The sequence below is a fragment of the Mustela nivalis genome (genome assembly GCF_964662115.1).
Source record: "Mustela nivalis genome assembly, chromosome: 7".
Classification (NCBI taxonomy): domain Eukaryota; kingdom Metazoa; phylum Chordata; class Mammalia; order Carnivora; family Mustelidae; genus Mustela; species Mustela nivalis.
The window spans coordinates 139,737,704-139,809,792 of record NC_139026.1 but is presented as its reverse complement, the minus strand read 5'-3'; the positions used below and the strand labels follow the sequence as shown (position 1 = coordinate 139,809,792).

The following is a 72,089-nucleotide window of genomic DNA, read 5'->3' as shown; positions in this document are numbered from 1 at the left end:
CCACCAGTGCCCTTCCAGATGTACTTTGGGAAGGGGAAAGGAGAAGAGAGATAGTCAGCCTCATCCATATCTAGAACCTCCAAGAGAAGGAGAAATAGTACACCCGAGACAAACCAGGGTACCAATCCATGAGCAGAAGGAGCAGATGCTGTGTAGGCTATAGCAAATGTCCACTTTATACATTCCTCCATATTCATCTTAAATTGCCTTATTTATTTCATCAAGCTAAGCATCTAGGACAGCAAAATGCCTCCCAGGAACTAGATCTCTAATTCTACTATGTGATGGGGGCATGTTTAAAATCTGTCTTTGATTTCCATTCCCAACCCCATGGCCCCAAGCCATGCTGCAGTTGGTGCCACAGGGAAATGCTCTGATGGCTTCCTAACTGCTGTCATTTACCTTTTCCTATTCTTTCTTGATAATAACCTTTGATGTGCAAAAATTCCAACTTTGATGAAGTCCATTTTCTCTATTTTTTCCTCTGGCTGCCTAAGCTTTTCATGTCATACCTAAGAAACTATCGCTTAATTGCTTAAGTCTTCAAGGAAAATGATTATGAATCTATCTTCAATGAATTGTATTAAATTGCAAGAGTTTCCATGGACATGGTATATAACCCTGACTTCACACAGAGACCCAAGCATGAACACTGTACAAAACACACAATAAGGAGAACACAACCTTTCTGCTACCACCGTCATCATCACCACCACAAAACACTGTTACACAGCACATTATAGAGGATGCTAGCTTACAGGTTTTGCTATTCAAAAAGTTCTTAACTGCGGTGATAACTTGCAGGCTATTGAAGAAATAGATATCCATAAAATGAACTGAGATTGACTGAATTTTAGACTTCTAAATTGAACTTTATATATTTTTCAGTGGTTCACATAAACCATTTCATACATATAGCAAAAGATGGTCTATCAATTAGCTATTGCTGCTTAACACAGGACTCCAAACCTAGTACCTCTAAAACATTTTTTTTCCAAGTAGCTCACAATTCTGAGGGCCTTCCTGGATGCTTCCTGCTGGTTGCTCACGGGTCTGAGCTCAGCCAGTGTGGGCTAGTGCGTGGGCCATCTTCATTCACCCATCCCACAAGTGGCACACTCTCAACCGGGTCATAGGAGTGACCGGACCAGGTGTGTGTTATCATCCAGGAGACTAGCTCAGCTTCTTCCACAGTGGTCATGGGGGTCCCAAGACCAGCAAGGCAGCAAATTCCAGTGAGCAAAGTCTTTTTCAGTCTATGGTTGCTACCATTTTATGAACCAAAGTGAGACACATGACCAAGCTCAGAGTCAACATGAAGGAGTCCTACCAAAACACTTGCATTCAGGGAGAGGATTACTGCAGCCATTTTTTTTTTCCAAATAATTTCTCCCTACCTATCTTTAGAGTCAGCAGTTCCTGCTCCCGTATCACACAAAGTATACTCACCCTGAGACTCACAAAAGTATCATCATCATCATAGCATCAGGCTTGAAGTTCAGGATCTTGTCATCTAAATTATGTTTAGATATAGTTGAGGATACCTAGATTCAGTTTTTTGCACGCAAATCTCTTGATACAAAGACTTAGGCGCTAAAAATGGTAAGTTATCTGTCGTCAGATACTCAGCATACAAAGATGAGAAAGGGGTAGATACCGATGACAGACATTTCTATTCACAGGAAGAATCAGAGGGAGCCTGCGATCAGTCCCTAATCCTGCCAGATAACTGTTGTCAGGTTCCCCAGCACAGGGCACATCAGGAATGCTCTTTGACCAGGAACTGGTTCTTTTTATTGAGAGTGGCTCTGTAGTCCATTATTTTTTATTGGTCCATGGGTACAATCCTTCAGTCACTGTTTTCAGTAGTCCCTGGTTTCACCCTGTAAGTTCTGAGCTCTGCTCCCTAAGAATACTTACAGAAAATGGGTACCTAAGGAATACTTAGGAAAGTTTAGGTTTAGGGGTTTTTTGGGGTACTTTTTTGAACCTCTTCACCTATTAGCTCATCCTGAACCCTCACCTTGGGCAACCACAATTCTGTTCTTTGTATCTATGGGCTTTTTTATTTTTAAATATATGCCATATGTAAGCGAGATCATATAATATTTGTCTTTCTCTGATTTATTTCACTTAGCATGATGCTCTCAAGCTCCATTCATGTAATCGCAAAAAGCAGGATTTCAGCCTTCTTCATGGCTGAATAATAGTCCAGTGTGTGTGTGCGTGTGTGTGTGTGTGTCCCAAGTTTTCTTTATTCATTTTTCCATCAATAGACATATAGGTTGTATTCATATTTTGACTACTGTAAATAATGCTGCAACCAACATGGAGGGGCTACAGGTATCTTTTCAAGTGACTGCTTTATTTTCTTCAGATAAATACCCAGAAGTAGAACTGCTGGGTCATACTGTTTTATTTTTCATTTTTTGAGGAACCTCCATACCGTTTTCTATAGTAGCGGCACCAATTTACTTTCTCACCAGTAATGCACCAGGGTCCCCTCTTCTCCACATCTTCATCAATGCTTGTTGTTTCTTGCCTTTTTGGTAACAGCCTTTCTAACAAGTACGAAGTGATATCTCATTTCGGTTTTGATAGTCCCATGTAAAAGAATGAAACTAGGCCACTGTCTTACAGCAACAAAATATACCACAAAACAGATTAAAGATTTGCTTGTAAGACCCGAGACCATAAAACTCTTAGAAGTAAATATAAGTGGTCAGCTCCTTGACATCGAGCTTACTGATATTTTGGACTGACAAAATAAACAGGTGGGACTACATTGAACTAAAAAGCTTCTGGGTCATTAACAAAGAAGGTACATGCTAGCTAAGCAGGAGCCAGCCAAGTAGAGAAAGCACAGGGTCCCCCCTCCACTCCATCACTTGCCAACTGATGAAATTACCTCAATTTACCTCACTTCGCTAGAACTTAGTATTTTCCTGAGCACAGGCTGGTATAAGGATTAAATATGACAATTCATATGAAATGAATAATATATTGTTCTGTTCACAGCAATTACTTAACAGTAGCTGCTGCTGCTCTTGGCATTGTTGTTGAAGCTGGTGTTGCTTTATTATTAACAAAGGAGTTGTAACATCTATTTGACAGACAGAGATCACAAGTAGGCAGAGGCAGGCAGAGAGAGGAAGGGAAGCAGGCTCCCTGCTGAGCAGAGAGCCGGATGGACTCGATCCCAGGAGTTGTAACATCTAAATAACAGGTTTCATACATGCAAAAAAGAACATTCTCTGACTTAATAAGCATGGGATGCTATCTCTTTTGCTGATTTAAGAGTAAAGTTGTAAATCTACTACTAGAAGAAATATTATATATATGTAATATATATAATATGAAATTGAATGTAATATATTAATATAATATATAATATTGATATAATATATAACATAATAACAACTGTATTTATATATATGTGTGTGTGTATGTGTGTGTGTATACACATGCATTTATCTGTAAAGACAAGTTTATAAGTCCTAAGACAAGTTTATAACCCATAAGAACAAACCAAGGAAGCACTGTAGCATAGATACTTCCTGGCTTAGCAGTTACACAGTCCAGTTGTATTTTTGCTTTCTCAACTTGGGTATTTCCCCAAAGAAACAAAGAACACCAGAAATGCAAAATCTTGACTTCATATGTGTTGAAGTCAACTACCTGACCATCTGAAACATCAGAGCACAGCTTCAAAGCTCAGCAAAGACAACATTATCTGAAGAACAGTGACCGAAAGGAGTAAGAATTGGTCTGATCTCAAACTTCTTCAGAATAAAATGGAATTCCCGCAGATAGAGAAGTTGCTATCCAAAGCATGCAGGGAAACCAAGTGTGAATCAAGAATTTTATAAATAACCTAACTGTAACTCAAATTAAAAAGCAGTAAAATGAAAAAAAAATTAAAACCTATAACCCGTCTTTCTTAAAAAAAAAACCATAATAATAATAATAATAACAACAACAACAGAACAAAGTAATGGAGGATTAAATTCAACTAACCAAAAGAAATGACTGGAAAAGCTACTAAGAAAGAAATGGCAATGCCATGGTATTTATTTTACTTTAGGGCAATCTAAAGCAAATATGTTATTTATGGGTAAAGAAGAGAATGTTTATGTCATAGTACTTAATAATGCAGAAATAATATAAAAGTTTTGAGGAAAGACATAAGGAAAGTGGAAAATAGTGTAAACATAATGATTTCATCATCTTTTACAGAAAGAAGATGAATGGTACGAATTAAGCATGAAAAAGTAGGAAGATATATGTAAATATGAGCAGAAAGGTAAAAAGTAAGAAAAATCATTTTATATACTGAAATTAGGTAGTGAAATTAAGGCAGGCATATCCAGGGAATAGAAATGTATTTCATTCTTGCTTATAGTATGAAATCAATTTATATTACATAAAATATGAAATATGGGCAAAAGATAGAATTATAGGCATTTATGTAGATTTGATGCTACACCAATTAAAATTCCGGTATTTTTTCTTTTAAAAATTCCAGCAAATTCTAAAATTCACCAAGAAACACAAAAGACCAAGAACTGCCAAGGAAACTTGAAAGTCTAACAACAAACCTAAAAGACTTAACACTACCAGCTACCAAGACTTGTTATAAAAAGATAACATGGCATCAGCACAAGGACTAACTAACTAGCCAAGGGAACTCAACAGTGAATCCGAACCAGACACATCTACATGGGTGGACGACCAAGGCATTGCCAGAATACAGTGGGAAAAGAGTACATTTTTCAATAAGTAATTTTCTGTGAAAAAGTGCATTCGTTTTCTTTGGTGCCTGAAGAAATTATCAGACATTCAGTCACTTAGAAGAATCTGAATTTATTACTCACCATTTTTGTGGGCACAGGTAGAGGTTAGCTGGGTCCTCTGCTGCATCCTCTGCTCAGGCCCTACCAAGGCTGCACTGGAAGCACTGGTCAGTGCTGGGGGCTCTTGTTCCTCTTCTAGGCACACACGGTTGTTGCTGGAATTCATTTCCTTGTGGTTTTTGAACTCAGGCCCTCAGCTGATAGATACCATCTGCTGCTCTTATACATATGGGCCCCTCTCCAAAATGGCAGCTCATGCCTTCAAGGCCAGCGGGAGAATTTTGCTCATGCTTTCAATCTCTCCCTTCAGAAAGGGCCAAGTCCCTTGGAAGGGCTCATCCGATTAGATCAGATCCACTTAGGATAATCTCCCTTTTAATTAAATCAAAGTAACTGAATTGGGGCCTTAAAGACAAATGAAATATTACTTTACATTTGAGCTATACCATAATCTAATCAAGAGTAAGATCCATCACACTTAAAATTGCCCATACACTCTAGGGAAGGCGATTACACCAGATATGCGGGGGAAGGATCTCCCAGGGCAACTAGGAGATCTACCCACCACAAGGGGACATCCACAGACTAAAGGAAGCTAAATCCCTACCTCACCCTATAAACAAAACTCAAGTAGTTCTCATTCTACTCTATTGACAAAAATGAATGAATTATAGATTTAAGCGCAATAAAAAATAATGCTTTAGCAAAACCGCAGGACAACTTCATAGTTACGTTGGTTTAGGCAAATAATTCTTAAAAAGGAAAAAATTACTAACAGAATAATGATAACTGAACTACTTCAAAATTAAGAACTTTTGTTTGTCAAAACATAAAAATAATAGAAAGGCAAACCCAACATGTGAGAAGACATTTGTGATAGAAAAGCATGGCCAACAAAAGGCTCGTATTCATAATATAGAAAGAAAGAACTCTTACAGACCGCTCTGGGAAATGGCAAATTCAATAGTACACTGGGCAAAAGACTTGCAAAGGCAATCAGAAACATATACGCAAATGGAAAATAAACAGGAAAATATTATACAGCACATGAATTCACGTGAATATTCACATGCTGCTGGGGAACTCTCCATCGGTGCCTACTCACATTGACCAGACCAGCTCTCACAGTCTTAGGTCCAACCTAATACACATAAACAGACACATACAGGCACTGGAGGACAGACTAGCATGTTCCTAGCAGTGGTCTTCCGAACATTAGGAACGGATTTCCTTAAAAGCCATAAAATGTAAACTACCTATGAGCCATTCACTAGAGGACTAGGTGCGGTGGCGGTGTATTTACAGAACAGAATAATGTTCAGAATAAGAATGATCTACAGCAACACACAATGAGATAAACATCCCAAGCAGTTTAGCAAAATGAGTCACACAAAAGAAAATAGTTAAACACACACAAAACAAAAAACAAAGCAAAACAACAGCAACAAAAAAACAAAACAAAAACAAAAAACAAGCAGAACCAGCCCATATGGTTAGATGACCAGAAAAAGGTTAACCTCAAGGTGGAAATAAAACCTGAAGGTGGAAGTAACCGACAGGAAACGTGAGACTGTTGAGCATGAAGTTGAAAAAGAAAAGTACAACGTAAACAAACAAAATACTCCAAGAGCCAGCAGAACACGTCGTCCCGGACCGCAGGAGGCCTCCCCACGTACACGCTGGAGACGGAAAGTCCGAGGAGAAAGGCCAGATGACAGCCCGGCACGCACACACCACCTTCGCCACCAAAACCCGGGAAAGCTCAAAACCAAAAATACCAGGTGCAAATGAAAGGTCACGGGAGGTCCCAGTTCAAGACGGTGACCTGAGGAGACCCTGAACTGGCCACCTCCGTGGAACACACAGAATCCACGACAACACAGGGAGCAACTCCCCCTGGAAAAAACCCAGAAGTGTCCAGGGACAGCGGGAGTCCCTGGAAGGGGGCGAAGCGCGGACGCACAGGGTCGCACAAGGACGCACAGGGTCGCACAGGGGGGCCGGCGGAGGGGCTGGGACGCGGCCCGCCGCACCCCTCTGCATGTGGCTCACCGTCGTGGAGCGGCCCCCCCAGGAGCAAACGTCCCCCCCCCGCCTCCTCCAGCCCCCGCACCCGAGGAACGAGCCCCCACAGCACGAGCTCGGAAACCCCGGGGGTGCTCGGAGCCCAGCCCGGAGGCTGCGGGACTCACCGGGTGGCTGCCCAGCGTGGAGGCCGCGCGGGTGGCCCCTGCGTGGAGGAGCCCAGCGCGGGCTGCGGGGCTCCGGCCTGGCGGCGAGACGACCCACTGGTGGCACCTGCGACGGTCCGCTGGCTCCTGCTCCGACGGGGACTGCGCGCTGCTGGGGGCCGCCGTGTGCCCTCTCCCAGGCTGTTTGCTTGGTTTCTTCTTTTTTCCTTTTTCCCGCCTTTCGTCCTTCCTGGCAGGCACCGTCCGTCTCGACGCCGTGTCCCTGTCCTGCTCCAGAGCACAGCGTCGTGTCATCCCTGGGGAGCGCGGACACGCGCGCTCGCCCTGGGCAGGTTTCTGTGACTGCGCCGGGGTCACCTCCGCGTGCCCTGGCTCAGGTGGCCGGGGCGGGGGCTGGTGGGTGCCCCAGAGCCATGACCGAGCGCGGACGAGTTCTGGAACAGCTGCCCGGTTCGGGGCACGACGGAAGCAGGAGGCTCAGGAGCCGCAGCCGGTGCGCAGCTGCCCTTGAAGGCGCTGCGGAGGCCCAGCCGGCCTTGCCCGGGCCGCTCCAGGGGCAGGTGCTGCTTCCCCGCCGCACCTGGGCTCTGCCTCCCGGAGCGCAGATTCCCAAGTGTCTGCTGCCCGCGTCTTTGTGGCTGCTGCCCAGGCGATGCCCCTTGGTTGCTGCTGCGGGTGACCACGGGGGCGCTGGTGGCCCTGGGTGTCAGGAGACAGGAACAACTGAGGACAGAGGTCCTGGCAGGTGGCAGCCTGCGGCGGGGCATTGCACACACGCCGGCCTGAGACGCACCCCCAGACGTTCTCTGAAGGAGCCTGTCCTGCTCCTTGTCCTAGGGCGTTGGCCCCAGGGACCCACGTCAGGTCTGGCACATGTTTAGAGGCCTCAAGACTTCAAACTATATTATCGAGCTATAGTAATCAAAACAGTAGGATTCCGGCATAAAAAAAACACGTAAATTTGTGGGAAACAATAGAGAGCCCAGAAATAAACCCACACATATATGGCCAATTCATTCATGACAAAGGAGGCAAGACTATACAATGCAGAAAGAATGCTCTCTTCAATAAAGAGTGTTGGGAAAACTAGACAGCTACATACAAAAAAAAAAAAAAAACGAAACTGGACCTCTATGTTACGCCATACACAAAAATTAACTCAACAATGGATTGAAGACTTGAATGTAAGGCCTGAAACCATGAAACTCTCAGGAGAAAACATAGGTGGTAAGCTCCTTGACATCAGCCTTGATGATGACTTTTTTTTTTTTTTTTTTAATTTGAGACCATAAGCAATGGCAGCTACCTCAAACTAAAAAGTTGCACAGCAAAGGAAGCCATTCAACAAGATGAAAAGGCAGCTCACTGAATGGGAGAAAATACTTGCAGATCATATATCTGATAAGGGGCTAACCCCCAAAATATATAAAGAAGTCATACAATTAATTAGCAAAAACAAAAAAACAAGAACAAAACCCCAACAAACAAACAAACAAACACACAAACAAAACAATACAATTAAAAAATAAGAAAGAGGATTTGAATAGGTATTTTACCAAAGAAGACGGACGATCGGCCAGCAGACACCTGAAAGGATGCTTGACATCACTCATCTTCCGGGAAAGGGAAATCAACACTTCAGGAGCTCTTCATTCTAAAATAAAAGCCATTCCCACTGGGCCTAAATCAGCAACCTTTACGAAGCTTCATATATATCCTTACTAATTACCATCCATGTATATCATCCCTACATGACACATGTTTCACAAGCTAGTTCTACACTCAAAACACATACAGAATTGTTTTTACATTTTTAGATCTAATTTACATACACACACTCCTTTGTCATTTTCTTAAAGATACCGGTGAGAATAGTTTAAAAATGAAAATGAAGATTCCTCATAGGAAAAATCAAACCCAAATAGATGGGCCCATTGAGAAACAGATTTGTGCTTTTTTTTTTTTTTTTTTTTTTTTTGGTAAGTCCCTTGGACTTGATACTGACAAAATGTGAACTAAAATAAAAGCACTTGAACAATTTTTTTTTTCCCATTGAACATGTATTTTGTTATGGACAACATACATTCAGTTCTTCTGTGTTTCACTGATTATACTGTAATGGGGTATCTGGAGGGAACGTTTACTTTATGCTAATAATGCCTATTATAAATACCAAATCTTCAGAGTATAGAATATATATAATGTCGGGTTTTGAGAATTCTGAAAACCCATGAGAAATCCCAAGAGAGTTCCATAGCATGACATTTTAGTGCCATTAGTCCTCACAAGAATAATATTAAATTGATTTTCTATAAGAATTCTTCTTCCAATTAAAAAAAAAAACAAACCAGCAGTGGTTAGCTTTGAGTCCTCCTCTGTTTTCAGCACTTTGGTAAGTGCTTTCCAGGAATTGTCTCTTTTAAGTAGGGAACACAGGACATAGGGGCGCCTGGGTGGCTCAGTGGGTTAAGTAGGGAACACAGGACAAAGTAAATGGCGATAATCTGTTATTTTTTTTTTTTATGAAAGTACTAAGTTGTTCTATCTGACTGTCAAAATTGCTCTCGTAAGCTAGATCATTACTAATTTCTCACTTCAAATTTTGCATTTTGATAAATATGAATTTGTAGTTTCAAACATATAGACAGAATTTTACTTCTCAAATATTACAGGGGATCATTTTTCTTATCTTCCTAACGGAACATTAATTGGATCATGATTACTTGAATTCAAGCCGATGTCTATAAAATGAAAAGAAACCGTGCTAAATACATATTTTTGAGGGGTGTGGGGATTGGTTAAAGACAAGAATATCTCTCTGGTATCTTAATAGAAGAGCTCAGTGCCACTAGGACTTACTTTGGCACATTTCACTTTTAGATATCAATTTTTACTTTGTTCTCAATCTTTCTTTTTAGATATCACTTTTACTTTGTTCTCAATCTTTCTTTTTTTAAGATTTTATTTATTTATTTAGAGAGAGCGAGAGAGAGACAGAGAGCACGAGTAGGATAAGAGGCAGAGGGACAAGCAGACTCCCTGCTGAGCAGGGAGCCGACGTGGGGCTCGCTCCTGGGACTCCAGGATCATGACCTGAGCCAAAGGTAGACGCTTAACAAACTGAGCCACCCAGGCACCCACCCCTCAATCTTTTTTTTTTTTTTTTGAACTGAACTAGTATAATGAAAACAATATTGGGTAGTGTTTTTTAATGTGTTTGAATGTGACTGTCACTGAAGCCTGGCCAGGATCCATGAACCATGGGTACATACAAAGCATAACATCATCTTGATATAGGAAGTATGGAGAAACTCCCCCGAGCATTTAATCTTCAATTTTAAGGGCTATGTTTGTCCTAAGAGTGTTGATATGGAGCTTAAAGATGAAGTCACGTTGTTAGGAAATACTCCCTATTATATGTAGTGCTGTGGTGATAATTTGATTAGGAAATCAGTCCTAAAGTGCATATTTTGCTTTCCTTTATCTAGAAATAGCTACGTTTCCGCTCTTATTTTCTGCCAAATTCTAAATGGATATTTACACAAAACATATCTGTTTTAAGGGTCCCTTGATTCCTTAGCCACCCAGTTTTGGAAAAGGACTTATTTGAGTTACAAACTATAAAAATGAATGTGGTAGTAATGCATGATACCTACGAGCTCTTTCTGTCCGTTAGTGCTGATGCCTGTCTCCACTACTTAGCAGTCCTGTGATCTTTGACAAGCTACCCAAACCACCCCAAATCTCTCTTTCCTTATCTGTAATGCAGGAGTCAACAGAAGCACATTCTTCAGATGTTGGGAATATTAAATGGAAATGCATATCAGAGATTTTGAGTAGTATTCAGTGTATTGTAAATACTAAGAAAAATCTTTAAAGCTACCAACTAACTCCCCAACGTATCTCAATTTTCAAAGGCAGTGTTCTATAAAAATGTAGCACATATTTTCCTCCCATTTTGAAAAAGAGGTGGTTTCCATTATTTGAGACCAAAAAAAGAAAGGAGGAGGGACGTTTCCAATTTAGTCTCCTTAAATTAAAAATTTAGAAAACAGAGTCCTCTCTGGCTGAAAAATTAAGATCCATTTCAGTCAGAATGAGGTGTCCCTACTTGAATGAGATGACCCCCAGATTGTCTGAAAGACGATTGTTACACATTTCTTTTCCCGTGTGAGACAGTGAACTTTGCATGGCTGAGATGATGCCATATTTAACTTTCTATTTCACTCAGTCCCTATGTATACCGGTGCTTTGCCCCGAGTGGTACCCAGAAGTTACCGCAAGTTCTACTGCATTGCCCTTGCCTCTTAGCCCTATGTAATTTTTGAAGGATTTCACACTGTATGCCTTCCATTCTCACACGGCCCACCTTAAGGCAGCAGCCCTTAGTTGGGGAAGTTCTTCTCTTTAGAACCAATTACAGTGTCTGCAGAATCAAAACTATCCTGCATGGAAATATATATCACTATCCGTTTAGAGCAGAGCGGAGTAAACACTCAGGACTGAGGCATGGAAGAGAGAACTTTGCTCTCCTGAGGTGAGGGCAGAAAAAGCTCAAATTGGAGCAACCTACTAAATAAGGACACCTTTTATGTATTAGTCTGCCAAGACTGCCATAACCAAGTCCCTTGGGAGCTCAAACCCTCTAGAGGCTGGAAGTCCAAGATCAAGGTATGGACAGGGTTCTTCTTCTGTGGTTTCTCTCCTTGGCTTGTAGAGGGCCACCTTCTCCCTGTGTCTCCACACGGTGTTTCCTCTGTTTGGTCTTGCCTGTGTCCTAATGTCCCATTGTTATGTGGATACCAGTCATATTGGACTAGAGCCCACCCATATGACCTCATTTTACCTTATTTACCTCTTCCAAGGCCTTTTCGGCAAATACAGTCGCCTTCTGAGGTCCTGGGGGTTAGAACTTCACACAGGAATTTGAGGGAAGGGGTAATTCTGCTCTAACACTGTGCCACATAAAGTTGCTAGAAGAGGTCACACCATACTGGAGCAAATGGCCATTTGTTAGACTCAAGAACTTGCTCCCTTGCCACACTGGGTCACAGGTGGGACTTTGTTCTGTTTTCATCGTCAAGTCTGGTGCCCTGGCTCTGCATCTGTCTCTTGGTGTCGCCTCTTCTACATAATAGGAGGGTGAAGGTTGGTGGCAAGTTGTCGGAAGCTGTTGTTTGGGTGAATAGGGGCCATTTTGGTTGTAATAACAGTGTGTGCCAATGACATGGTCAGGAAAGGAAGAGAAGGAGGTACACCGGCTGACATGAAGAGCGTGAACAAGGATTGGCTGGCACATAGTAAGGGAGGTGGGTAGTACTAGAGAGACTGGAGGGGAAAAGCAGACAATGCATGACTTTATCCAAAGACCACAGAAGACACGGGTGTTTTGAAGCATTGGAAGTGGAGGAATAAGCCTTTCATTTTTTAAAATTATTGCTTATTGATAATCAGTCACGTTAATGATTCCACTTCTTGCAGGGAAATTTTTATCTGTATTCTATGTCATTACTTTATTTCTGAATGGAATTAAAATCCTGAGAATGATAAAATGACAAGGGTAACCAAGGTAAGCAGGAGATAAAGGCAGAATAAAGAGGGGAATATTCCATTATCTCATGACAGTCCTATTTTAATAAAAATGTAACTAACTTGGTGAAATCAGATGTCTAGTCAAAATATGCAAAAATATGCATTATTCCCTCCCTTCACATTTTAAACACATTTATAACACACCAGGTGACATAACAATATAGCGTTCTGGGCCATTGGCATCAGCATGTCAATATTACAATTAGCTTACCAGAGTCTATAGGAGACATGCTGGCATCTGTTCAAATTTGAACAGATACATCCTTCAGTTGAGAACAGGTGCATGACCCTTGAGGTGACAGGAACATAGATGTGACTCATTTATGAGATGTGTTGATTCATTCAACACTATTTTGTATCCAGATTCTGAGTTATGTACCCAGTAAGTATAATTATCAAGCACAAGCAATGGAAGACCTTCTCAACATACGCATTCCACTCCAAAACAGTATTTCTCCAAGTGTGTCCGGAGGAAATGAGCCAATGACATTCTTTGCGAGAAAGGGATTCCTTGCCAAGCAAGTTCAGAAACCGCTCTGTAATATATTCCCCTACTTAGAGTTTCATAATAAATATTAGCTATGGGTCGTTCTCCATCGCAAAAATCTGCTGAAGTCTTTAAGATGTGGACCACTGGACCCACATGGACCTAGCGATGGAAACAAAACCTGAAATCTTTCCTTCATGTTTGAGCTTACATTTTCCAAGACAGATAGAAGGATAAATATAACTAGAACACAGTATATGTAATATGTAGAGATAGAGATATAAAAATAATGATTACCTATTTAACATGCCTATCTATGTATGGAATCTACTTACCTTTCATCAATTTATCTTCATCTTCCAAATGTGTTTTCCTTGGCATCTTTACTCATGCACTGTAGTGGTTGTTACTCCTCAGGACGAACCTTCTTTCGAAAGATATGGCTTCTAATGCTTCCTTCCTCTGTTATCCTAGCTTTTGAGTCTAACATATGTTTTTACATCAAAATGCCATCCCCTTGATTGTCAGTCCTGTATGTCAGCATTTCAGATATCTGGGTTATATTCAGTGGATATAAAATTGCCCACTTTCCATGTATCACATGTCATGACCTTTTTTTGTGTGTGTGTGCACCAAATGCAATCATAGATGTAGAATAAAACTGTGGTCTCTGGCTTTCTTTCTTTCTTTCTTTCTTTCTTTCTTTCTTTCTTTCTTTCTTTCTTCTTTTTTTTCTTTTTGTCCCATTGCAACTGTTGCAGATACTCAAAATCACAACTCATGCTATTAATTTCAGCTGATATTTTCAACTCTCTTAACCCAGCACTTACATCCGACAGCTGTAAAGGCTTTCAGCCATAATAAATCTCTGCCTGACTTCCCAAAGCAAACAGTGTTGAGGAGAGTGATCCCTCCAATAACATTTTGTCAGCTCAAATCACCACCACAACATAAGTGATTCAGACAGTCTGAACTGACTCCAGGCTTCCCAACCTCCGGTCCTTATTTCCTATTTTCTTTTACTTATGACCTGTTCTTAATATTCCGAAGACTCTGAAAACGCTGTGTTCATTCCTCATGGCTGGCTGAGTGCCCAATTTGCAAAGCTTTTCTTCTTTCGATCTAGTTTGTCTGAAAACCAAGTTTATTCAACCAGGTCTGCTAATTTTGGTGGTGGTGCGGGGGTTTGAGTAAACTGTAATGCTACGAAATTAAATTTTTAGTGGTAAATCTCTCTTCTTGGAAAGCAGTGAAACAAAATTAATTTTCCTTGGTATGCTTAAAATTAATTCCAGAGATGTGATGTCCATGCAGCAGATCTCTCTCAACTGGGCACGTCATAAATAATGTGTTGAGTGCATTAATGGACATCCTGGAGTTGGGTTCCATGAACAGAAGCGAGGTCAAGCCATGCGAGCCCGGTAGAGAAGTACAAATGTCATCTAAACCCCTGCTTTTTCAACAGCAAGTGACACAGCCACGAGGAGTGCAGAGGGTTTGAATCACATCCTTCAAATTCTGGCTCCGCAGTGTGACCCTGGGCACACAGGCCTCTGTTGCCTCATCTGTCAACTAGAGGTATTACTACCTGCCTAATAAAATAAAACAGAGTTGATGTTCTCTTAATTGCTGCTAGCACTGTCTGTGTTTTAACCCAGACTAACCTATTGCCTTGGGATGAATACTGCCCCCAAACAACAGAAAAACATAGTCTTCTAAATTAACTCAGTCACTGTAGATCTTTTCCAGTCTTAGTGAGATAAAACTGACATATAACATTGTATTAGTTGAAAGTGTGCTACATAATAACTTGGCATCTCTCTCTCCCTTGTATATGCACACATTGCAAAATGATCACCGCGATAAGTTTAGCTAAAAATTCATCACCTCCCATGGCTATAATTTGTTTTTCTTGTAAGGAGAATGTTTAAGATCTATTCTCTTCATGGATCTTTGAACAATTTTGGCTAAAAATGAGCACTGTTATCTTCCCAATTATAGGCGACTTCAGAAAAACATATTTTGGTATTTTTCATTGTTTATTTAAATCAAGTCCCATCAGCATACCTGTTGCTTTTATTACCCCAACACTAAAATACTTTCATTTGTTAGATGCTGGCACATTATGGACACTAATTTATTTAAATTACCAGATAAGCACAAAGTAAATATTATTATATGACTTGTACAAATAAGAGTGTTATGTATCAATCAACTAAAGAGCTAATAGCTATAAAAGAAAGAAAATGTTGAGGTAGGTTTTGTATCCAGATACAATCAATGGAAAATTTTTTCTTTTTTTTTTTTTCCTCACTATTATTCAACATTGATTTTGGAACAAAACTGAGAAATCTTCCACATGTCGAGGGCTCACATAGTGCATGATTAAGAGCCTGGGCCCTTGAGACTGAATGCTTGGATTCAAATTCTCAATTCTGTCATTGCTAGCTTTACTAATAACACAGGTCATTTAATGGCTCTAGGCCTTAATTCTTAATTATCTCATTCGAGATATCAAATATCTACTTTGTAGGATTTTTATATGATTTAATGAGCTAATACATTGTTCATAACTACACCTGATACATCAAAAATTGCTCCCAAACTGCTAGCATTATTATTTCTAGCCAAAATTAAAAAAAAAAAAGAAAGAAAAAAAAGAAAAGGGGAAAAAAAAAAGATCTTGAGCACTAGGAAGTTCAATGAATTTGCCTAAGGTTACACAGTGAGTTCATAATAGAGGGTGAATTTTGCTTGGAACTCAACAGCCATATTACATTCATCTCTCAAAAATAAACATACATTGTGTGGGATGCTTGGGTGGCTCAGTGAGTTAAGCATCTGCCTTCAGCTCAGGTCATGATCTCAGGGTCCTGGGATCGAGTCCCGCATCGGGCTCTCTGCTCAGCGGAGAGTCTGCTTCTCCCTCTGCCTCCTCCCCTGCTCATGCTCTCTCGTTCTGTCTCTCAAATAAATGGATAAAATCTTAAGAACATAAACATACATTATTTACTATGAGCATCATGGCGAGTAAAACAAGTAATGTTGTTAGGTCTTACGCCCTCATTTTGAAAGAACGTAATTATGGAAGCAAATGGAATCACGTGTGCCGATACTGGTAAGTGCAGGTAACTCACAGAGGGCAACGGGATACCTCAAGGACTCACTCCAGTGTCAGAGTAAAAATGACCTTCCAACAGCGGTGAAAAAAAAAAAATGTCTGGCTTTAGGCAAAGTGGCTAGGATCTTTCAGCAATTTCATGTATCACTACCACTATTTTCACATCTAGAAAACCATTAAAGATCATGGGTCCTATGAAAAATGGCGAGTCTTTGATAATTCTATAGTTCTATACACTCAATAATCTGAATAAAATGACTTCAAAACACAAAACTTTCTGGGTTTGTGTGTGTTGTGTGTGTGTGTGTGTGTGTGTTTAAGGATTAATGACTGTTTATAGAATTCAAGCAATGCCCTTTCAAACTCAGGTCCTCTAAGTGCAAAGTGTGATTAATAACCCCATGAAGCTAAATGTTTGATTATATGGGGGAAAAAAGGAACGTTGCTACTGTGGCACAAATGGACTTGGATTGTGGCAGAAAGGACATTGGGGAGAGCTAAAAACATGCATTGTTCCTCCTTTGCCTCCAGTGGTTGAAAATACACTTAAACCTTTTTGTTGTTTAGGGAACTACTATCTATGCTCTACAAATAGTTGATAATAAGCATCCCCTTATTCTAGTTTTGGATACCTCAACTTTTCTGAATCTTTAAGAAGTACCATTGGGGATGGAGGGTGTTGGCATGGGCTGCTAGGAGAAAGCCGTCATGCTGAAGCTAACAGTTTTGTTGCTACTTCCATCGCTCAATAACCACACTAGCACTCTTTGAACTTTGGGATTCTTTACTTGTGGACACACAGCCCATCAGACAAGGCAATAATTCTGTTAAAGATCTCTCATTTGGTTTTTTGGAGTATTATGAGTAACGGTAGGATTTTTGTCACATTCCACTTTGAAAATACACTAGGTAACTGGAAAATTCAATCTGGTTTCCTTCAATTTATTCTTGTATGTCAGTGTGTACTAGATCAATGATTTCTTTCTTCCCCAAATTCATATGTCATATATAGAATTTGATGTTGTCCTATGATGATTAAAAATAGTTAAGTCTATGCCAAGTTAAAAAAATAACCTGGACCACCCAAGATGATTAAATTAGGAATAAGGAATAAAACCTTTGCCCCAAGCAATACTTGGTTCATCGCATGATGCTGATGTTTAAGACTCCATCCCGCCCCCAGAAATTCTTATTACATTTACTTTATCCATTTCATAAATACAAAGCCAGACATTAAACTATATACAATGGAAAAGCGTCATTTTCAACTTGATAACAAATTAACAATTCTTCATTTATATCTCCAAAAATTTATCATGCCTTCAACAGAAAGTGTATGCTATGAGACGTTTTAGCTTTTCCTGATGATTGCTTTGTTAACAAAAAAAATAGAAATAATAATGAATTAATATTTACATGCCAGACATTGTTCTAAGCACTTTGCATGTCACAACACAATTATCCTTTCACAGTCCAATGAGGTAGGTCGTATTTTTATCCTAATTTTAAAGTGAGGAAACTGAGACACCGATTAAATAAATTGGCCATTAATGTGTTCCATAGTAAAACCAAAGGCCACTATACAGATCACCTAATATTCCAATATATTTTGTACAAGAATTAGCCTGGGACAGAATCCCAGGACCCATGGTTGGTTTTTTGCTTTTGTTCTTTTTTTTTTTTCTTAAGATTTATTTATGGTTTGAGAGAGAGAGAGAGAGTAGGGCAGGGAGGGTAGAGCGAAAGGGAGAGAGAGACAGAATTTCAAGCAGACTCCCCACGGCCATGGGACTAGGTCTCATTACCCTGGGATCATGACTTGAGCTGCAATCAACAGTCAGATGCTTAACCAACTGAGCCACCCAGGAGCCCTGGGACTCATGGTTTGATGACCTAGTGAACCAGTGACAATATATTAGTGAGTGTGGCTCATAAATGAATTCACTTTCGCCAGCCTCTTCTTTTGCATGTTGTCTCCTAAAGGAAGCTTTCCTGACACCCTCTTCAGTGTCACTTTTGTCAAAAGGCTTTACCTTATAATTATTGGGTATGCTTTTACATTTTTCAAAAATTATATTTCTCTGCACTATGCAAACCCCCTGAGGACAGCATTCTTCATCTGATGTCTTGAACAGTGCCTGATAAATAGTAGATGTGCTCTTAATGTCAGTAGAATAAATGAATGAATATGTTGGCAATATTTCCTAATCATATAAATATTATGGAGATTACTTTTGCCTCAATCTAGTCAGACTTTCATCATTCAATACTGCAAGATCTTTTTCCTTCAGTGATAGTTCCTTATATGTAAGTAGAAAGCCTTAAGTGATAATTTAGTTTATTTAAGTCACTGGAAAAAGTTAAACTTTGGAAATATTGTTCCTTGAGCCTCTGGGGACCTTCTCTGTTAATCCTTTGCCAGGACCATGTTCCCCTGGTCAACTTTAACACCTACCCCTACTAATGGAGGGGAAAAAAAAAAAGAACGTTGATCTGTGCCAAATAGCCCCTTGTCTTGTGTGTATATATGCCAAAAATTGGTTCTGTTTCTATCATCTATATCTATAACCACACTCATGCCAGCTTTTTGTAATCAAACTACAGTGCAGTGTGGTTCCACTCTCCGATGGGTCCATGAGGCAGCAAGGCTGAAGGTTCTGTCAGGAAGTTCCTATCGGCTACTTAAGCAAACCATGGTGTATTCCATGTCCGAAGAAAACCAGCATTGACAAGTAAATGTGTTATTTTGCTCAGGCAAAGACAAAAAGTGAGAGCAAAGGCAAGGGCTGGAGAGAAGGTCTCGTAGACACATTCAGAGAAAGAGTAAATTTGATAGCTATGCAAATGATCAAAACAACTCAACAACTCAAGTACACATGCTCAGCAAATATTTAATGTTTTTGGTCAAATATTTCTGAAATTACTACCGAAAATGTTACTTGTTCTCCTTCTCACCTCTTCATCTAAGAATTTTTCTTTTCTTTTTTTTTTTAATTTTCTGTTTGTGTGTGTGTGTGTATGATTTCTTTATTTTACTACAGATATTTTCATGAGGTTGTGTTCACAGTCTAAAAAAAATTTTTCTTGGAATACTTCTGCCTCATGTTGGATTTTCCTAGTCTTGCAAAGAAGGGAGTGCCCCTGACCAGCTCAGAGTTCAGAGATCAGGTACACACCTCCACTTCCCAGAAGGTCTGCAGGGACAACTCAGGCCTCATACGGATTATTTTAAAAAGCAACTTGAGTTCTGACTAAATTCCATTTGCCTCTCTCTTAATGGCAGAACAGAAGAAAGGAAAGAGCAAGAGAAGGGGGGGGAGAGAAACTATATTCTAAGGTTGTAAAATTTGGTCAGATATAGCCTTGGGGGAAAAGAGCTTTATTGGATTTGTCACCTACCTTTACAACCAATCTCTTTTTTCTTTCTTTTTCAACGATTTCAGGGTGTCCACAGAGCATCCTAGCTTACATCTTCCAGATGAAAAACTCAATCACCCTTGGCTCGCGTATCTCCCCCTCCAGGCATTCTACCTTCGGGACCTGTACTATGCCCTGTGCAAGATTAGACCGGATGTCTGATTTCCTCTTCTATGCAACATTTCCTTTATTCAGAAAAATGTGAATAGCCTGCGAAACCATTGTACAGCATGCCCCCTACCCAGAGTCTCCTCTTTCTCCTCCCCCTCCCCCCTTCTTCTTTTAGGGTTTATTTATTCAATCTAGAGAGGGAGAGAGGCAGAGGGAGAGGAAGAGGGAATCTCTAGCAGACTCCCCACTAATGTGCTAATGTGAAGCTCCACGCAGGGTTTGATCTCATGACCCTGAAATCACCACCTAAGCCGAAATCAAGTGTCAGATGCTTAATTGACTTTGCCATCCACGCATCCTTCTTATCCTGTTCTTAATAACATTCAGTCCCTGTCTTCTCCCGTCACTGCTCCTGGATTTAGCCTCCCCTTCTTGGCTGCCCACACATTTACATCATGGTTAACGTTCAGTAAGACCCTCGTAAATAACTTTTGTGAATTGATCTCAAGGTTTTTCATGCATGTAAGTCCTTACTCTTTTGAAGGAGGTTGTGAGGTTTTATCAGGCAAGGGCAAAATACGTCCTTTATATATCCCTCAAAATGTCTCCTACAGCGTGAGGCACAGAGAGAGCTCTCTGTAGATGCTTTTTGAATAGTCTAAGCCGTATATGTAAATACCGTAAGAGATACGTTATACCTCTCTATATTTTCGTATTTAAAAACCATGTTTTGCTAACTGAAATAATTTGTATTATATTTACTTCTCTATAAGTAGCTCGGCTTTCTTCATTTCTCCACTCATGATGACCCCCAGCCAACACTATTTTAGGTCACAGCGAGCCAAACCTACAGGAGCTACTAGAAGCATCTCCGTCTCTAAATGTGTTAATTTTCTGTTTCTGGTTCAGCTCAATGGAGTTCACTTTTAAAATAGTGTGAATGTCCTATCATCTGGCATTCAACTCTTAGGTAATTTTTCTCTAACTTAAACTTATTCTACCCTTTATCCTCCTTTTTTTTTTTTTATTATTCTGTCACCTCTTCTTCCTTTCATCCTCATTCCCTCTTTTCATGTCTTTGATTCTTTTCTCCTACCCCTTTGTCTTCCTTTTGCAAAGCATCATACAATTCCATTTTCCCAAGGGATAGAACATGTAGAATTCTCCCTACTTGAACTAATTCGTGGATTCTCCCAAATTAATTCAGCTTAGTTCTGAACATCATCCAAAGGGCCAACTACTTCTCTAGAATGTGGGGGAAATGCCAACAAAATAAATGTTACTATGAAGAAATTTTCCTGTGATTTGTAAGAATGTGAAATCATTACTTTAACATAAATGTTTTGAAGATTTATCGACTGAAGTATTTATTAAAGATCCACCCCAGGTGTTCTACTGTACCATAAAAATATTTGATAAATGTCCAGTGGGATGGAACTCAAGTAAAAATGTTTTTTCAATATTAATATTTAAACAGATTTTCATAGACCTGCTTTCAGTGACCAGTACCCAAACTAATCCTTCTTCCCACCACACTTGTCTTCAGTATTCCATACTTATGCTTATCTTAATAAATGAATTTTTACCTTTAAATGTGATAAAAACACATTAAAAATGTTATTATCTTAAGCGGTACATAATGTAAAAAACACACAATGTAAAATTTCTCATTTTTACGTGTAGAGTTCAGTAGTGTTAGTATTAGTTACATTCACTTTGTGCCCCAGAACTCTAGAACTTTTCATCTTGCAAAACCGAAACTCTGTAACCATTGAACAACTCCCCATTTCCTTTTGCTCCTACCCCTTGGCAACCACCATTTTACTTTCTGTTTCTTTGAATTTGACAGCTTTAGATAACCCATGTAAGTGGGACCACGCAGTATTTGTCTTTCTATGACTGGCTTATTTCACTTAGCATAATGTCCTCCAGGTTCATCCACATTGCAGCTTGCGACAGGATTTCTTTTTGAAGGCTGACTACCATTTCATTGTATGCACATCCCATATTTTGTTTATCCGTTCATCTGTCGATGGACATGTGCGTGCCATTCACCTTTGGATATTTTGACTCATACAGCAATGAACATGGATGTGTAAGTAATCTCCTTGAGCTTCTGCTTTAATTCCTCAAGAAAGAGTGGTGAATTATATGACTCTTATTTTTAATTTTGGAGGAAACGTCATACTATTTTCCATAGCAGTTGCACACTGTGCAATCTTAATAATAGTTGTCAAGTGTTCTGCATCCTCACCAACACTTATTTTATACTCTTTCATCCTCCCTTTCTTCCTTTCTCTTTCTCTCTTTTTCTCTTTCTTTCTCCTCCCCTCCCCTCCTCTCCCCTTCTCTTCTCTTCTCCTCTCCTCTCCTCTCCTCTCCTCTCCTCTCCTCTCCTCTCCTCTCCTCTCCTCTCCTCTCCTCTCCTCTTCTCTTCTCTTCTCTTCTCTTCTCTTCTCTTCTCTTCTCTTCTCGCCTCTCCTCTCTCTCCTTGTTGTTGTTGTCATTTTGTTTTTTGACAGTGGCTATTTTTAAGGAGGTGAGGTGATGCTTCATTGTGGTTTTGATGTACACATCTTTAATGATTCATGATGATAAGTATCTTTTCATATACTTTTTTGGCCACTGTATAACTTCTTGGAAAAAATGTTGATATGCCTTTTGCGGATATTTTTAATTGGTTCATTGTTTATTTGTGGAGGTTCTGAAGTCAAACCTTTATATGATTTACAAATATTTTCTCCCATTCTGTAGGCTGTTTTTTCATTCCATTGATTTTGTTCTATGATGAGTAGGTTTTGAGTTTGATGCCATCTCGTTTATCTACTTCCATTTTTATTACCTCTGTTTTTAGCTCAGATCCAAGAAATTATTACCGAATTCAATATCATGTAGCACTTCTCTTGTGCTTTCCTCCAGTAGTTTTATAGCATAGGTCTTATATTAAGTGTTTAATCCCTTTGGAGTTATTTTTTTATGTGGTGTTAGAGTCCACTTCATTCTTTACATGTGGACATACAGTTTCCCAGTGCCATTTGTAGAAGAGATGGTCCTTTCCTCATTGTATATTCTTGGTAAACTTCTGGAAGATTGGCTGATTGTATAGGTGTTGAGTTTATTTCTGGGCTCTCCTGTCACATTAGTTTATATGTCTATCTTTATGCTAGTACCATACTATTTTGATTCTGGTAGCTCTTTAAAATGTTTGGAAATCAGGACATACTAACAATTGACAATCTGAAAAGGAAATTTTAAAAAATAGTCTCAAAATAATAAAATATTTAGAAATAAACTTAACCAAAGGAGGTGGAAAAATTGCACACTGAAAATCTCTGCCTTGCAGAGAAATGCAACTGACTTGGTGTGTTGATTTTGCATACTGCAAATTTTCCAATTTATTAGTTCTAACAGGTTTTTTTTTTGGTAGACTTTTTAGGGTTTTCTACATATACTAATCACATCATCTGTAAACAGAAGCAATTTTATTTCTTCCTTTCAATTTGGATGCTTTTTTTTTTTTTTTAATTGCTCTGGGTCAGACTTTCAGTATTATATTGAAAATAAGTGGCAAGGGTGGATATCCTTGTCTTATTCCTCATCTTGGACTTAAAGCTTTTTAATTTTACCATTGAGTATGATGCTAGCTGTGGAATTTTCATATAGTGGCTTTATTATTTGAAATGCTTTCCTTCTACTTTTCTGTTTTGTTGAGTGTTTTTATCATGAAACTATGTTCGATTTTATCAAATGCTTTTTCTACGTCTATCGAGATGATCGCATGGTGTATTATATTAATAGATTTTCATGTATTGAACCATCCTTCCAGGAATCAGTCTCACTTTGTCTTTATGTATGATCCTTTATATGTTATTGAATTTCATTTGCTAGTATTTTATTGAGGACTTTTACATCAGTGTTCATCAGGGGTGTTGGTCTGTAGCTTTTCTTCTCTTTTCTTTCTTCTCCTCCCTCCCTTCTCTTTCTTCCTTCCTTCTTTGTAGTGTCTTTGACATCAAAACTCTATCTGTAAAGTACATATGTCCTAAACCATTACATTAATAACTTTGAGGACTCAAAATATATCATATATGACTAATAAAGTCATAAATATGGGCCATTCAGAGTTTGCCATAAAGTAGGAAGGCATAGAGGTAGGAGCATGGGTCTTGCAATCAGAATTCCCTCATTGAGAAATGTACTCATCTTTGGAAAAGTAGCATAAAAGTGCCCACCTGTAAGGGTTGTTATAAGCTCTAGAGGAAATATGTATTAATAGTTCATCTTTGTGATTTAGAAGAGGTGTTTCTTAAATGCACTGGACTGGTTATCTCATTTAATCCTCACTGCAATTCCAGGAAGAAGGTGCTATTGCTATCCTTATTTTGTAAAGAAGAGGAAACTGGCTTGAGGCATTGATTCACTTGCCTGAGGTCACAAAGCCATTACATCGGGGTGGTGTGGGGCTGGAACCCAGGCATCTTACTCCCCATCTTCAACGACAATGCTCTCGTGTTTCCCATTTTCAGTGCGAAACACAATATGTAGGTCATCCCTCTTTGTCCTACTCTTTCCCTCCCTTCTCTCTCCGCCTTTCTCTCCTTCTCTGCCTTTTTCTTCCTTTTTAGGACCCACATTTAAAGATTCGTATCATTGTAGCACCTCTGCTTTCTAAGTGAGCTGGGGAAACAGTGTCATCAAAAGAAAAAATACGTTCAGGACGATCAGTTATGAAACTAAGTAGACTACACTTTTCATATTTGCTTGCTCTATCTCTAGTGTTTTACACCTACTTTATGGCCATCATCTCAATTATATGTTCGTTGTTTCTGGGGCCGAAAACCAGTCGAGGTCCCACTTCGCACATACTGAGCATCTAATATTCCTCGCGCCATGTCTGGCATTCCACAACCACTGTTTTATTCAAATCTCACACCAGTCAGGAAAATGTTCCGAGTCAAGGAAGGACTCATTCTCTTATCACACGCTGGGCTCATATGTAGTAAGTATTTAAAAACAGCCAAAATAAGAGCCAAGGCTTAGATATATATATTTTAAATATATATATTTATTTATATATTTTTATGACAGAGAGAGAGAAAGAGATCACAAGTAGGCAGTGGGGAGAGGGGAAACAGGGTTCCCATGGGGCTTGATCCCAGGACCCTGAGATCATGACCTGAGCTGAAAGTGGAGGCTCAACCCACTGAGCCACCCAGGTGCCCCAAGAGCCAAGGCTTTTTAAACTCCCTGACAAGTTCCCTTTCTCTGCATTTGGAAAGTTATATCTTTTTTTTAACTGTTTGGTATCCATATTCTCCACAGTTCAGGTTTACATTATAACAAGAAGGAAGAATATTATATCGATGAGAACACTTTTAAAATTTGGCATTTAAAAAGGCCATACTGAGGGTGCATGGGTGGCTCAGTGGGTTACAGCCTCTGCCTTCGGCTCAGGTCTTGATCCCAGGGTCCTGGGATCGAGTCCCAAATAGGGCTCTCTGCTCAGTTGGGAGCCTGATTCCCTTCCTCTCTCTCTGCCTGTTCCTCTGCCTAGTTGTGATCTCCGTCTGTCAAATAAATAAATAAAAATCTTAAAAAAAAAAAAAAGAAGAAAAAAAAAGGCCATACTGAAATCAATATTCCTAGAATTTCAACTTCTTTCTCAGCAATTTTTCTCCATACAGACAAAGCCAATTCTTTTCTGGCTCAAAATAAATCCTCCTAAGAGAAGAAATGATGCCAGAAAGTGTGATCATTATGGAATAAAGGTTTGTCGTCCTCTGGTGCAGATGGCTCTTTGGGAAATCCTGACTCAACTGAGTCTCTACCAGGAAGGTATTCCTTCCCTATGCTAAATGCATGCAGAAATTTACAAAATGACTCACAAGGACATCACCTGCAACCACCTCAAAGCCAAGCGCCTCTGTGAATCCCTGGGAAAAAAAAAAAAAAAAAAGGTGTGGCTTTGGCATTGTAAATCAGCAGGAGTGAGGAGGATTACTAATAAAGGGAAAGAGCCAGAATGAAAGTACATGCAGGAGATCTTGTCTTCCCTGATGAAAAGTTCCAGCCTCTGGGTGCCCAGAATACACAACGCAGAGGTGTGTAGAGATATTAAGGATGGGGCAAGACAAAGCAAACAAATAAACAAACAAACAAACAAACACAAAAGACCCTAAACAACACAAACCCATCCAAAGGGGAAGCTGCCATGAACATTTCCGTATGAGAACCAGCAGACAGGCTCTAAGAACCCTGAAAGTGAAAGTGGTTCCCTTTCCGGTTTTTGCAAACCCTGTGAGGTGATGACAGCTCCCTGCAGATAGGCCTTTAGCTGATCAGATTTCAGGGGCTCCTTTGGCTCCAAGGCCAAGTTCTCATCCTGTGTCACAGTGGAGGGTTGGCTTAGAGGCGAGCCCAGATGGCCAGGGTGAGTGTACAAAGGCTCCTCTCCCTGAATCCTCCTCATCGTCTCCTCAGGCAGCGGGAGGCCAGCTGCTCTCACGCGGGCCTGGTCTGGAATTTATTTCAACCTTTTCACAAGGACGAGTGAGTATTTTCATTATAAATGCAATGGGGCACCGAGACTTCATGTCCGCGATGTTAAAGCTTAATATCACCCGGCGGTAATGAGTCTCTAAAAGATAACTCACCACATGGACATGCCACAGGGTTTGGAGCCTTTTTTTATTGTAACTCCTGGATTCAGAGAAAACACCGACTTAAGCGACTAGGAAGTCACCAATTCCGTAATATTTCTCTTGTATATTGTATTTCTCTTATATGATAACTACGGAAAATCTGTTTGGTGGGGAATATGGGAGATTCAGTTTTATTCTAGGCAATGCATGATTTCTCCCTCAGGGAGAAATAAAGTGTGTGTGTGTGTGTGTGTGTGTGTGAGAGAGAGAGAGAGAGAGAGAGAAGGAGAGAGAGAGAAGGAGAGAGAAAGGAATGTCTGAGAAATGTATTTTGCATGTCTGAGTTATGTCTTTCAAGACTCCATATGATGTTTCGCTGCTTCTACAATTTTCCGGGGTTGCCATCCAGAATCAACACCGTATATGCAGAGACCACCAGCCACCTTCACTATCTCAGGGCAAAAGACCTCGAAACAGTCACAATCCTTCAATACCTCCAGTGAAACCTTCTTTGGAAATTGTCAGTCACAGGCAAGAGTCCCTGCATCCCAGAGCAAATCCTCTGAGATTCTCAGTCTCTCCTGCTGTAACTTCATCTCCCACTTCTGCCTTGGGGTCGTTCCCAAACAGCGGGGCACCAGACACGCTCACCTTCTGAGGAGCCATACCTAAGTACAAGAGGATGGAATTTCACTACGGCCTCAAAGCCTTTTTACCTCGGAGACTTTACAGTAAGTCAGGACCCGGCAGTAACATGATCATTTGTTGTTTCAGAATGTTAATTGGCCCACTGAGTTATCTCGTTATTTAAAAAATAAAATAAGAACCACATTAAGATAAATCAACCCGTCTTTCCTATGCCATGTCAGGAGTTTAAAAAAAAAAAATCTAATTACCGATTACATTGCTAATTCTCTTCGGACAGTTCACGGTTTCATGTTTAGGGCTGAAGTCAGGAATCACATTTTTTTCCTGAATTTCCTTCAGTTCTGGTTGTGATCCCGACTCCCAGTTGTGAACTTCTGCATTATTCCTATTCTTCTTAAACATACGAAAGTGGAAAGCCTCAGTGTTTTGAAATCTAACTTACAATGTCCTCCTTGCGGTGAGGATGAGGAAGTTGGGTCTTTGTCCCCATTTGCGGGTTTTATCCCACTGACTGGCCCTGCCCATTCTTCTGGGCTGGTTTGACAAGAAGAGCAAACAACCAGTGTTAACCCCCAGGATTTGGAAGGGAGTTGGGTCGGGAGGTCTCTTGATCTGTAGCCCTTCGCAGCCAAGTTGCTGATAACACAGTGACATTCAGCAGGGTATGTGGCTGGGGCCATTTTCCACAGTTGACCCTTAGAAATGAGAACTAGTACCCTTTGTCTGGCAAATGTGGGCAGAAAGGGCTGAGAGGGAAACAAGGAACTGATAAGAACCGATAAAAGGAAGAAAGGAACACACCGTCAGCCCTGAGTTTTAGCCACAATGCACCTTTTCCTCCTAACCCTAAAGAAAGGAGCTTCATTCTACCCCCATGGGGGGTCAACCCTTCCTGATTGAGACTTAGATTAAGGTCTCTGGCTTACAAAGAGGACGAGATGCTGCTGCTGTGTTAATCACAAAACTCGTGAGTCAAAACCTGTTCTCATTCCAAAGAAATTAGGTGTTTCTTCAATGGAAATGTGTTCATTAAGGGTGTTCTAAGCATGAAGCTGAAAGCTTGGGGGATTATAATTGGGGAATGTACTCTTAACCACTAAATAACATAAGAACTGAGAATCAATCAGATTTACTTCATAAACAGCGTAACTAAATAAGTCATTTGAGAAGTCCCTAAATAAATTATGAAATCAGTTAGAGCATATATGTTAAGCATAATGTTAAAAATATTTTCTTTCAACCTACAATGTAGTTTAATTATATTTTAACTTTTCCCATGATGTCCTATAGCAATAGGTTGTTCAAGAAGGGGCAGAACATAGGGGCCCCTGGGTGGCTCAGTTGATTAACTGCCTTCATCTCAGATCATGATCCCAGGGTCCTGGGATCCAGCCCCATATCAGGCTCCTTGCTCAACGGGGAGACTGCTTCGCTTTCCCCTTTGCCCCTCCCCCTGCTCTCTCTCTCTCTCTCTCTCAAAATAAATAAAAAATCTTAAAAAAAAAAAAAAGTGGCAGAGCATAGAGTATGCACTGGCCTTCACATCTTTTGTCATGTCCAAACACCCATCCCGTGATTGTGTTAACTGCTTCTTCTTTGACTTTTGTGTCATACTGAAAGCCATTTTCTGCTAGATCACTGCCTATCTGAATATCAAAATATAGAAATCACTGGCAGACTGATTAATTCTCAACACCATCCACATCTTCCTCAGTCTGAGTGGTTCTGTCAATGATGTTCAACATCTTAATAGTTCCTAAACTGAACACCGCCTCATCTCTTGGTCAGCCCCACTGGGAATGGCCACAGTCCTACCGAATTGGAAAGCCCAAGTTGGTCCAACGAAAGCAACAGGATGGTGCCAGGTAATCTCTGTCTCAATTTTTTCCCCTTCATTTTCCTTTTCACTCATGTACTTTCCAAATACTGAATCACGAGTTTCCTTCTCGAGAATCTGGCCAAATCCTTAGGGAGACAAGAACACAATGTTTTTATTTTCATTTAGATTCATGAAAGAAACATGGGGCATAGTTTGGAAGACTATCAAGATTTCTGAAACTTATCAACATGTTCAATGAAAATGAGCAGTGGGTTTGGACTCCCAACTGAAGAAATCACATTGTTTCATCCTGTGCCTCTGTAAGTTAAACACCAACATCTTCAAGAGCCCGGGGCTTCAAGAACCTGGCTAGTTCAGTCAGCAGAGCATGTGGCTCTCGATCTGAGGGTGGTGAGTTCGAGCCCCACACTGGGTATAGAGATTATTTAAAAGGAAAAAAAAAAATAAATGAATCTTTAAAAATTGTCTTCCAGAGCCTGATAAAGTCTGAGAGTATAGCCGGATTGCAACACATTTAAAGGAGATGGGACATGTCACTTTATAATACTTTAATTCCTTGAGTTGAAAATAATAGCATATTTCTCTCATGCTCTAATACAGACACAGATTGGGAGACCTCACAAATTCACAAAATGTTTAAAACTAACCATACCAATAACTTAATCTGCCTACTGTTCTATTTTTGAAAACTTTAATATTGAAGTGAAAAGAAGCTTCTCTTTTTTTCCTAAAAATACCGAGCTTTTTTTAGAGTTTAGAAAATAAATACATATTTCCTACAACTGAGCTATATTGCCTAGTTACACAGTTTCTTTCTACTCAGGGACTTTCTGTTTTAGAAAACATAAATCATACACTGAAGGTTAAACTACAAAATTTCAAACTTCTGTAGTAAATGGAAAATAAATATAAAGCAAGGCTTTTCTTCCTTTTAATCTAGAGAAAATTTAAAATCTATAAAATAGAAGGAAGGACCTTAATAGTGATCGTTTCCATTCTTTTATATTCCTCTTCCTAAATACATTCTGTAAGTAGTACCATCGGTCAGTTTATCTGAATGTACTTTTCCTCTGTACCTTACAAATATGAGGTGTTAAAACTTTGCCTTACATGGAACTTTTAAATCGACTGAAACATGCTAATTTCTGGCACCAAAGTGCATCACCTCCATTTTCTCATCCCGAGTACCCTAGCCATTACATGACTCTGTCCTTATAAGTAGCTACTTAAATATTTTTAGTAGAATTCTCGTTTCTCAGTGAGGTCTGGGTACTGACTGCTGAGAACCACCATGTGTGTTCCTCCACTGTAACTCCTCTCCCCCACCCAGCTCTAGTGAATCCCTGTTTCTAGGATGGGCCCTGGAATGTGCATGTTTTAAGACTCTTAGAAGATTGAGACTCACTGATCAATCCATTTTCATTTGGCTGTATCAGTGGGTTGATGTAACACGAGATGAAGGGATTATGCCCCTTGAAACTAGCAGAGAATTATTAGTGTCAAAGCCTGTTTTTCTTAACTTTCCTTTCCTGTCTTCTCATATCACCTTCTCATTCTTTGTTAAACTCAACTTTTCTCAAGTATGTGCTACAACCTTCTCCAAGAAGTCTTCGCCCTTCCTTATTTTCTTCAACTTTGTGTACACTGTATGTCTTCTCTTATCAAATTAAGCTCTGTGATAGCAGGAATTTTGTCAGTCTTATTCTTTATCATATCCACGGTGCCTAAAAAAGGGTGTAGCACATATCAGAAATTCCATAAATATCGGTCAGTGAATGAATGCATTAAGGAGAGAGCTTGTTTTTGGTTCTCTAGACTTCTTCCATAACATATGAGTCCTCATTTGAAATACCTGACCAAATTATACTGCATCCCTCTCCTCCTTCGATGATGACACTATGTGAAAGTCTTCCCCTCTCACCCATATATGGATATAAAGACGAATGGCAGGGAGAGCCTGACTGGCCTAGTTGGTTAAACGTCCGACTCTTGGTTTTGGCTTAGGTCATGATCTCAGGGTCGTGAGATCGAGACCTACTTTGAGCCTTGCATTTGGCTCCTACTCAGCATGGAGTTTGCTTGGGCTTCTCTCTCCCTCTCCCTCTGATTCTCCGCCCCCCTCTCTGTCTCTCTAAAATAAATAAACAAATCATTAAAAAAAAGATGAACAGGGCACACCCCTGTGTGCTGGAGGAGTTCAGAATCAAAAGTCAGTGGGGACACCGGGGAGGCTCAGTCAGTTGAGCACCAGCTCTTGATCTCAGCTCAATTCCTGACCTCAGGGTCATGAGTTCAAGTCCCGTATTGGGCTCCATCCTGGGTATGGAGCTTACTGAAAAAAAAAATTTTTTTTTAAAAAGTGAGGTGCTCATTATCCATGTCAGCCTCTCTTCACCTTAATTCAGTGCCTGATGATTCATACTTTTCTCTCTGTTATATCCTTGAACAGTATTTCTGATGACCTTTCTGAAAGCTTGAGCTCAGTCTTCTACCCCAGTGACATTATCTCCCTTGGACACCAGTCATTTACAGACAAAATAGGGTTCATGCAGTTCAACAAATGTGTAATTATATCACAAGACCTCAAAATACAATATTCCCACATTCCAGACACAATTTATAAATTCAATAGATTTTAACAATATGTATTAAGCACACAATATTTTTAATGCAATGTGCTAAAAGTAGAATAATTGAAGAAACATATATACATACTATGTAATATAATCATTATAATATATAGTTTTCTCATTATTATAAATCTATTATGTTATACACATACGTGCACGCACACACACACACACATGTATATAATGGGTTTACACAAAATATCTCATGTGTCTGTAGAGTAGCCTTATTCTGCAGATGGTGGAACTATGGTTGAGAGTTGCTGAGGGCCCACAGGTGACTTTTCCATCATGCCATGTTGTACCCCTTTCTTGTTTATTTCTTCTGCTCTTCCATCTGTTCAGCCTCCTGAGTAAGATCATACCAAGGAACGCATCTCGGATATACTCCTTTTGGTTTTCTTCCTTCCTGCTTTGTGAGGCCTGGTGTCAACTTTCCCACATCCCTGGCTTACACCCTGGCCAAGACAATCTGCTCACCTTCCACTGGGATAATTCTCAGACCCAGATAAGATCAATCATGGGCTTTCTTTACACATGGCCTTGAAGGTGCAGCTGATAAAATGAACCCACTTCATCCGCGACACAAACTGCTGAAATTCACTGGGGACAGTCGCACTGTTCAGAAATTCTTTTCTGGACCTCTTGTTGATGATCTGGTAAAGTCATGAGCTTATGGCTTTACGTACGGTTCACACTGGCTGTATGTCCATTGGCTTTCTCAATTCCAGATTGTCCCGTGAACAATGCTGCTGGAAGGTAATGCGTCTAATTCAGTTCTCTCCTTCCTTCGGGCTGTCTCCTGCCGCACACCCCGGTTTCTGTCAGAGCACTGCTGTTCTCTCATCTACATAAACTCAATCTGAGGTATTCTTAGCCAAGTAGTTCCCTTAACTGCTCCAAATTCTCCACAAGCACCAATCTCAGTCCTCCAGAATTGCTTCTTTTGCCATCTTAATTGTCTTCACACCGATACCAGCCAAGAACGATATAATTATTTCATAACTGCTAAGGATATATTCTGACATTCTCATTGTAAGACAGAAAATAGAAATATTTGTGGGCTAAATTCCTGAGTACCCTCCTGAATACATACTTGGCCCGCAGATAAATAGTGAAGTACACCCCCCCTGCCTCCCAGGGCAGTTCCAGGCTGCGCTTTTTCTAGGTAGAGGTCATACCTTCTTATTAAGACATTTTTCCCTTTATTCCCCGAAATCTCAAGGTGCTCTGCTTCTAATAAACACTCATGAATTTCATTTTGATGTAGTTGATTTTAGTTTTGAATGTTAAATGACTTTGTGGGAACTGAATAAAGTTTTTGCAGATTTTTATCAACCTCAAAACAACCCTGAACTTGTGGATTACACAAAGTCCAAAAAGACTTTGGAACTTCTTGAGATACAGCAACATCAAGGTGAATGAATAACTACTGGTGACTGTCAGGCAGTGAGTAAATAATGAATATCTCAGGGGAAAAAATGTCAAATCACGTTCTTGGAAGACACCTGAAATCACCGTGCAGGTAACCCTAAACATCTCTCAGGAGTCCTTCAAGAAGTTACCTCTTTACCTTTCTGATACCTGAAGTTTAATACTTTTTATTTTTAATATAATCACTTTCAAATACGTGTTAAGTCCCAATCCGCGACTAATTTCAAGCGTGCCCTCTTCTCGGTGTCTTTCTCTTAGAGCTTTATTTTTTCATTTAAAATTGGCTATTTCATATGAAGAGTTATTCAACTGAAGTATCTTAAACCCATTAGGGGAATGATGGTAAGTATTGAATAAAAATGTAATATATTTCGTGCCTTTTTAATTTTTTTTTTTACTACCCGTTACACAGTTTTTGCATCAAATCAAACCTGACTACTCTAAACCACATTCTTGAATAGCTTACTATTTTTAGTTATTTGTACATTTCTGCAGAAATGATCGCGCGGACCTCTTGACTCTCCCGCATTCTTTCCCCCATCCAGGCTGCAGAGCTGTGGCTAATCTTTGAGTCACCAAAGACATGTTGTTATGTGTGGGTGTTGCTGGTCCTCCTCCCTTTTCCTTCGTTCTCTCTCTCTCTCTCTTTTTTTCCCAGAGACTGGTAAAATCGCACCGGCTCCAGAGGTTCACCCTCCTGCCCTAGCAATAGAGGTCATCAGTAGCACGGAGTCACTTTGGGATATCTCGCAATCAGAAACAAATAACAGTGACTCCTTCGGGAATCCACTGAGACCACTGCAGACCTTCCAGTGAACAGTCAAGCTTTGTAGTGTGCCTCCTTGAGAAACAGCTGTTTGTCTAACCTTTGAACTGACCGATACATTAATCTGAAACATAATTTAGTTCTGTCTGAGCTTCTGGGGATGGCATGAATGGCTGGCTTGCTGACATTTTACCAGTCTCCAAAATAATACTTTTTGTGCTTTTTTTTTTTCTTTTTAAAGGGGCACTTTCCCTTTTCCCCATTTAATTATGTATGATTATTTGATAAGGCAATGCCAGAGCTCAGGTATAGTTCCTACACGCCTACTCTGGTCATTCCCCCTCTATCTAGTTTTGGTCCTGCTGTTCGTTACTGATACTCATCAGAATCCATAAGAATCCACAAAGCAGCTACTGCTGTCTGTCTCCGGAGCCTCTTTTCACACCAAAGAGAAGGCCAGGCTCAGGGCTTTGCTCCGGCGAGAACAGGTTAAGAGGACTGCCACACATATGCAGGCCTCTGCATTGTCAGATGGCGTGCTTGTCCCATCACACTGGAACATCCTCTGGGAAAGCCCTCATTTGAGACAGCCTCCTGGGGAGTGTCCTTTTCCAAGCCGGAGAAGGTTCAGAGCACTCGAAGCTAGCCGATTTTGTCACTCCTTTATTAGAACGAGATTCTTATCAGTTCCATGGGAAGAATAGGAGAGAAACCCTAGGAACTGGGAAGATACCGAGACAACAAACGTGGAACGGGAAGACCGCGATCTGTGGCTGGAGGTAATGGACATCTTAAAACCGGGGAAAATAAGCCTGTTCCCTGAAAGAGTTAAACGTTAGAGAGAAAACAGGAGAACACAATAGTAAGGTGCTCAGCAAACTCCGAGATGCAGTGGTCTCGAAGAGTCATGAGTTTGTTTGCTTGAGTGCTCTTAAAAGGAACAAAACAACTCTGTGCGACTGGGTGGCAGCTGAGGGCTGATTCCCAGGTACAAGAGTCCACAGGCCCTGAATCTTTTTTTTTTTTTTCAACATTTTATTATTTATTTATTTGACAGAGAGAGAGAGATCACAAGTAGGCAGAGCAGCAGGCAGAGAGAAAGGGGGAAGCAGGCTCCCCGCTGAGCAGAGAGCCCGATGTGGGGCTCGATCCCAGGACCCTGAGATCATGACCCGAACCAAAGGCAGAGGCTTAACCCACTGAGCCACCCAGGCACCCCAGGCCCTGAGTCTTAAGGGCCGATGAAAAGATGAGGACCAGAGATTTGGAGACCTCACGCAGCCTGCCAAGCCTGGATCTCAGCCCCTCTGCTAACTCTTGAGCCACAAAAACATTTTCACAACCTCTCTCTGCCTTCCATGTATCACCCGTAAAATGAGGACAGTCCTAATTCTCTTGTCTGAGAGAAACGCTGTGGGTATGAAAAGAGAGAGCACATGCAAAGGAACAGACTGCACAGGGTGACTCTAAATCCCATGCTGACTATAGACCTTTCATTCACCGACCCGCCTGAGTGTGGGTGAGGCATGCTGTAGTTTTGGAAGTCATTTGTTCTGCATCTAACAGGTGAAGGGACTAGATAGTTCCCAAAATAATTTCCGGCAACAAAATGCCACAATTCTCGTGAAATTTTTTTAAGTGTTCACATATCTACCAGTTAATATTTATCATGATAATAGTAATCATCAATGTTCACATTGTGGGAACTCCCTTATATTACATTTTCTCATATTTTCTTTTTATTCTTAGAGTAGTCCTTCAATATTGGTCTTCTCACATTTGTTTTTGAAGATTTTATTTAGTTATTTAGGTGGGGAGGATCAGAGGGAGAGGCACAGACAGACTGTGCTGAGCAAGGTACCTGAGCCCAACACAGGGCTTGATCTCAAGACTCTGAGTTCGTGACCTGAGCTGAAATCAAGAGTGGGATGCTTAACTGATCAAGCCTCCCAGGCGCCCAAGATAGGTATTCTTATATTTTTATTTTGTAGATGAAGAAGTTAAATTTCAGAAGACATAAATGTGCTGCTCAAGCAAGGTCTTTTCCATATTTTTGTTTTGACGATAAACTCAACAATGTTGATATCCTTTTGGGTGGCTTTATTGCCACAGTGAGTTTAAGATGGATACGCACCAGACTCACAGGCAAGGAAAAGTTAATTGTCTATGCTTGTGTAGTATTAAGAAAATGTGAAAGGCCTGAGCCCTGTATTCATGTGACCTATGGTTCTGAACCTCAGTCATTTCAACTTTGAAATAAGGAGGTAGTACTAGGTATTTCCAACATTCTTCAGCTTGAGGACTCTAAGAGTTTTGCTCTTGGAGCAGATCTCTCTCCTATGATGAGCTTCCCCTGCAATCTAGCCTTGTGTTTCCTTCTGTAATGAGTGTGTCCATTCTAGCAGATTCCATGCATTGACAGACGATCTTGCTCACTTCTGAGGAGCTGGGTGAAAGACCAGGGGACCCCAAAGAATCAAGCAGAGTCATCTCAGAGAAGGAGTCACTCATTGTTCAGCTGAATAGTCTCCCATAGCTGGGTACCTCATTTGTTTATTTCTATTCTTTCTACATGCAGTCTTCCTGGTGCTTTTTCTTCTCCTACAAGGAAAGAGAGTTTGATTGCTGAGGTAATAGTAACTCTCTTTTCCTGGAATATATGCTTTAATGGTTTTTGGTAGGAAATGTGAAGAAAGGTCTCCTTCTGGGAACTCTGTTGTGAAGCTTTGGGATGAATGGAAGTTTCTACTGCAATTAAGAGAGGTGATCTGTGTGTTTTCACTGTCTAATCTGAGAGCTAGTATTTCCCACGAGAAAATGAACATCAAGATACCCAAACCCAAACGACCAGCAACAAAATTCTGTAGAGTCTTGAAATTGGTGACATTTCAGTTTCTACCTATCTTAAGAGCAGTCCTCTTTTCTTTTTGCTTTAGGGGGAAAACAAACAACAACAACAACAACAACAAATCGATCCCAACGAAGACTTTCTATACATGTTGGTGAAGGATGTTTTGAAGTCAAATGATCAAGTCCCTGCATCCGTAGGATCATTGAGTTGGCAGATTTATGGATTCTTTGGATTCTCTTGTTTTTACCTTAAATCCCATTGTCTTCATCATTGTTGTTTCATTTTCCTTTAAACTTCCAATTAAAAATCCAAACTATCAATAATAGCCTCATGTCAACCAATTCCTTTAGGGTGTGATATCAACAAGATGACAGACCAGGAAGTCCCAGACCTTCCTTCCATGGAGAAACCAATTTCAACAAAACACCGATCAATTCCTTTTATTCAAAAAACCAGAAAACTCACCCCAAGATGAGTGACAAGCCACGTGGATGCTGGTAAGATAAACAAACAAACAAAAAACCTTCTAGCTCTTTGCTTTTCCCTAAGGAGTAAAAGAGTAGACTGGACAGTACCTTCAACATTGTGATTTTTTAGGGTCTGTCCAAGCAACTAGCTTTTGTTCTCACTGTTTCAGAGCATTGACACGATCCGGTGGACACTGGGTGCCTGGGGGAATACTGTGACAATGGTGCATATAATTTGTACTTTTAATTCTGGCACAGAAGGTAAAAAGACAAAAATATAAAAATAACTATAACAATAAAAATATGGTCATGGATAAATACCATAAAAACGTGTCATGTGTAACATTAATAAGATAAGCAGAAGGGAGAATTAAATTGTAGTTTTTGTGTGTGCTTAAACTTAAATTGTTATCAGCTTAAATAGATAGTAATGACTATCAGATGTTTTATGGAAGCCTAATGGTATTCACAAAGAAAACACCTACAGATTATACAAAAAGAAAATGAGAAGCAAATCAAAGTATGTTACTACAAGAAAATCAATGAAGCACAAAGGACTCTAGCAAGAGAAATAAAAAGGAACAAACAGACACCAAAACTTATAGAAAACAATGAACAAAACAACAATAGTAAGTGCATCCCTATCAAGAATTATTTTAAATGTAACTAGGTTAAGTCCTTCAGTAGACATAGAGTAACTGAACGGATTAAAACAATAACAGAAAAGTAAGACCCACTGTATGCTGCCAATGATGAGGTATTAAAGATACATTTAGGGGCTCCTGGGTAGTTCAGTCTATTAAGTCTTGAAAATTGGTGACATTTAGAATTAAAGATACATTTAGGGGCTCCTGGGTAGTTCAGTCTATTAAGCATCCAACTCTTGGTTTCAGTTGAGGACATGATCTTGGGTCGTGGATCAAGCCCTGCCTTGGGCTCCATGCTCAGTGGGGAATCTGCTTGCGGATTCTCTCTCTCCTTTTCTCTCTGGCCCAACCCCTGCTTCTGTGCTCTATCTCTCTCTCTCTAATATAAATAAATAAATAAATATATCTTTAAAAAAATAATCAAAGACACATTTAGGCTGTAAATGAAGGAATGGAAAAAGGCACTCCATACAAACAGCAACTAAAAGGAAACAGCAGTGGCAATATTTATAGCAGACGTTAGGCTTCGAGTCAAAAACTGTCCAAAGGGACAAAGAAGGACGTCCTACAAAGAGGCAAGAGGGGTCCACTCACCAGGAAGATAAAACAATTACAAATCTATCTGTACCCAATACCATCACCTAAATATATGAGGCAAAGTTCGACAAAACTGACAGGAAAGAAACGAGCAACACAGTAATAGCAGAAGACTTCAACATCCCACCTCCAATAATAAGAGGAAAGTTTATAGAGTTAGATCCTAACTCTACACTGCAAGGAACGAGACAAAGAAGAAAAATGAAACCCAAAGTTTACAGAAGAAAGAAAATCATAAATATTAGAGAATAAATAAACATGATCGAGAATAAAAAGTGGAAAAAAAAATCAGTGGAACCAGTATTTGGTTTTTCGAAGACCCACAAAATTGACAAACCTTTAGCAAAGCAGCTAAGAAAAAAGAGAGAAGACGCAAAGAAAGCAAATCACAAATGAAAAAAAAAAAATCTGATGCAGACTATTAAAATGTAAAATATTAAAATGTGTGTAAAAGCCTGCTCTCTAGAGGCAAATGGAGAGAGGATGATCGGCAAGGACAGACTGCTAGAAGAGTAGACGATGATGATTCTGTTGTCATGTTCTGGACAAGTGACAGTCTGGACAGTCTGGAAGGATAACAGTGGGACCAGAAACTAAGGGAATACCTCAATTCCAGTGGTGCTAATAAGATACTAACCAGGCAGAATGTGATCATAGAATGAATACCTCAATGTGCTCAGTGCAGGATGAACGCCAAAGAGAGATTACAAGTAGGATCAAAACAGCCCAGGACTGCACTTTCTGGTGTGGTAGGAAAATAAAAAACACGTAACAAATAAATTAACAGGAAGATTATATATATTGATGAGTATCATGAAGGAAATACGTAGGGGAGTATTACTGTGAACGAACATACGCAGTAACACTAGAAAGGCCTTGTGTCAAAGAAGAAAACCCAAGCTAGGTAGGAAGGTGGTGAAAATAGATTTTACTCAGGTTTATCACAACCGGGGAAAAGAGATCTCAGTACAGAACTGGATTTAGGATTTAGATTCTTGCTAAAACCAGATTTTGCAAGGGAGCATGCAGAGGCTATGTAGGAGAAGTTTCTGGAGCCTAACGAAAGGTTGGTCAGGGTTCCAATTTTTGTCAAAATGGGAGACATACCTGTTTGGTTTCATTCTCTGTATAACTCACTATCTTTTAAAAAGTTTAAAAATGGACACTGATTAATAGTAAAGAAAATATTATACCCATTCTGTTAAAACACAAGTAAAAGAGAAAAAGAGAAAGTGAAAGGGAGAATCACTTCTACCTGATTTTTAAAATTGGGTATTTTTATAGTTACACAAGAGTAGCTGAAGCCAGGAATTCACTGCACTGTTACTTAAACAGGTCAGATCAAACATACCTTTGGATAGATTAGTTTTGTATGGGTTATGCCATACTTTCAAATTAAAGAAAACTTTAAGTGACATAATATGAAAATTATAAAATATGAAAATTTTACTAATATCTTATTAATTCAAAACATAAAGACATATCTGATATGCAAGCTCACCTTCTATTTTCAGAAAATAGAACGTGAAATTGCATTGAGTAAGGGAGGTCTTACTTAATCTGCGTTAAAATGGGAATCCTTTTAGGTGGTAGAGTTGGGGAAAACTTTAATTCAAATTAAGTCCACATTTATTAAGCCTACTCTTGCAGAAATTGTGCTAAGCCCTCGGATACAGGAAACTCCGTCACTGTTCTCTAGGAACAAATTATCTGATAAGTTAGGAACTGATGACAGTACATCAAGATTTGGGGCATTCTAAATATAGTTGTCAGGAGATTTCCTTTCTCTCCCTCTCCCTGATGGCATCAAAGCTTCCTGCCTCATTACATTTATGACCATCTACAGGTTGACTTGTGGGTATTTACAAGGAAATGTGGTGTGTTGCTGGTTTCCAGTTTATAATGGATACTAGTTTGAGTTGAGAGAACAATTCTCACTAATTTAGAGAGAAACTATGAGTTTTTATAAGGGACTGATGAGAAATGTCAGACTCGGAGCAGCAGCACGCTTATAAAAGATGAACAATTCATTCTCCGTGGGGGAGTGGGAAGGCAGCCTGATTTACAGCCTTTGCTGATCCCCATGGAGGAGGCAGTCCCACGATGGTTTATTTCAAGTTAACCAACATGCATTTCTGAACGCATGGATGGGAAGAGATGGTCATCGTCAGCTTAACCAACATGCATTTCTGAACGCATGGATGGGAAGAGATGGTCATCGTCAGCTTAACCAACATCCATTTCTGAACGCATGGATGGGAAGAGATGGTCATCGTCAGCTTAACCAACATGCATTTCTGAACGCATGGATGGGAAGAGATGGTCATCGTCAGCTTAACCAACATGCATTTCTGAACGCATGGATGGGAAGAGATGGTCATCGTCAGCTTTTGTAAACTTGTAGGGGCAGCTCTGAATAGTGTCAAATAACTGGCAAAAAACCTGGAGGCAGAATGAATTTCAAAGTCAGCCTTCATGACTAAGAACTCAGTGTGGACACTTAAAATTTGAAGCAATACCCAAGTAGATGAAGAGGTTAACAGGTAAGTTCAAAAAGCAAATCATTCCCAAGGCAGTGTGGACTTCATATAGGTAAAACTGAAAACGTACCAATTTTTCATTTGCAATATTTTGGCTTGGGCACATTGCCAATATTTCTAACTGCCTAATCCAAGCATTTCCCCCATTTGCAGACTGAATGAAAAATATTCTCTTGAATGCCAATGTGAAATACTACACTGTTATTACATTATAATCCACTAAATAACATCTAAATAGTTCAAAACACTAACAAAATAAAAAAAAAACACTAACAAAATCAAAACACTACAAAAAAAAAAGCAAAAACAACACGAGCAAAAGTAATGTTAAAGATGATTGAGAAAGACCAACAGCGAAGGTCAAATGGTACTTAGGAAGTGTACTCCATCTTAAGAATCTCCAAAATCTTGATGTACCATTATTTCTTTTAAGATTTTATGTATGTATATATTTATTTATTTAGAGAGCATGAGTGGGGGAGAAGGGTCGAGGAGAGGGAGAGAGAAACCAAGCAGACCCCCGCTATCATGGAGCTGGGTGTGGGGCTCCAACCCACAACCCCGAGATCATGACCTGAGCCGAAATCAAGAGTTGGACGCTTAACCAGCTGAGCCGTCCAGGTGCCCCACTGATATGTCATTTTAAGTTCCTAAATTATCAGAGAATTTCATCCCTGGAGGACGAGGATGAGTCTGGTTCGTTCTTTTACCCCAGTGCCTAGTACGATTTCTGAGACAGAATAAGCTTAACAAATCTTGAGTTGATTTGGATCAATGTTCCTAGCTTCCAGTGTCCAAACTGACTCACATATTACCACTGGATTAAGGCAGACCTTCCCCACTTTAATTCCCTACTCTTTCCATTACCCTAAAGCTGTACAGATTCATAGAGGAAGACAAAAATCTACAAAACCTGACAAAGTATGCAACTGGACAATTAACACATCAGTAAATGTGAAAATAGATAAAAACTTTCATGGTTTTTATTGGTCAAATATGTGCAAAGCGACTAAATAGGTTTAATTTTAGCCGATTTAATAGAAATTAAAAAAAGGTGTTGAGTTCCAACACCTTCTGCTAGGCTTGGAAGCTAATGTAAACCTTTTTGCAGAGCAAAACAGATCAAGACACTTTTGACATATTTTGCAGAGCAAAGTAGATCAAGAGATCAAGACCCTATGATTATACACTTTGACCCAGAAATTTTCCCTGTAGTATGCATATGTATATATTTTCTTTCCACAGGAAATAATATAGAAAGATAGATACATGTATATATATTTCAAATGGATAGCAAGTGGTCCTATAAGACTCAAGATGCTCACTGACTATTTTGTACAACTCAAATATGAAAACCACCAAATAATTAACAAAGAAGAGAGGCTAAATAAATGATGTGATTCCATGCTGACAGATGAATAATGAATAATTTGAGGTGTTCAGATAGTAGAAATTAAATATTCTTGAAATATTAACAAAATATAATGTAAAACTGTGCAGCATTGTATTGTAATTCTAAAGTGGGAGCTGGCAAACTTTTTGTGTCAAAGACTAGATCATTAAAATGTTGGGATTTGTATGCTATGCTGTCTGTATTGCAATTATTCAACTCTGTTGTAGAGTGAAAACAACCTTGAACAATATGTAAATGAATGGACATATCTGTGTCCCAATAAAACTTTATTTGCTAAAATAGGTGACAGCCAGGGTTGATCCAGGGCCAAGGTTTACAGGCCCCTGTTCTAAGTATGCATTTTATGAACTAGAAGGGACTCTGCTGAATTGAAAGCAGATTTTTTGAGGTGGGTACTGTTAGCTTATTTAATACTTTCCTTTTCTTAAACATATGTTTAGTATTTTTGCTATTTTTTTTTTTTTTACTGATTATAGAACTTTCTGGAAACTATAGTTATATAAAAATACGTGCTTCATTATAAACTTGGGATTTTCATGTTTTGTCTCACTCAGGATGTAAGTTTACATGAGACAAATTCATAGAGTTATGTTTATTCTTTTGGAGTTCAAATTAGGTATCTAGTAAATGACAGACATTGAATTAAGAGGTTTGTGTTTGGGACGCCTGGGTGGCTCAGTTGGTTAAGCAGCTGCCTTTGGCTCAGGTCATGATCCCAGCGTCCTGGGATCGAGTCCCACATCGGGCTACTTGCTCTGCAGGGAGCCTGCTTCTCCCTCTGACTCTGCCTTCCACTCTGTCTGCCTATGCTCGCTCTCACTCTCTCTCTCTCTTACAAATAAATAAATAAAATCTTAAAAAAAAAAAAAGAGGTTTGTGCTTATGTACACCATTTACCTTAATCTTTGTGACTATCCTAATGAAATCTATTTTATTGTCCTCTTTTGACAGAAATCTGATTAAGGTAATTTTCCCCAATGTCACAACTAAGAAGTGACAAGTCTAGGACTAGAACCCATACTATTAACTGTCATGCTATCTTCCCTGTGTCTATTTTTCTCTAAAACTGTTTTATTAGAGAACACATCCATTGGAGGAGAAATATCAATTTGAGAAATCTGTTGTGAAAATGTATCTTCAATAATATGGAAAAAAATCATGCAAGACTGTTCATTAGTGACATTATTAGTAGTAATATCAAAATATCAAAACAATATAGATCTATATATACATAGTTTGTACATAATGTGTATGCATGCATGTATATATATATTTGTTATATACACATATATAATAAAGTAGCATTTAAGTAAGAAAGTAAGAAAAGTTGCAAAACCTTGGGATAGGAAAGAGAATGAGTTCTCCAAGTATTTTGTTTTATAAAATTTCACTTTTGAAGTATTTTCCATTTCAAAAGTGAAATTTTACTTATTGTGATGGTTTAAAAAAAAACTTAAAATTGAGTCCCTAGATAAACTATTAGCTCTATATTAAACTGATAACAAAGCAATGCACACACACAACCACAGAAATCTAAGGAACTCTGACCCCATGATTTTTTCTGAATACCCTTGGTGGGATATATTTTAGGCACAAAAGTACTACAAATAAACTTCACAATTTTCTTTTTTGGTAGACTTATATTTGACAATGTTTGGGAAGTAGAAACCCCCCAATTTTTTGTGTTATAGGACTGTGCAAATCAATGGTTAATATATTGGTTGTGTTAGGACCAGTGTTATCTCCACAGAAAAAAAAGAGATACAAATATGAAACAGATTAAGAAAATAAAGGACTCTAATAAATCATGTGCTATAGCCGAAGGAAAAAAAAAAAGAAGAAGAAAAAGAAAAAAAGGAAGTCCAAATGAATAAACAACATTAGAACAATGTTAGAAGCACACAGCTGAGAATCTTGGAGAATGAGAAAGTTCTCAATCCACATGTTTTCTTGAATGGACAAATCCATATGGCGTGACACCATCCAAATGAACTAGACTGGACCCTTCTAAATGTCAAAGACAAGAAAGGCAAACAGATGAACGAATCTAAGAAAACTAAAGGAGACATCACAACCAAGTGCAAGGCACACTTTATTGGACTTTGGATGATCTAATATATACAACAGCAAAACATTTCCTTACACGAGGAAAGAAACTCAAGCATGGACCACACGATACACGTATTGTGCTGTATTATGTCAATATTGATGATCTTTTTTTCTTTTTTTTAAAGATTTTTATTTATTTGACAGAGAGAGATCACAAGTAGGCATAGAGGCAGGCAGAGAGAGAGGAGGAAGCAGGCTCCCTGCCGAGCAGAGAGCCCAACGGGGGGCTCGATCCCAGGACCCCGAGACCATGACCTGAGCCGAAGGCAGCGGCCCAACCCACTGAGCCACCCAGGTGCCCCAATATTGATGATCATGAGTGTGATCCTGGTATTATGTTTTGAAGGAGAATATCCTCTTTAATGGGAAAAGTATGCAGAAGTAGCTAGGAGTGAAGTGTCTTAGAGAATGCGAGAGACTCAAATAAGAAAGAGCACATAGGGAAATAGTTGATGTGTTGATATGGCAAAAGAAAAAAAGTGTAGAAAAATGTATTGTGATTCTGGGTAATCCATATACATAGTTATCACACTACTTTGGGACTTTCCCCAAAATTTGAAATTGTTCAACATAAATGGTGTAGGAAGTCATAACTATTCTCCCCAAATTTGAAGGACAAAAAATATAAAATTCTCAGAAAACAGTAAAACCACTATTTTCCCTGAGTGCTTCGAAAATATTACTCTAGGGCGCCTGGGCGACTCAGTCACTTAAGCGTCAGACTCTTGATTATGGCTCAGGTCCTGATCTCAGTGTCGTGGGATCAGTCCCACGAGGGCTTCATGCTGGGTATGGAGCCTGCTTAAGATTCTTTCTCTCCCTGGGCATCTCTCCACTGTCCACCCCACTCATGCTCTTTCCCTTTAAAAAAAAAAAAATTTACTCTAATTCTTGCTGATGTTAAGTTGTTGTCAGCCTAATAGACACATTTTTTAAAAACAAGTTACCTTGTCTGTCTTTCTTAATCTTCTACAATTTTGCTCTTTGCCTTTCAAGTTCTATTTTTTGTTCTTGCCAGATGTTGTTTATATTTAAAATATTATATTTAAATATTATATATAAATACAAAAATATAAAAATATTTCATATATAAAATATATTTTTGTGATTTATATTTTTATAAATTTTAATTTTATAAAAGATTATATGATATATTTATTTTATGTATTATATTTATATAATACAGGATTTATAATATAATTAATATATAATATCATATAATTATTTATGTTATATATTATATTTATACAATATAAAATATATATTAAGATATAAATTTCAATTTATCAATTTTATAATTTATTTATAAAATATATTAGAATCTATTAAAATAAGTAATATATTTTATTTATTATTGTATACAATACATTATTATATATTATATATTTATTTTATATATATTTTATTTTTATATATATTTTTATTATAAATATAAAAATATTATATTAAAAGGGTTTATAGTAACTGTTTTGGGGCTCGGAGCAGCATTCGGTTGAATTTATTTCTAATTTTAGATCTGGAAAAAATAGGAGTCACTGCCTTGAAACCATCTTTAAATTTGCACCTTCTCTGTTTAGCTGTGGCTAGTCTACTGTTGAAGCACACCCTTCAGATAGGTAGGTCATGAAGTCTTTCAAATTTCTTTATTATTTTTAGTTAATTAAGGACACATTGTGAGTATTTGATTCAGCTGACATTGCCCGGAAAGGTCCTTCTTATGATATATAATATATGCCATAGATTTGCCTTGTCTGTAGCACTAAGAAATATATCCGCCTCTTACCAGTTCTTATTTTAATTTGTCAATCTAATGTACTTACTCACGTATGGTGTGAATTTACTCATGTATCATGAGACCTATATGAATTTGGACCTATATATAATTTGGACCTGTAGATTTGGACCTATATAACTGCTTACAGTACCAGTGCGAGTTTCCCAGTGTTCAAGGGCGTCTCCTTTCTACCCACAGCCTCAGGCAGATCACAAGTTTCTCTGCAGTTTCCCCAGATGGGAAGAATTTTTTCTTTCTGTCTTGAATACAGCAGTATCTTGTGCCCCTGTGCTTTATGTATAGCTCACTTGTAGATAACTGTATTTTAGGGCCTAAGATCCTGACTTTCATTGCTGAGGACTATAGAACTCCATCTTCCTTATAATATAAGGAGTCAGATTTGGAAAGTAAATGCACAGAAGTGACCAGGTGGGAAGTGAGCAAAAAGAGGTCTATAGAAAAATTAAAGGTGACAGATGATCAAATGAAGCAAAAATATTTTTCTGACAGCTTTTCATGCAGATGAGGAATGTTCACTCTTATGTATGTGTGTGTGTGTGCGTGTGTGTGTGTGTGTGCATATCTCTATGTATCTATATATATATATTTTTTTTTTCTGGATCATCAACGTGTATAATTTTACATCCCCTTTCTGTTACTGCCGCTTGTGTAGAATATAATTGGACTAATTATATTTATTTAGAAAAACCCTAAAATTTCAGTTTAAAAAGGCGCATTAGAAGCATAATGCTCTTCCCTTTCCCAAGAATTTACTTCTCTCTTCCAAGGATGAGGTTGACATGGGATTTGCTGTGTTCTGGGGGCTCCTGCCTCCCTGACCACATTCTGTTGACCTGGAAGGTGGACTTCTCAATCGGTTTTTCCCAGAGTTCTTTGGAATTGTTACCAGCTGAAGTAATCCAAACCCTTCCTGGAAGTGAGACTGAGAAAACTAAGCTATTTGGAAAGGATTAGAGAATAAAAATCACAAGAAAGAGAGAGATGGACCAAGGAGTACCTTGGTGACTCATGTTTGAGTAAAGATACCATCTCCAAAATGGGTTGTCCAGCACTGTCTTCCCCCACTCGTGGCACATGGATTGGTGAGCAGCCACCCAACCAAAACCTCCTCAGATTCTGACCCCACAAATCACAGAAGAAATGATCTTTTTTTTTTTGTTAAAGATTTTATTTATTTATTTGACAGAGAGATCACAAGTAGGCAGAGAGGCAGGCAGAGAGAGAGAGAGGAGGAAGCAGGCTCCCTGCTGAGCAGAGAGCCCGATGCGGGACTCGATCCCAGGACCCTGGGATCATGACCTGAGCCGAAGGCAGTGGCCTAACCCACTGAGTCATCCAGGCGCCCCAGAAATGATCGTTTACGGCCCTAAGATGTGGCGTAGTTTTCCACACAACAATAGATAACTGGACTATAGAACAGAGAAAAGAAAACCTCTACGGAAGAACATTTCCACTTTTGGACGCACAACTACGCTGGGAGTAAAGGTGACAGCACTTAAGCGTGCTGTGGTCTAGTGGTATTTATCCACACGAGTTCTATGAAGTGACAGAAATGAAGACGTGCCTCATCTCATTACAGACTGATGCACTCTCTGAAATTCTGAGAATATCACACCTGGATGTGGAACTCCATTGGAGCGCCCTAAGCCCCAGATGCTTTGGAAGAAGTTCAGAGAAGAGTAATCCCATCTCTAACCCACACCTCCCCAATTAAGAAATAAAAATTGAAAAAAAAAAAAAAGAGAGAGAAGTATCCCAACAACAGTCTACCCCACACGTAAAACCACAGCGATTAAAGAAGGAAGGTTTGGCTAGAGATAAAAGACAAAGCGTGTAACTAACTACATGAAAACATACCTTACGGCCAGCAACTGGTAACTGCAGGAAAGGTATGATCTGAGGCTGGAAATATTTGAAAGTCATTTTGCACCAGCAATAGAACAACTTTTTATGAGGTGTTACTAATAAGGTAAAAAAAATATATATATATACATATATATATACACACACACACACACACATATAGGTGTGTGTGTATATATATATATATATATATATATATATATATGCATTTTTTAATTCTTTTTTTTTTCTTAAGCCTACATTAACAAACTTGGCACAAAAATGTGAACTTGTGGGAGTCGCAGATTTGACTGAAGGTTGGAGGAGAGAAAGGTGCTTTTGTGTCGTGATAGCACCAATAAGCTCATCAACATTTCTCCTCAATTCATACTTGGACAAAATTTTCCACGGGCCCCAGCCTTTCCCAATCTTGCCTATTGCCGTGTTTCTCCTAGCTAGGCTATTATCTCTGCGTGACCTAAACATGATTTTTAAGCTCCTCCAGATTTTTATAAAGATTTATTTATTTATCTTAGAGAGAAAGAGAGATCTCTAGTTAGGGGAGGGACAGAGGGAGAGGGAGAGAGGGAATCATCAGGCAGACTCCTCACTAAGCACAGAGCCCGACAGGGGCTCTATCCCAGGACTCTGAGATTGTGACCTGAGCCAAAATCAAGAGACTAGGAGTCGGATGCCCAGGTGACGAGCTCCCCAGGTGTCCTTAAACATCCCGCTTCTTAAATTATGCAGAGCACTTTGGTCCACCCCCCAAATTTCATTCTCCTCTCTTTAGGGATCTAGAAATCCCTTGAGGCAATTGGCTAAAGCATTGCCCACTTATTCCAGATTTGAATCTGCCCCTTTTAACAGCCTCTGCAAGGAGCTGAAAATAGATTTGTTCAATTATGACAACTTCTAAAAAAACCTAGTGACTCCAGTCAATTTTTTTTTTCAATTTTGGTTTTAAATAGCCTTTTCTTTTTCTTTTTTTGTTTTTCCTGTGAATCTGTGACAGGCTACCACCTTCGAGGTGTTTATTGTGGAGTTTCTCTGGAATCAATACCTTGAGGCAGGGTCGGGGGAAGGAGTGATAATCGGGAGACATTGCAGTCCTGACGTTAGCCCGGTGGTTCTCATCTGGTCACAATTTTTCCTCAACGGGGACATTTGGCAATGCTGGAGACATTTTCATTTTCATGATGGAATGGGAAGCGACATATTGCTACCGGCGGCTAGTGGGTAGAGGACAAAAATGATAAGAAATATTCTATGCTGCAAGGGACAGCCCCTGAAAAAGAATTATCCAGCTCAAGATGTGAATCAGCCCAAACTTTGAGAAACCCTGGCTTTAGCTCGTTCCCAGGAGGTACTGTGGAAATAAAAAGCCAGCATGACTGGCCCTTTGTAACCCCACCTCCATCAAAAAGTGAACATGGACAGGCCATCCCACAACAGGCTGCCAGTGGAAGGCTGTCTAGTGGGCACACTCCCAGAACACGGACAATCGCTCCTTTCCTGAAGAGGAAAGGAGGCGACACTCCTCCCTTCCTCTGGGTGTCTGTGTGGAAGAGTCCAGAGAACCCGGATTTCATGGTACTTCCTGTGTTGCTGGGAATAAGGAAGGATCCATGCATAACTGAATGGTCAGTTTCTCCTGGAGCAAAGCTCACTGTGAGACTTACTAGTGACTGGTTTCTAACTGGTATGTCAGATGCGTATCGTCTCCACCACGCATCACATATTTTTTCTTGGACTAAACCAAAAATATTTATTTTTCATTTTCAGTGTTGTAATGTAAGAAATAGTTTATTTTTATTATTTTTTTTAATAAATATTACACATCACATATCTTAGTGCCAACCATTCTGAAATCTGATCAACAACAAATCTGTAAGTACTTGGTAAGATTTCCATCTCTGGCCAGTTCAGTGCTAAATCCAATGAAAACACTTAATATTCATTCTATGTAATCAAAAGCATTAAAATATGTAATGTTCTGACTTTAAAACCATAGAATATAAGAAGTAGAAGGGACCCTAGGGGTCAGGTAGCCCAATTTTGCGCACAGCCTGCACAGACATCTGTGTTTCCACAACACCCCTCACAATTGTGATCTCTTTAATTACCTGCAGTGAAATGCAACTTGCAATCTAAGTGGCATCTCATCCCATTGAAGACATATTTGTTTTGTTTTGTTTATTTATACTATTTATACGATGTCCAAAAGTTTTCACCTGTAACTTCTTTTCACTGTTCATAATTATGTCAAGGGATACCTGTTTTCTTTCTTTCTTTTTAATTCTTTTTTTTTTTTAAGATTTTATTTATTTATTTGACAGACAGATCACAAGTAGGCAGAGAAGCGGGCAGAGAGAGAGGAGGAAGCAGGCTCCCCAGTGAGCAGAGAGATGGACGTGGGGCTCGATCCCAGGACCCTGGGATCATGACCCCGAGCCTAAGGCAGAGGCTTTAGCCAACTGAGCCACCCAGGTGCCCCCTAGGGGTACCTGTTTTCTATATGAACAGTGCAAGACCTATTTTGCTTCCAAGTTGTTTCCACATATTTTCTGTACCAAAATATTTTCCAAAATTAGGATCTCTTTTTTTCTTCAACCTATATGCTTCATAAGGCATGAGACTGACTGTTCATTTTCCTGGCTTCAGTGAACTCCAGCAAGATACATTCATGTTCTCTAATAACACTTTGTCTTTCTCTGCACTGAAAAATTGGGTCTTACTGTTCAGAAAAAAAATATATATAGAGAGGAACATTTTCTCTGATGAAACAAATCATAGAATGACAATCTAACAAAACTTCTTTATTACATAATATTATCATAAATTATTGTTCAACATCATTTACTAAAGAAGGTCATCACAGTGTTTATTTTTATAATGCCTATATTGAGAAAGTAATGTCTGAAAGTAACACAAAGATAGAGTCAGAAAAAATAATGGGAATTCTGTTTTTCTCATTATTTTCATTAGGGCAGTTTTAAAATTGTCCTTAAATATGTTAGTTATTTCTCTGATATTTTAAATGGTTCAAGCCGGAAGCATACAAATGATATTTGAATGTAATGAGGTTTTCCTTTCTGGAATGTAGTCCCTGTTATAAAAATATGAATGATAGTAGCAATGAATAGAATATGTTAATAATTATTCATAATGGTTAATTCTAAGTTTAATAATTAACATAAAATTGCAAAAAGAAATATTTGGTCATGTATAATGTGCATATTGTAAAATGACATTGCATAATCAATCCAGAGGTAGTTAATGGGTCCCATTTGAAATCCCTACTCATTTATGTTTATGCTTATTAGTATATAATAATTAATAAAATAATTGGTGATAAGAAAATGGAGCATGTAAATAGTCCTCTAGATGGAAGCCCCCAGTGAGGACACTTTGGAAAAATGATTCTCATATGTCACATTTTTAAGAGTCTGAGTTTAGTACATCCATTTCGGTCACCAGAATCAAGTTTTATGGAGTGGATTCAGAACTCTCGTTTTCTGTTAAAAGAAATAAACATGCTTCTCGTCTTTGACTGTAAGAGAGAGTACTAACCACAATGGATTATTGGCATAAAGGGAGAAATCCTTTTCTCTACAATTCTCTAAGTTTTATGAATTTGGTGTCTCTTTTGCTTTAATTCCTACCTTCAGAGTAAAAGTAATGCTCAATTTCAGTACAAATATTTAAGAGAAAGAACAGGTTCGGGATGCTGTGTCACAAAGGATAGGCCAACTGTTACCATCAATTCCCAGATCTTCGTGGATTCATCTACTAGAGAGCTAGTTTTGACTCTGAGACAGTTTAATGCATGTTTGCTGTGGGGAAGGATGCCCTCCCATAGAGCCCCTAGGGCTTTGACGTCATGCTGTGTGGAAGCTCTTGGGCATCCGGGCAGAAGGGGCACACATCACTTTCTCCCACAGGAACAGAATTCCATCTCTTGCTGCTAGGAAAGCACCTGTCCACCTATGTTCCTTCAAAGAAAGAAAATGAGCTTGGATGAATAACATTGTCTCTGCCCCAGACTGACTTTGGAGTCACTCTTCCCCTCCCTTATTTTTTGCTGTAAGTTCATCCTCACTGAGTTCTCTACCCAGCACTATATCCCTGGTCCTGGAAGGTATTATGGCCTTGGGTTATCGCAGCCTCCTGCTCCCCAGTTAGTTTGCAAGGAGAACTGAGCACAAAGAGGACCACTGGGCATTACGGTGGGCCACCCGGAAGCCACAGAATGGCGGGATGGTCTTCAGAAAAGTGCGCATTGCCCTCACTAGCTCTCTCCTGGTTGTTAGGAGCCACCACCAACATGCATCCCCGACCTGATGTCTCTGTCGGCTCACCTGCCCTTTTTAAACCTGGCACACAAATCACTTTGTGTATGAAGTATGAGTGAGCTAATTTTTTCCTATCTTAGGTTACCTGATAATGCAGACAGTAACTGAGCCAGGAGAGAGGAAATGGCATTGCTGGAAGAGGAAGAAATTGATACCGTGCTTAGTCAGAACTGACTGAAATTCAAAAGAGAAAGTGACAGAGGAGGAGGGGGTGTGTACATTCTGGTTCAAGCTGCCAATCTAAAAGATCTCCAGAAGGAGTGAAGAGCAGGCCAGACCAAGTGAACGACACCCTAATAAGGATTTTTATTATGTTTTGTTCACACTGGTTAATTAAAATCTAATCTGTGTCAAACTGGAAAAAAGAAGGCCAAATCTATATTTTTCATGCTCCGTAGCTTTGATCCAACAGAGCATGTGAAATTAAAAAAACAAAAACAAAAACAAAACCCCAAAACAAAATAAAGCAAGACACATTAGAAAAAATACCTGGTTGGCCAAAAAGTAGTTTAGTTAATACTTCTTTAAATACTTATGCTATGTCTTAATATTGTCTCTTATATTAGAGCCTTAGACGCAGATCAAAGTGTTGATGCTATTTGCAAAGTCCAAGCTCAGCTGGTAAGGGAGAGGAGAAAGGTAGAGCTGCGGTAAAGATAGTGGGGTGCCATCCATTACTACAATGGCAGCTCCTTCAACACAAGCCAAGAATAGATACAACTGGCTATTCGCAAGGCTTGGCAGGTAGGACTTTCTTCCGAAAGGTGTGCAAGAAGAAATCACATAAAACACCTCACGGAGTTGGAAAGGAGGGGAATTTTATGTATTCAATTTCTTCTGGTCTTCTACATTTCTCACTGTCAAAACTGACCCTATGGAGGGCTAACTTGCTCATCTTCACAATGTGTCAATCGGCTTCTTTGTCAGCCTCTCAAGCAACCAAACATCGTGATGTCTGTCGGGACACCCCGGACAAGTGTAGAAATGGAAAGGAAAATCAGCACGGACATGTTGCTGACCGTGAGAAGGAAGAGGCAGGGAAGGTACAATGAGAAGGTCTATAAGGTTTCATCCTACGCAGTGTCCCCTCAGACTTCTCACAGCCAGCTGTGTCCATCCAGCACGTTGGCTCACTGGGGAAGTAACCACAACGTGAGCCCACAGACCTGTGAAATGACCTCGAGCCAGAACCGTATTTATCACTGGATCTTTGCTCCCTTTCTAACCGGTGAACCATGGTGGCATTACAAGTCTCTGGGTATCAGTGCCATCTAGAATCCATACCTAGCATTCCTTTAAAAATCTGAGTATTTCCTACTCATCAGTACACGGTGATCTTGGCAAATGGCCATATGAGTCTTCAGAGGAACAAGTGGAGGAATATTTACGACAAACACTTGCTACGGAATTGCAGCATGGTGACCTACTCAAGGTCACGGCTCAGAGTAGCCCAGCCTCCCCTCCCATCATTGCACCTGGGTAGCTGGCACAGCTTCTATTTGGAAACTGGGTAAATACCTATGGTTTTTCATCACACTGTCATTAGCCTCTGTCAACCTGCTCTTGATTTATTTCCCCCTAAGTATATAAAGCATATAGCATCCTGTTAAGCTGTTGATCAGTCACTTCTGTGAGAAGACTGTTATCTCTCAGCTGCCATGAGAGGTTTTTAGGTTTTGTTTTTTCAGAGTGAGGGGAGAGGAGTGAGGGGCAGGGGAAGTGGGAGAGAGAGAGAAAAAAAAAACCTTAAGATCTTAAGCTGGCTCCATGCCCAGCACAGAGCCAGACGTGGAGTTTGATCTCAGGACTCTGAAGTCATGTCCTGGGCAGAAACCTAGAGTCAGAGGCTTAACGGACTGAGCCACCCAGGCGCCCCTGCCTTGGGAGATCTTTGTGAGCCAAGCCGTTGTTCGCCACTTTGGACCTACTACTTCTTGTAATAATGAAATCCGTCCAGGTGCTGAGGATTCCTTGCTCCTACCTGTGCTATCCTTTCCAGAATCCCATCTTTTCTAGAGAGAATAGAGAGGCCAAGTCAATGGCTGAATTCCCTACCAAAACCTCACCCTAGAGAGGACAGTCACTACATTATCAAATACTCTGGTACATATCCCCCCCCTGCCAAGAGTACAAATTTTTACACGTCAGTGGACAGAAGATTCCTTTATCTTCTCCTGGGAAGTTGGTCAAGTGTTGAGTGAGTTCTCGAACTATACATTAACAAGCATCATTATAGCATCCTCATATGTGAGAACTTCCTGATTTTTCTAACATTTTGCCAAGGAAGTTCTTGTGTTTCACTTTTTTTCCTTCTGGGAGTTAACAAAACCATTTATTAGGGCCAACTTCTGTCCTTTCTAAAATGTTAAATCCTGATTCAAGAGATTCTGAGCCTAGCCAGTCTTGTGATTCAGACTCAACACCCAAACCCATACATACTTTCTAGTTTCTTGCTCTTATGTGGCTAGGCACTGCCATTTCTTTTCCATTTTAAGTTATTTCTGCATGGAGGAAAGCCTTGATTTCCTCTTTTGAGGCCATGCTGAGACTTGACTTTGGGTATGGCCTGTAGGCAACGTGTGGTGTTACGAGCATATCTCAAGGAGAGTGTCTTCTTGCCACACCTGTTGTGTGTGAGATCATCACAGTGCCTCCAGGTAAGAGGAGACTGAAGTATATCCTATGGCAACTGAGAAAGTCTGAAATTATGGGGTTCTCTGTAAGGTCCATCCACTCATTGGTCCATTCCATGTCTCAGTGTCCTGTTCTTTCTTTCTTTCTTTTCTTAAGATTTTATATATTTATTTATTTGACAGAGAGAGAGACAGACAGACAGAGATCACAAGCAGGCAGAGAGGAAGGCAGAGGCAGACAAAGAAGCAGGCTCCCCACTGAGCAGAGAGCCCAATGCGGGGCTCAATCCCAGGACCCTGAGATCATGACCTGAGCCAAAGGCAGCAGCTCAACCCACGGAGCCACCCACACACCCCAGTGTCCTGTTCTTTCAATGTCCTAACTTTCTCATAGAAAAACTACCTACGAAGCCTGCAAATTTAGTGTCCTTTGGCTTTCCGAGCTTATTATCCAATAGGGAAATATCTTCCCTGACTCTTTTAATCTAATATTTAAGGTCTGTACTGTTGACATAAATAATTTCTTCGCATCACAATCCTAATAAGTAACATGGCTGCCCAAATCATTAAGTTCCCTTGCCCTCCACCTGCACATCATAATTAACCACAGGTGGATGCTTAGCTAATTATGATACCACTTAATGCCGGCAGTTTTTGTTTTCAGAGAGCTGAGTAACCTAACTCCAAAGCCCCATCCTGAGGCACCAAGTGTTGACCTTGGCATTCTAGAAAATAGAGCCTCAGGCAGAGAAGAAAGTGCTGACAATTTAAATGCACCTGAGCCAGGAAAGAGGCTAGCCAGGGAGCTGGAGAAGGTATATAAATACTGTAAACAACAGATTTAAAAAAAAAAAACATTTTATTTATTTAGTTGTCAGAGAGAGAGAAATTGAAAGAGGGAACACAAGCAGGGGGAGTTGTAGAGGGAGACGCACGTTTCCTGCCAAACAGTGAACCCATTATGGGGCTTGAAGCTCATGACTTGAGCTGAAGATGCTTAATGACTGAGCCACCCAGGCGCCCCACAACAGATTTTTTTTAAAATCAGACATTGAAAGATATAGTCATTTTTAATACGCTTTCTGTAGTCATGATCTTCTTACGATCTGAATCAATATAGTTGTATTTTGGGTGTATCTCTTTCTTGCTGTGTTTACACAGCTATGAACAACAAACCTATTCACACACGAAAGCAGCAGGGGGCGCACATGTAGGGGCAAATTACCTGGTTCCCAAAACAGACGCAATGTCTTCCGCGTCGTCTGAATTAGAAGCAGAAGTAGTTCATATACATTTAAGAATAAGGACATGTAGGGGTTCCTGGGTGGCTCAGTGGGTTGAGCCTCTGCCTTTGGCTCAGGTCATGATCCCAGGGTCCTGGGATCGAGCCCCGCATCGGGCTCTCTGCTCAGCAGGGAGCCTGCTTCCCTTCCTCTCTCTTTGCCTGCCTCTCTGCCTGCTTGTGATCTCTGTCAAATAAATAAACAATATCTTAAAAAAAGAAAAGAATAAGGACATGTAAACAAGTATAATTATACAGGAAGTGTCCATGTTAATGATTTTCTTGGATGATGCATCACGAGTATAACATCCATCTAATAAGCACTTTCAGGCTGTTCCTCCCATCTTCAGACCATCCCTCACATGCCTCCTTTTTGAAACTTGCCCCGGATCAAGCTGATTACTTCCTTATCTATATTCATTTATCATGTATCACATCATTTTATGTATTTCCTCTCTCTCCCCCAACTTGAAAATCAGGGATGGCATCTTTCATATGACCTTATGCTTAAAACAGTAACTAGTATGTGCAGTGTTTCATAAATGAACAAATGAAAAAAAAAAGGCACTTTTATTTTCAAATGCCTCAAGCCATTGCACTTTTGGCCTCTCTCAACAATTCCCCAGACATTCCTCCAGGCATCCTGGGTCCTTATTCTCTATTTTGTCAAAATATTTTCTCAAAAGAGGAGATTAAACTGCATTTTGCTAAAACAATAAATGAATTAAAACAGCTTAAGGATAACACAATACATAATAAATACAGATTTCTCTTTTTGAAATCTATCACTTTTCAAATAGAAAATGTAAAAGAAAAAAAAACTTAGTTAGAAAAAGAAGGAGAAAAATCGGTTTGGGCGGTATCCTTATATATTGGTTTGCCTCTGAGCTCGTGCATGTGCATGTATGTGGGGAAATTAGCTTTTCCCTAAACTGGAGAATTAGAATGCTTCGTGAAATTAATGAAAAGAGTATCCTAGAAAGAATAAAGGAGGCCTGGATAAATTAAAGATTTTATCTTCAAGCAAACTGGAGTAATTGGCTAAATTAACTTGTCTTAAAGAGACACATACTGAGACACTGCAAAATAAAGAAAAGATAAAAGGAAATTAGAGAATGTAATATGGCATATAAACAGCAACAGTTAGAAATGAAGGGGAAACTGAGAATCCCAGTGTGGAGGGAAAAGGTTTACAAGGATGTAAGTGACTCCATGTGCCGGTCCATCAGGGGAAAAGGAAGCCCGACTGCTCTCAACTGGCATAGATGCAAGAAAATCTTGCATTCGTACGTTCTCCCTATTTCTATACGGAAAACGATCAATATGTAAATTAAAAATAAAAACACGTCAATATAAGAAAGAGTAGCTCTTTTCGTCTGAAGCTATCTGGGTTGCCCAAATCCGTGCTTGGTCAAACAGATTCATTGGCAAATGGTTTAAAGGTGTTGCATTTCTCCAACATTGCCTGATGCCTTTGGCGCTTTTTTTTTTTTTTTTTTTTTTTTTTTTTAAGTCTTGATTAGAGAGTTGTCATTGCAATTCTCCAGAGTTAGTTAAGGAAAAGGCACTCTCTGGGGCAAACGGAAGTGGGCTTCATGAATCATATGTGATCGAATAGGCTACTGGGTGATATTTTTATAGATGCTTCTCCCTGTAAGAATCGAACAAAATGGAATGAACATGGAAAAAAGAGGTAATTAAAACCCTGTTCCCTAATACAACTTCGTAAAGAAAGATTTAACCTTTGCCTTTGAATTTGGACTAATTCCTACTCCCAAGGTCATGTCTAATGTCTTCCCCCTAAGTATAACAAGGAAGAAAAATTAAAATATTTACTATCTGGCCACTGCATTACTATTTACTGCTGTAACTTGAGAAATGTGTCTCTCTTTTTTTTATTAGAATGATCATGGACTACAAATAAATGAGAGCATCTTTAGATTTCAGAGGAATTTTGAATTTCACGTAGCTTAGAATTTAAAGGACAGAAGCAATCTTGGTTATCATTTAAAAAAATACTTGTGAAGAGTTCAAAGCATGAAGGAAGGAAAATCATGACCAATTTTGTGTGTGTGTTGATATATGGAATTAATTTACCATCTAGTTCTTACCTGTAAATTTAGCAGCCTAATGATCATGCATTTTCCCTGCCCTTTCTCTGATATGTATTACCCATTAATGTGTGTCTTCCTGGCATTTTTCCCAAGAATCTTTCATTCCTGTGTATTTCCCCTGTGCAGACATTACAATGGTAGCTCTTGGAGACAATGACCCAGCTTTGCAATCTAACGCTTTTGTGACTCCAATAATACGAATTTCAGTTAAAGGTGGTATCATGGCATTATGTTAAGAAAACTAACATGACACTTTTGTTTAGGGCTGGCCTCCCAGAAGAAAACCTGTGAATCAATTTATTGTTACTACGATGTGAAGTACCCCAGCTTTCTAGTAGAACATAATTAAATGTAGCTTATGGAGTTCATACCGTCAGTCTCTGCTGGGTTCTTAGGATAAATAATGGATTAAAAGTCATATGCTGAGAGTAGGAATTTGTATGGACACTGAAAAAAAATTGCAGCCAAAGACAGCACACTCATTATTGTGCCCTGGAAGCAGCGACATTAGTCTCAGTTTGATTACGGTCGCTGTGATCCCATCGGAAATCTGTGGCTACTCCCATTGTTGGGGGTTGGGAAATCCTTAAGGGCAGAGTGCTTGAAAATGCTTTTAAATTTTCTAAACTCCTTCCTTTTCATCCAACTTGGATAATTCTTCTTGGCAACCAAAATGGGGTCCCTACATCATTTCCTATTCCTCTTGACTATTTTTACCCTAATATAACAGCAAGAGCTATTTCCCTCCTGAAAGGGGAGAAATACCATTCCCATAATTTATACATCTCTGACTTGGGATTTTGTTCTGGGTTTTGACTGAAACAAGGCTTGAATAGTCTAAGAATATGTTTAGATAACCTTTTCTTTCAGTCAGACCAGGAAAGTCTTGTGTCTTCTCTTGCATATTGCTTACATTTTATACTACGAACTAACTGATTCGAGAGAGAGTATAAACACAACCCAAGTGCTACGAGAGCTAGAGAGTGGACATAGTATAGGTAGGGGAGTGTCTTCCCAGAGGAAACCGGGAATTCACACGGATGTTGAACAATCACTAGGATCCACACAGATGGATGTGGATGGACAGAGAAGTGGGTATGAGGGAGGAATAGGCATTCTATGTGCCAGTTGATGATAATTCAATATTATATGGTCTTGATTTGTTTTCTTTAAGATTGTAATGAAAAATCAGAAAGGTTGCCTGGCGCTCGATCTTAAGAGCCTTCTCGTCTGCTCTGGGGAGTAACCATTACTGTGGAACTAACCCAGAGAGGAGGACTTTCCACTTTGTTAGGAAGGAGATCATGCTGGCATCTCTGCATGTTTACACACTTACTTGCTAATGTGAAGATGATTAAAACAACTAAGATGTGCTGTTTACTAGATGCTTCATATGAAAGATCATCTCTAAGGGCTGCTTTCAGCTTCATTTATTATTTTTTAAACATTTTATTTATTTATTTGAGAGAGAGAGAAAGCATAGAGGGAGAGTGAAAGGGAGAAGCAGACCCTCCTGCCGAGCAGGGAGCCCGATAAGGGGCTTGATCCAGGACCCTAAGATCATGACCTGAGCCAAAGGCAGACACTTAACTGACTGAGCCACCCCTTGCTTTCAGCTCCATTTAAAGAGGAAATGAAGAAGCTAAATAAATAAATAAATAAATACATTGGAGTAGGAATTGTTTCATGGTAATTCAATATCAAGTGTCCAGTTGACCCAAAGACCTTGACTTTTAAGCACTGAAGAGTCCTTCATGTGTAAAAGACAGTGTTTCCGTAGTACAAAATTTTGTATGCTAATGCCCATTTCCCTTTAACTTACTTTACATATAAGATCAAGTAGCCCAAGGATGTCAGAGATACAGGATTGTGATCAGGCTTCTGGCCGGAAAAGCCCGCAGTGGAAGGACTTTCCTTCATACATGTGTCTTACTGGAAAGCTACTGATGAACGGCCACAAGCCTAGAACAGAGCCTTTCTCCCTCGATCGTAGGTACCTTTACCCCAGTACTTCTCAACCCCTCGCTCAACATTTTTATCACTTATTCACGTAAAGAGAGGAAGAGGTTAAAAAACAAAAACAAAAACAAAAATAAAAATAAAAACAAAACAAGGCTAGAGCCCTTGACCAGAGGCTACCTGAATATTTGACATGGGTAAGGCCTGGGTACCAGAATTTTTGAAACCTCTCCAACTGGGCCAAATGCACAGCCAGTATGGGAAACTAGTGACATGCACAATATATTTTTAACCAGTAGCATAAAAGGAGGATAATACCTTTCCTTTACTGAATTTTTGGAGAAGGAGAGACGGGAAGCCGAAATGTAAAATCATGAAGTGGGATTGTTCCCTTTCACTGGACCTCATTTTGGTCACAAGCCCTGTACCTGCCGTATGTTATAGCTACATGCCTCCTTTAAAGGCTCTTTTAGCTTAGACAAAACTGAGCCAGCTTAGGGTAGGAGTTGGAAAATCAAAATTCAACACCACTGAATTCTTAGGGATGCAAAACAGATTTCTCTTTACCCGTATATAACATTAAGTTTAAAATATTTCTGGTGGGGACGCCTGGGTGGCTCAGTGGGTTAAGCCGCTGCCTTTGGCTCAGGTCATGATCTCAGGGTCCTGGGATCGAGTCCCGCATCGGGCTCTCTGCTCAGCAGGGAGCCTGCTTCCTCCTCTCTCTCTCTGCCTGCCTCTCTGCCTACTTGTAATCTCTCTGTCAAATAAATAAATAAAATCTTTAAAAAAAAATAAAATAAAATATTTCTGGTGAATGTTTTTATATATAGCTAGGTGGATGCATTTTTACATACACAGAAATGAATCATAAGATTACACAGGTTAGTAAAATGTCATATCTATTTATTCTTGATTGAAAAGTTATGGGGGGAATAACTAAAATTTTGATTACCAAGTTAAAAATTGTATTTAATGTTAAATTCCCCAAGATAATTTGACAATTAAACTCTTTTTTACGTGAGAGTGAACTTATACTGTGAACAATCAGTATGCTATGGAAAAAAGATCATTCGAAGCACACATACATGACGCAGAAAATCACTCAGGTACCAATGCCCAAACTGATACTAATAATCGCATTGATTTTCATTACAAACTTCTAAATAATGATGAAATTCTGCCTAGAAGTTTCTAGTTCATGGAGAACAAGATGAGTTCTAGATATTTGCAAGATTTATTTCCGTGTAGTATGAAAATCATTGATAAAAATAGAAATGACACTTGACTGTGAGTTCAATGGGCTGGTCTTAGGTTATAAGAGACTGAAAAGCTGGGTTTATATCTCAGATAAAAGATTACAGACCTTGTGTGATTTTTTTTTTTAATCCTTGCTGTTGTACTCACTGATTATCTGTTATTATTAGTGTAGCCACTGGACCAAAAAATGTATTTAACACTTTTTTTCCATTCAGCTTAAATGAACATTTCCTATTGTTAACATTTCAGTTCATAATATAGCATACTTCTGCTATGAATTTTATAGGTCTAGAATCAAAGTCATTGAATACCATTCTGCTGAAACTCCTCAGTGACAAAAACTAGTAACATTAAAGCCATTGAGATTGAATATTGAAATTTAATCAGGAACATATGGTGTCAATTCTTAGCTCAAACATTGTTTAATAAATCCTTCGAACTATTGAGTTCGTCTATAAATTCCTTCCAAATTTTAGCAACACCTTTCCAAATACAGTTCTAAATTACTTTTCCAGTGTCATTATAGATACACTCACGTCCTTCTCAGAAAGCCTACTTTGTACCTCAAAACGCCCTTTGTACCTTTTTCCTGGCTGTTATCAACTTCTGGCTTATTCTGTAACTGCAAGTAAAGAATATAAACTCCCAGAGGACAGATGCTAACTTTTGGTTCTCGATCATGCCAGCACATTGACTTTCAAAACAACAGTACTTAGTATAGCTTTTAAATTTAACTGACATGAAGTTATTGGGACCTAAGTATGTGGAAATTTTCTCTAGCCATTGGTAATAATAAATCACAAAAAGCCTGTATTTTTTATTTAGTCTTTAATTTTATCTTCCCCCAATATGGTCACCAGTCCGTATGTATTTGCACTTGCATAAGAAGGACATGTTCTACCCAAGGATCCATTTCTTCATTAATCTTTCATGACCTTACCCAAAATAGACTGTTTATGTTTGTGAATAGACACAGCAATTTTTCAGAGATTCTGATGTGTCAAATGTTTTCTTCTTTCAGAAAAATATTAACTATAGGAAACCAGGTGCTCTGTGCCACTGTTTGAAGGAAGAGACAACTTGACAAGTCTGTGTGGCAGGCCACACAACATAACTGGTTTAAATTTTTTATCTTAAATAAAATCCGATTGCTTAAATAGTAACGCTATAACAACACTACCGAACTTATAGCATATGTTTCTGTTCCAAGAAAATATAAAGCATACCCAAATTAATTTTAAAAATCTAAGAAATATTGCATATGATACTCCTCTGCTCCAGGTTATGATGTGAATTTACATTAGTCTACATGTTAACCATGTACTTGGAAAAATCAATCAGAGATTAAGATGCACTGGATTAGTTTATCTTCATATTCTGAATTAAGTGTAGGCATGTGCTTGTTTCTTCATTAATCTTAAATGATGTATTTTTAAAAATTTTCTCAAACATTAATTTCTTTAATATTGCTATGTGACTTTAAGAATTCTTTATTTTTTATACAGATAAAATTACTTCTTATTTATTTAAGCATCTCTATTTTGTAACGTTAGCTGACTTTTTGTGTTATAATAGTTAAGACAGGTAATTTTGGGAAAGATAATAGTGTCTCTTTACAGAATCTAATAATAAATATAACAGATAGCTTTACTTCATGAACGTTGATGTCACAAATGGATTAGCAAGAAGACACTGTAAGTGGGGAAACTTTTGTTTGTAATTTGTAACCAAAAAAAAAAAAAGAAAACGTTTTGTTCGCACAAAGAAAATTTTGATAGTGCAATGGAGTACTATTTAAAGTTATTCAGGAAAAAAGGAGCAGTAGGGTACATGGGGACTTACTATGCTAATAGTAAACTTTAATTCTTATGTTGTTACAGAGTGATAGGAAGTAGATTAATTCCAGCAAGCCTCTCAAATTCTCTATGTTTATGGTCATAGAAATACTCTGTCTTTAATTTAATAATTAATAACATATAACTGAGGAAAATACAATCTTTGGTTTAAGGCAATGGTGGAGAATATCAAAAGAAACCAAGAGAAAATTATGTATTAATTTTCTGCTGTATGATGAAAAATAAATATGGCACTGTTAACAAGTTTCTTTATTTTCTAAGATCATATAGTACTTTTAAGCAAAAGTTAATTATGACTGCAGCATAACCCAAGGCAATATACTTCTTGTGATCAGAGTAAATATCCAGGGCACACAAAGTAATTTAAAATGCAAATACTATTATCATTAAATACTAGTTATGCATCAGTAGAAAGGGCATTATGGGAGTTGTTTAGAAAACTGAACAAAATGATTTCTCTTTTAAGACACCTCTTCTATTTACATAGTCTTTTTCTTAAAGAAGTTCAAACATTTAAGACCTGACAAAAATCTTTACGTAGTATCCTTTGGGTGAAGGTGTGTATTAATTCCTCTCATTTTATGGAGTAAGAAAATTAGTCCCAGCTTCAGCTTGCTGACTGAATCCACAAATCCTTCAGTATAACAGAGCAACCTCCAGGCTATTCTCCACTGGATACCCTTGTGTTTGTACATCCTATTGAGACACAAGTTTAAATTCTACCCACAAAGATCTCAGATAGGTTCCATTCTTGCTATTTTAATAGACACATAAATAGTTTTCCAGTGAGACATCAGCCCCTTCCTTTGTGTAATTCACAAGAATAAAAGAAGGGTCTTTGTGGGATTGTTGTAAAACCATGCTGAGAGAGGACCCCACCAGGCACCGTAAATATTATAAAAAATAGAGATTCAGGGATGCCTGGGTGGCTCAGTTGGTTAAGCAGCTGCCTTCGGCTCAGGTCATGATCCCAGCGTCCTGGGATTGAGTCCCACATCGGGCTCCTTGCTCGGCAGGGAGCCTGCTTCTCCCTCTGCCTCTGCCTGCCATTCTGTCTGCCTGTGCTCGCTCTCCCCCCCCCCCTCTGATAAATAAATAAAATCTTTAAAAAAAAAAAATAGAGATTCACTTTCTGGTAATGGCAGAGTAACCTGTATCTGACTAACTTTTTTATGAACATTCCACAAACAGCAATTATAACTTCTAGAAAAAGTATTAAGATCAGTTATTTGGGATATTTGGCTCAGGTCCTGATCCTAGAGTCCAGGGATTGAGTCCCACATCAGGCTCCCTGCTCAGCGGGGAGTCTGCTTCTCCCTCTGCCCTTCACCCTGCTTATGATCTCTCTCACTCATTCACTCACTCTCTTTCAAACAAATAAAATAAAAATCAGTTACTTGGAGATACTAGAGAGTGACCCTAGATAGCAAAGATGACTGATCAAAGAAAATGTAGTGAGAAATATTTCGGCTTATAGGGGGTTCTACCTCAGAATATTCAGAGACTTTAACTGAATGACCAAATTCATTACTAATTTATAGAATTCAAGAAGAGAATTCAGGGTTAACAAAGTGTTAGAGTTTGTGTGTCTGTGTGTAAAATGGAAAAGTGGAAAACAGGGAGACACAAAGAAACTAAGCCCCGAATTTTCATAATCTGTAAGCTGAATTGTATACACATGGTGAAGAATGCAAGGCCAACAGAAATCAAAAGCTGGAAATCAAAACACACACACACACACACACACACACACACACCCCAAAACAAAACCGAGCAGAGATTTAAACTGCTGTCCAAAACAGGGGAAACAGAGTTTGGGATTTGAGTATAAACAGGTGAACTGCCTACTAAAATAAAAATCGGCATTCTTAAAAGGAAGACAAAAGAATCCAGAGTCTCTATAGTATATTAGCTACCATATTCAGCATATGATAAAATTTTCTAGAATTACTAATAAGCAGACAAAAGTGGCCTGAGTTAAGAGAAATATATAGTTGATAGAAATAGACCTCAAGATGAAACAAATGTTGGAATTAGAAGAAAGCTTCTTTGTATCTTCTAAAAATATGTTTAAAATATGAAAAACATATTTCATAGTTATGGCACACAAGGGGACTCTCAGTAAAAGCCTGAAAACGCAAAAAAAAAAAAAATAAAGAAAAAGAAAAAAGAAATTCCCAACCTGAAAGTGATAATATCTAAAATAAGAAATTCACTAGATAGAGAACAACAGATTGAAAAGAGTAGTGAAATTAAAATTCAGTAAAGTTTTAGGTTACATAATTTCTACTGAAGGAAAATATCTAAAGAAAAGCAAAATGAGAGAAAGACAGGTAATATAATGATCTCACTTATATGTAAAACTAAAAAACAAAAACAAAAAACTTGAACTCAGAAAAAGAGAACAGATTTGTGGTTGCCAGAGACAGGGAGTGTGGGTTAGAGGAAACGGAACGGATGGTGGTCAAATATTAAAAGTTTCCAGTTACTAGATAAGTTCTGGGAATGCAACATAAAACATGTTGACTATAATTTACAACAATGTATTGTATGTTTGAAGTCTGCTAAGAGAGTGCATCTTAAAAGTTCTTAGCACAAGGGAAAAAAAAAACGATAATTATGTGAGGTGATGGTAAATTTATTAATTATTTTGCACTATATACATATATGAAATCATTATTTTGTACACCTTAAGCTTTACAATATTCTATGTCAGTTTTATATTAACAAAGCTGAAATGAAAACCACTAATAAAAAAAGGAAGAGAAGATATTTTAAAAGACAGAGATTCAATGACCTATTAGACAACATAGAGTATATGTGTATTTGAAATTCCAGGAAAATAGAAAATACATGACAAAAAATATTTTTGAAAATATATCTATAAAAATTTCTCAAACATAAATGACCTTGAGATAAACTGAAAGGAAGATAAATGTAAACAAAACTATACCTACATATATCCTAGTAAAATTGCTAAAACTCAAAGACAAAGAAATTGTCTCAAATACTTGTAGGAAACCAATCGTAGAAAAAAATGCAAGACAGAAATCAAAGGGCCAACATCTTTATATGTTGTAAAAAATGCTAGCCAAAAATTCTAAACCCAGTGTAATTATCCCACAAAAATAAAGGCAAACAATAACTTCTGGATGTGAATGAAAAATGGAAGAATATATTGATTCATACAGTGTAAGTAATGCTAAAAGGAGTTCGTTCTCTTCAGACTGGAGGGATATGACACAAGATGAAATTCTGAGCTATGGAAAGGAATGGAGAACACCAAAAATAGTAAGTATGTGGGTTAATAAAAGAGACTAAATTTTTTTTTCTTCTCTTAATTTCTGTAGTACATAAGAACATTTAAGCAGAAATCATAACACTGTATGGTAGGTTGATAACATATTTAAATGTAACATATACGATAACAAGATAAAAGAGAAGGTCAAATGGTATTATAGTTGAAGAATCTTATTTTTTATGTGAAATGATGGAATTTCAAATCCAAGTGTCAAGTTAAGTGGTGATATCACAAGGATTATAACAACTAAACAACCAGTAAAATACAATGGAAAATGGTGTGTTTAAAAAGATATTAGGAAGTGCCTTCTTAGCGCAGTAGGCAGCGCGTCAGTCTCATAAAAAGATATTAGGAAAATAATTAGTTGGTAGATTTAGGCCAAGTATGTCAATAGTTAATAAGTATACACAGACTTAAAATCACCATTACAAGGCAGAATGTTATTTTTTTAAATGAAATTTTAAGAAAAGAACAAGATTTGGCTATATAATTTTTAAAAGAAATTCATTTCAAATATGTCACAGCTAGATTAAACAGAAAAGTTATAGTATGCAAAAAACAAGCATAAGAAAGCTGAAGTCTGTTAAATAATAAAAATATTATTTTAAGTTAAAGAATAATATGAGATAACAATAACACAATAATTTGTTACAATAATAATAGTAAATATCGAAATGACTAATAACTAGTTATTTTGCTACAAAACACATGAAGCAAAAATCCCATACTCATAATTTAGGATTTAAGTAGTCTTACTTCAATAATTTGTAGAATGAGATGACAAATCAGTAAGTATATCGAAGTTCTGAATCACATTTATTAATCACCTTGAACTAAATGGAATTTCTCAAATATAAACCAAACAACTGCAGAATGTACATCACTTTAGATGCAGAGTAAATGTTCACTGATATAGACCATATGATGGACTGCAACACAAATCACAATAAATTTCCAGAGATTTTATTTTTACAGATAATGTTATTCAACTGCAAGGAAATTCAGTAAGAAAGAAATAATGAATATTATATCCTTATTGGATCCATTATTTGCAAATATTTTCTCCCCTACAGTAGGTTTACCTGTCATTTTGTTGATGGTTTCCCTCATTGTGTAAAAACTTTTTATTTTGGTGTAGTCTCAATAGTTTTATTTTGCTTTTTGTTTCCCTTGCCAGAGAAGACATATTCTAGGAAAGTTTTTCTACAGCCAAAGTCAGAGAAATTACTGTCTATGTTTTCTTTTAAGAGTTTTTTGGTTGACTGGAATTAGCTTGGTGCAACCACTATGGAAAACAGTACAGAATGTCCTAAAAGTTAACAATAGAATTACCATAGTCTCACTAATTTCATTACTGGATATTACTCAAAGAAAACAAAGATATTAATTTGAAAAGATATATTCACTCCTTTGTTTACTGCAGTATTATTCACAATAGATAAGATAATGAACCAACCCAAGTGTCCACCTATAGATGAATGGATAGAGAAGACTTGGCGCGCACACACACACACACACACACACACACACACACACACAGTGGAATATTACTCAGCCATAACAAAGAATGAGATCTTGCCATTTGCAACATCATGGGTGGACCTGGAGGTATAATGCAAAGTGAAGTAAGTCAGAGACAGACAAACACTATATGACTTCACTCATATGTGGAAAATAGGAAACAAAACAAATGAACAAAGAATCCAACAAACAAGAAAGCCAGACTCTTAAATAGAGAACAGATTGGTTGCCAGAGAAAAAGTGGGGGGGTGGGTGAAATAGATAAAGGAGATTAAGAGTATACTTTTCTTGATAAGCACTGACTAATGTATAGAACTGATTGATCATTATATTGAACACCTGAAATTAGTATAGCACTGTTGATTATACTTTAATTAAAAAAAAAAAAGAAATCAATAATCAAGAAATATGTAAAAAAAAGTCTTCAAATATTGGAAGGCAAATAGCATACTTCTAAATAATGCATGAGTTAATAAAGAAATTACAAATGAATTTGGAAAATGTTTTGAGCTGAATGATAATGAAAATACACTGTATCAAAATGTGTCAAAAGCAGGTTAAGAGTGCAGAAGAATACTTAACATCTTTAAATGCTTCTAGTAGTAATGAAGGTTGGTTTCTGCTCCGAGGTCTAGTTTTTAGGTTAAGATGCTAGAAAAAGATTACCAATCTAAAAGAAAGCAGAAGGAAGGAAATCTTATAGAACAGAACTGGAATCAATGAAATGCAAAACAATAGGATAAAATAATATAACAAAAACTAGTAGTTTGAAAAATATAAGTAAAATGAATAAACTTCTAACAAGACGAATGAGGAAAATGAGAGAAAAAATATAAATTTCTAATAGCAAGAATAAAAGAGAGAATGTTATTATAGATAGTGCAGACATAAAAAGCACACAATTTTATGCTAATACATTTTAAAACTTAGATGAAAAATACTGTTTAATAAAACTAGCACAAAGGAAGTAGCAAATTTGAAGTAGACATTAAATAAATTGAATTTTTATGAAAAAAATTGAGTCCACAAAAAGTGAAAAAATAAACCTCCTTGCTCAGTTTCACAGGCAAATTCTTTTAAGATGAATTTATTTAAGAAATAAGTAATACCAATTGTACACAAATTTTTATGAAATAATCACTTCCAACTCATCTTATGAGATTAGCAAAGCCTTATTAATGAAACCTAATTAAGTAGAAGAAGAAATAAAATTATAGACTCCCGTGAATACAGTTTAAAAATCCTTAATAAAAGATTAGCAAATCTTATCTGGCAAATAGGTAAAAACAAAAACAAAACCCCCCAAATGGTACTACAACATGAGTATAGAGCTAGGCTGGGCTTATCCTAGGAACGCACGTTTCTTCAAATAATCATAAAACAACGTAATTTATCATAAACACAGGATGAAGAAAAAATATAATCATTGTGATCAAATTTAAAAGCATTTGACAAAATTCAACATCTATTCAAGATTAGAAACCCCCAATTAAATAGATGGTGACTTTGTTTCTTTTAAAAACTTCAGTTTCGCATTATATATTTTGAGACTGTGCAATTAGTGTATATAAATTATAAATTTTCAAATGTTCCTATTAGATTATAATTTTTTAAAAAGATTTTATTTGTTTATTTGACAGACAGAGATCACAAGTAGGCAGAGAGGCAGGCAGAGAGAGAAAAGGGAAGCCGGCTCCCCACTGAGCAGAGAGCCCTATATTGGGCTCTATCCCAGGACCCTGGGAATCAAGCTGAAGGCAGAGGCTTTAACCTACGGAGCCACCCAGGCACCCTGAACTATAATTTCTAATGTAATAATAATTATGATTATAAAGTGCCTCTCTATCTCCAGTAATCGTTTTGGGCTTAAAGCCTACTTAGTCTGATATCAGCATAGCTATACTAGATTCTTTTGGATTTTTATTTATTTATATTGTGTGTATTTTTGTCCTTTATTTTTAACTTTGGTGCAGCCTGGTAATTTCAATTTGTGTCTCATATGCATTAGCTTTTTCTGGGGGGAGGGGTAAATCTAATCTAAAAATCTTTGCCATTTAATTGTAATATTGAGTTAGTTACCTTTCATTTAACTCTGTACATATTTAACTTAGTATCTATTATATACCACTTTCTATTCTTCTCATATTTTATTCTTCCCCAACTTTTTTTTTTTTTTTTTTTGAGATAGAGAAAGAGTGAACAAGGGGGTAGGGTAAAGGAAGAGGGAGAGGGGTTCCCAAGCAGGCTCCATGCCCAGCACAGAGCCTGAACTCGCTGAGATCATGACATGAGCCGAAATCAAGAGTCCCACCCAAAATCAAGCCTCCCCACCAAAGCCACCTAGGTGCTCCCTCCCCCAACTTTTTCACCTTAGTTCAATTAATTATTTTTTTTTGCTATTCCACTTTTCTATCTAATAATTAATTAGTTTTATTTGTTTTCACAAATGTATTAGTAGAAATCCTAAAGACTGTAATGTGCATTCTTGATCTATGCAGAACAATATAAATTTGTATTTTTACTAATTTTCATATATTTCAAGAGCCTTAAAACACTAATTCTGTTAGTGTCCTCTTGCTTCTGCTTTGGCTTTCACATTTTAGTTTCCTATAGTTCAAATTTCATAAGTATACTATAATTATTGTTTTATATAACATTTATATAATTTGTTAGCTTAACTCACATATTAATGCTACATGTTCTTCATTCCTCTTTGCATCTCTGGGCTTTTTTTTTTGAACCTCCAAGTGTTTTGTTTTTTTTTTAAAGATTTTATTTATTTATTTGACAGGGATCACAAGTAGGCAGAGAGAGAGGAGGAAGCAGGCCCCCTGCTGAGCAGAGAACTCGACATGGGGCTCCATCCCAGGACCCTGGGAACATGACCCAAGCTAAAGGCAGAGGCTTTAACCCACTGAGCCACCCAGGTGCTCCTTTACCTCCAAGTTTTGATTTAAATTCTAGCTAGTTAACATACAGTTATTAGTTTCAGGTGTAGCATTTAGTGACTATTACTTGCATACAATACCTGGTGCTTTTTCAATTGGTTATTGTCCTTTCTATTTCTACCTAAAGAATTTTCTTTTGCACAGTTCTGCTGGTGACCGATTCAGTTTCCATTTGTCTGAAAATGTCTTTATTTCATCTTATTTATTTTTAGCAAGGCACTTTTGCTAGATATAGAATTCTAGGTTGTGAATTTTATTTTCCCTGCAATTTGAAGATACAAGTCCATTGTCTTTTTTATTAATTTGGTTAAAAATCAGCCCTCAGTCTTACTGTTCCTCACTTGAAGTAAAAAAAAAAAAAATTCTTTGGCTGTTTTTGATTTTCTTTACTTTGAGCTAGATTTTACTATAATTCATCTAAGTGTGTGGGGTTTTTGTTTGTTTGTTTAACCTGCTTGATGTGTGCCAACTTTCAAGATTATCTCTCAGAATCTTTCGTTGGTTTTTGGAAAATTCATTGCCATCACCTCTCTAAATGATTCCCCATACGGTTTTCTTTTTTCCTTTCTTCTGTGATTCCAGTTGTACGTATAATAGGCTGTTTTTATGTTTTTATCACACCCTTTATCTTTTATGTTTCTGTCTCTTTGGGTTTTTTTGCTTTGTTTTGTTTTTGGTATTACCTGGCCTTACTATACTTCCACCTGGATACACAGTTAACAAGTGAGACTCTCCTGTTGTTAGGTGAATTCCACTTACTGATTTCTCAGTTCTAGAATTTCCATTTGCTTGTTTTTAATAGTTAATGAAATTCCCCATTTTATCACTTAAGTTCTTAAACCTATTAGTCCCTGTCCTTTCACTGTCTG

General features: G+C 38.4%; 1 long non-coding RNA gene across 2 annotated transcripts; it reads left to right on the top strand.

The window, feature by feature from the left end:
- The first annotated feature begins 21,622 nt into the window (after nt 1–21,622).
- Nucleotides 21,623–36,900, top strand: LOC309869596. Of its 2 annotated transcripts, XR_014314281.1 has the most exons (3): nt 26,084–26,322; nt 29,068–29,201; nt 36,666–36,900. It is a non-coding gene; the product is annotated as an uncharacterized lncRNA (long non-coding RNA). The 2 variants fall into 2 exon arrangements; XR_014314280.1 differs by lacking the exons at nt 26,084–26,322; nt 29,068–29,201 and adding an exon at nt 21,623–21,868.
- The last annotated feature ends 35,189 nt before the right edge of the window (nt 36,901–72,089 follow it).